The 71,048-nt window shown below is 37.8% G+C and overlaps 5 protein-coding genes, 1 long non-coding RNA gene and 2 other non-coding genes across 14 annotated transcripts; 6 read left to right on the forward strand and 2 right to left on the reverse strand.

Moving 5' to 3' along the window:
* The first annotated feature begins 5,377 nt into the window (after positions 1 to 5,377).
* LOC145060366 (uncharacterized) lies at positions 5,378 to 5,776 on the forward strand. Its single transcript, XM_079008048.1, has one exon. The coding sequence runs from the start codon at positions 5,378 to 5,380 to the stop codon at positions 5,774 to 5,776; it is 399 nt and encodes a 132-aa protein (XP_078864174.1).
* Positions 5,777 to 8,298: 2,522 nt separating this feature from the next.
* Positions 8,299 to 8,724, forward strand: LOC145060367 (uncharacterized). The gene has a single exon (XM_079008049.1). The coding sequence runs from the start codon at positions 8,299 to 8,301 to the stop codon at positions 8,722 to 8,724; it is 426 nt and encodes a 141-aa protein (XP_078864175.1).
* A 17,765-nt stretch (positions 8,725 to 26,489) lies between these two features.
* On the reverse strand, positions 26,490 to 28,610 carry LOC145057290 (uncharacterized). The gene is made up of 5 exons (XM_079005081.1): positions 28,251 to 28,610; positions 27,838 to 27,899; positions 27,549 to 27,724; positions 27,154 to 27,259; positions 26,490 to 26,861 (listed from the first exon to the last, which is right to left on the reverse strand). The coding sequence occupies exons 1-5, from the start codon at positions 28,531 to 28,533 to the stop codon at positions 26,562 to 26,564; spliced, it is 927 nt and encodes a 308-aa protein (XP_078861207.1). The 5' UTR covers positions 28,534 to 28,610; the 3' UTR covers positions 26,490 to 26,561.
* Positions 28,611 to 36,033: 7,423 nt separating this feature from the next.
* Positions 36,034 to 40,966, forward strand: PUR4 (purine biosynthesis 4). The gene is made up of 4 exons (XM_079005082.1): positions 36,034 to 36,171; positions 36,325 to 36,386; positions 36,511 to 39,315; positions 39,388 to 40,966. The coding sequence occupies exons 2-4, from the start codon at positions 36,345 to 36,347 to the stop codon at positions 40,759 to 40,761; spliced, it is 4,221 nt and encodes a 1,406-aa protein (XP_078861208.1). The 5' UTR covers positions 36,034 to 36,171; positions 36,325 to 36,344; the 3' UTR covers positions 40,762 to 40,966.
* Positions 40,967 to 41,294: 328 nt separating this feature from the next.
* LOC145057292 (monogalactosyldiacylglycerol synthase, chloroplastic-like) lies at positions 41,295 to 44,804 on the forward strand. Of its 6 annotated transcripts, none has more exons than XM_079005084.1 (8): positions 41,297 to 41,606; positions 41,730 to 41,940; positions 42,114 to 42,513; positions 43,122 to 43,184; positions 43,345 to 43,462; positions 43,562 to 43,669; positions 44,250 to 44,324; positions 44,412 to 44,804. In XM_079005084.1, the coding sequence occupies exons 6-8, from the start codon at positions 43,628 to 43,630 to the stop codon at positions 44,553 to 44,555; spliced, it is 261 nt and encodes an 86-aa protein (XP_078861210.1). In that variant the 5' UTR covers positions 41,297 to 41,606; positions 41,730 to 41,940; positions 42,114 to 42,513; positions 43,122 to 43,184; positions 43,345 to 43,462; positions 43,562 to 43,627; the 3' UTR covers positions 44,556 to 44,804. The 6 variants fall into 6 exon arrangements, with proteins under 6 accessions (XP_078861213.1, XP_078861210.1, XP_078861209.1 ...); XM_079005083.1 differs by having other exon boundaries at positions 42,114 to 42,509; XM_079005085.1 differs by having other exon boundaries at positions 42,114 to 42,244.
* Positions 44,805 to 47,255: 2,451 nt separating this feature from the next.
* Positions 47,256 to 50,116, reverse strand: LOC145057294 (uncharacterized). Of its 2 annotated transcripts, XR_013686034.1 has the most exons (4): positions 49,554 to 50,116; positions 49,086 to 49,182; positions 47,695 to 48,170; positions 47,256 to 47,408 (listed from the first exon to the last, which is right to left on the reverse strand). It is a non-coding gene; the product is annotated as an uncharacterized LOC145057294 (long non-coding RNA). The 2 variants fall into 2 exon arrangements; XR_013686035.1 differs by lacking the exon at positions 47,256 to 47,408 and having other exon boundaries at positions 47,649 to 48,170.
* LOC145060704 (U5 spliceosomal RNA) lies at positions 48,015 to 48,133 on the forward strand. The gene has a single exon (XR_013686893.1). It is a non-coding gene; the product is annotated as a U5 spliceosomal RNA (small nuclear RNA).
* LOC145060700 (U5 spliceosomal RNA) lies at positions 49,659 to 49,775 on the forward strand. Its single transcript, XR_013686889.1, has one exon. It is a non-coding gene; the product is annotated as a U5 spliceosomal RNA (small nuclear RNA).
* Positions 50,117 to 71,048: the final 20,932 nt, after the last annotated feature.

Consider the following 71,048-nt stretch of genomic DNA (forward strand, 5'->3'; position numbering starts at 1 on the left):
GAATTGGAATGTAGAGAGGATTGAGTAAAATGTAATGAAACTGAAAAAAAGAAAAAAAAAGTGTAAGAGAATGAAATTGAATTGAAAGAAAGATATGTGTGGTTTTAAATTGGTAGATAAATGTACTTATAATAGAAAAATAAATTAAAATTTTTTGAGACGTTGGAGAATCACTTTCGGGTTCCTCAACCCGTTTTCAAAACCAAATCTCAACCCGTCAAGTGACAGTGCAAGGTCACCGACGATACTGTCGATACTACCAACCCATTTCAACTCTCCCTAAGGCACTAGGACCACCCTTAGTACCAAATCCACCTTGTCTTTTCTATAATTTTGGCCTAATGTTTATTATTTTTTTTTTTTTCAAATCCAAACCTTTTCATATATTTTCCACGATTTTGTTTTCTAGTTTTAGAAAGGTAATTTTTAATTTAGTTTTCCTTTTATAAAAAAAATATTGTTTATAACATTTTACAAAGTTACAATATATTCTCGGATTCAACTCAACAAGAAAAAATGGATGAAAGTAATGAAAAAGTAAAATAAATTGGTGGTTTTAAGTTTCTTTAAAGAAAAAGGAGTGGAAAGAAATAGAAAGAAAATGAAAGAAAAACTTTTGCTCTTAAATTTTTCCAATTTAAAAGTATGTGAAAAGACAATAACAAAATGTTTTTTCTTTTTTAGTTTCTTCCAAACTCGAAAACATAAAATATATTTTGTTTATCTTTTTATTTTTGACAAATATAAATATATAATCTACTTCTAAACAGTTAAATTAACACTTAATTATATATGTCTACAACACAACTTGAACTCTCGGTTTCAAATAAAAGCCCTTTGGTTTTTTTATCTTTCATTTTTTTTTTCTTTTTTCTCGTTACTTTCTTTTTTCTTATTTTTTTTCCTTAGCTAAATTTAGTATTTTTTTTATAGTATCCAAATAGAGATACAGAAAATCTTTTTTTAATTTCCTTTTATTCTTTTATATATGTAAATCTTCTGTTGCAACTTACAAAAATACAAGTTCCTGTTCTAATTATTTCTCTTCTATATAAAACAAAGGTAACGTGACTTTAGGTTTGGATAAGGATTAAGGATGGAAGAAGATCCAAAAACCATCTTGTCTCTTTTCCTTTTCAAACTCCCAACTTTTTCTTTCCAAATACATGATGATATTTATAAGGTTTTGATTTTTATATTTAAGTTTCTTGATTGTTTATTATTTATGAAAGGTTTTCTGTCTCCATTAGAAAGAGGCAAGCTTGAAAAAAAGGAAAGAATTGGTTGGGAGAGACAAAAATTGATTCCTATTGTGTATATATATTTTATTTATAAGAAAAAGATATTTGTTTAAGGCATATTCGACAAAACTAGCTGTAACCTAGCATGGAAGTTGTAGTTATTATTTATATATGAAAATTCGGCAAAAAATAGTTGAACTTTTTAAAACATGTAAAATTACATAAAATAATATTATTTAATCTTTCTTTCAAAACCATTTTTGTTTCTTCTTTATTAAGCTCGGCTCCTTCTTTACAAGTTTCATTTTTTTACCAACTCTTTTAACACCTTCAAGGTTTTGATTTTTAAAAAGGAAATTAAATATTATTAAGCTCCACTCCACCCTTAGGGACCAAGTTTGTTTACTTGGCTTGTGGTCCCCTATAAGAAGTGGGCAAACCCTTATTAGGACAAATCGATGTAGATTGTTACCCTTTTAGAGCAACAATTGTCTGCCCATTCTTCGTCAATCTTTAAATCTCTCAAGAAATCGATAATGGCTTCGTACGGTAGCTTTTCATATGGTGGTTTCCACGCATCCGACTTGGATATCCCAACCGATAACGAGTTGTTTGCAATAGAACTACAAGTTGAAGTGGAAAAATTGAGAAACAACATGAATAAGGAGCTCATGGCAGTTAGAGAGCAATTGGAGCTAATGCAGAAGAAGTTTAACGTCAGTTTATGGATTGTGATTCTCGGGGTGGGTGCTTGTGTAAGTTGGATAACTCGATCATGGAAATAGTGTGGGTTTGTTGTCTACCAAAATCATTTTTGTGGATGTCCTATTAGGACTAGTGTTTGTTGGGTTTTGTTAATTTCGATGATAACTATTATTTAGGGTTTAATGTGGGTTATTTTGGGGGTTTGCTAGTGTTATTTTGGGGGTTTTTTGTGGATTTTGTGGGATAGGCCGTGTATAAGAGTGTTTTGGGGGGTATCAACTACCCTAATTATTGTAACCAAAAGTGTTTGTTGTAATGTTCATGTTCCTGGCTATTGATGACATATTTCATAAAAGTAATTATGGTTTGGTTGTTTGATTTTGTATGTGTGAATGTTTTGAAAGTATTTTATTTAATTTGAGAAACATAACGTCTTTAACTCAATGTATGAAGTGCACTGCCATATTAGGAAATGAACCAACTGAACTAAAGTACATTGCTATTTTGGGTATCAATGTAGATTGCGATATTGGATATCAAGGTACATTTACATTTTGTCATATTGGATAATAAAGTATATTGCCTTATTGGGTAACAAAGTACATTACCATTTTGGGTAACAAAGTAGAGTGACATATATTATATCAAAGTACAATGTGCACACTTACCATAAACAAACGTTGGTATTTTGTCTCATAACCACAAACATTCATAACCACAAGACAAAACAGCACAAATGGTCCCTGTGGTTAGCTCAAAATTGTCACTTTGGTCTTAAAAAGTTTGGACTTGCACCAGAGGTCCAAACTTTTCATTTTATTGCAAGTTTGGTCCAATTTGCTTTGAACTTTTTTATAATGACGATTTTGCCCTCGCTTTTTTCTTTTTTAGTTTTTTTATTTAAATATTTTTTGTCACACCCCCGAACCTGGACGGCGGAAATGTCCAGGGGCGGACGACTTCGTATATAGTATCATAACAATCGAATATGAATGAAACATAGCATCCAAACATCATACATTGAAGATACACGCTTACATAGTTTACATATTAAATTTGTTCATCAGTTACACAAAAGTAAGAAAGTAAAATTTCTTGAAGTTGCACCACTTGATCTCATAGTCGAGCTTATTACCTGCTACTGGAATTCCTGAGAATACAAGTCGTTTTGAAAAGCGTCAACTAAAAAGTTGGTGAGTTCATAAGCAGTTTCGAATAAAAATGGTTTTTGTACATGTTTAGAATCATTTTCATAGTGCTTTCAAAAATCCAATATTTTCTAAAAAGAAATGGTTTGAAATATTTGTGTCCAATCTTATATTAATGCATGTGTGTTAATGTTTGCGAAAATAGAAAGAGAATGATTTCCAGACAACCCGATGTTATCTGCAATAGATAATGCTGAAATCTCAACCCCAGTGGTTGAGTATCGGTGCTTATAGATTGTCGTTTTATCCAAAAAGAAGGCTTCCCGTTTTATCCCAAAAAGAAAATAGAATGGTTTCCTGTTTTATCCCAAAAAGAAAATAGAATGATTTCCCCGTAAATCTTATAACGTTAATTACTCTAAGTGAGTCGTTATAACCATACTAAATAATGACAATTTCGCCTGTCTTTGCGTCTTTGGGACGCCGACGGAATAGAATAAAGTTTTTGTCACCCTAGACTGGCCTAGTCTAACTGTAGCGAACAGCTCAGGTGTGGGGTGTCTCCCCCGTATAGATCTATACACAAACTCCCGCTTTCCCTCTAGGAAACTCTGGTTATAACTACAGGCTACGATTGTACACTCAAAGGTGCCAACCGATAGGTCTCACTAGATCCTTAATCGAAAATTTACACGGAAAAGGAAGAAGAACACACATAAAACTCATTCTCAGACCCAATAAACATGTAAGTGGACCACTAAGGCCCACTACACGTGTCCATTATTTCCAGGCTCAAAAGAATATGAACGTCTATCCTGATCCCAATATACATGTAAGAGGACACTAAGGCCCACTAAACATGTATATTATTTCCAGGCCCAATAAGGATATTGATGGTGTGCCTAGGGCAGCACAATAAAGTCGCGTCCAAGCCCTAAAGCCGGGCACACCAGCCAGGCTCATCCCAGCAGGCTCAGTGCCTACTGGCGCCCCCGGGAGCAGAACGCCCGGGCGGAAGGCTCGCGCCCGCCAAAGTGACGCTCTGTGATCCAAGACAAAAGATACGGTCAGGAGACAAACAGTGGGATCAGAGCATTACCGTCAGAGCCAATGAGGACGCTCTAGCAGTTGAAGGCGCATGACCCTCCAATCAGCGCCTTTGATCCTGTCTCCCCAGAAAAGCGATCATGTCCGGTATAGACCAGACAGGGGCACTAGGTATAAAAGGATGCATCCTCAGGCTAGCGAGGTAAGTTCTCTGGCCATTCTAGAGAATACATACACAAACCCTAAATCATCTTCTAACTTGACCATCGGAGCGTTCTTCCGGGAGCTCCTCCCGGAAAGCGGCTGACGACCTTTGTTCTCTGTGATCTTGCAGTAGCACGCAGGCAATCAGGAAGAACCTAACCGAAGCACAAGCGAGGTCAAACGGGGAACGAGGTTCCATCATTTGGCGCCATCCGTTTGTGAGACGAAGAACGCAAACGAAAAGCACGAAAACGAGCATCAATGGTGTCCAACGGTAATGACGGGCAGCCAGCTAGTCCCATACGTCCCATGACGACGTTGGACGAAACGCCACCCCCTACACCGGCCAGCAGGGTTGTTTTAGGTGAAGGAAGTTCTACAGCAATCGCCGGATATGCTTCAGAATTGCCGTTTCCTCAGCAAGAAGCAACTCCGGTGGAGTTACTCCCGTCCACACAGCTTCAGCTACCGCCGTTCTTCGCACCGTCGTTGCAACAGACATGGGCAATCTACTCGACAACACCCCCGTCGGGTTACATTTCCAGTTTCTCTCCGCCATTCGCAACACCTTGACCACTTCAGGCGACGAGTAGGCAGAGTTCCACAACCCCATTGTCGCCACTGGCGCAAACCATGATGAACAACCCACCACCCGTCTACCCGGCGACGTGTACGTGGTCAGGACCCACTATATCGACCAACAACAACCTTTAACAACCGGTAATAATCAACCCCGTTGCATCCGTACCCACTTATTCCACTAGTTATCCTTTTCAGTTTCCATTCCAACCATACCCCTTTTATGGACCAAGTCCGGGCTACTTTACACCACCACCGCATGGTACGAACTCCCAGTACCAGCAGGGGACGTCGACCATCCCAGGTCAGGATGGTTTTTCCCGAAGCATAACGTCTCCCTTCGTCAAAGAGTTGTTGGATTATGAGATACCAAATACCGCAAAACTCCCAACACTCAAAACGTACAATGGAACAACCGACCCGGACAATCACATCGACACATACGAATGGACGATGACGTCGCTAAAACTCAACGAGAAGTTCTGGTGCACGTACTTCCCAACAACGCTCGAGGGCAACGCCGGCACGTGGTTCAAAACACTACAGCCAGGCAGTATTTCAAACTTCGCTCAACTCAAGTATCTTTTCCTCACCAACTTCATGCAGCTACGCAAATACAAGGGGGACTCTCACTCCATTATTGGCTGTAAACAAAGAGAGGGGGAATCTGTACGAGAATACTTCACAAGATTCACAAACGCCACGCTAGATGTACCAGGGCATGACAAAGGTCTTATAGTCGGAGCCTTCACGTGGGGACTTATGCCAGGACCTTTGTCGCAAAAACTCATGGGAAAGAAGCCCTTAACACGAGCCGAGTTGAAGGAAAGAGTAGAACGATATCTACGATAGGAGGACGGTGAAGCGGCATTGAATGCCATGACGACCACCAAGCATCACCAGCCGAGTCATACGGACTTCCAAGGAGGTGGTAGACATTATAGTCAAGCAAGAAGACCACCAGCGCGTTTTCTACCATTCGCCAAAGACGAAAAACGGGGTCGTCACCCAGAAGTGTACACAGTGTCTGGGAAACAGCAACCGGCCAAGTCACCCAAGAGCCGGTACTGTGAATACCACAAAAGTAAGACGCATGATACTGTTAACTGTTCGGCGCTAAAAAAGTAGATGGAGGAGAAACAACTCAAAGGAGATCTGGTGGAGGTGGCACGAAGTCTACACGCCAAGTTTGACGCCGAGAATGCCAAGGGCCCATCCCGTGAGGGGGTTCAGCCCAGGGAGATATTCATGATACGCAACAAGAGAAGTAGGGAGGAACAACGGGGAGAACAGACGACCGTTAAACCTTCAGCACGCGTGCTCACATTCTCCATTCAGGATCCCAGGTCGGCTGGTTGGAGAGGCGACAACCCGTTGATAATACAAGCATCTATCAGAGACGTGACTATCCATCGGGTCTATATCGACACCGGAAGTTCAGCAAACATCATCTATGAGCACTGTTTCCGACTCCTCCGTGATCGCTGGAAAGATAACTTGCGACCTACGACTGGTAGGCTGGTGGGATTCACCGGCCATAGCGTGTGGCCGCTGGGCACAATCCACCTTCCCCTGACAATCACCAGCCATGACAAACAACGAAAGAAAACTGCCCTGATAGACTTCATGGTCATTCGACACGCAACATAGCACAACATCATTCTAGGAAGAACAACCCTCTTGAAGTTACGAGCAGTACCATCAACCATGCATGGAATCATGAAATTTGACACACCGAAAGGCGAAGCCATGATACTAGCCACTCCGCCCAAAGAGTTGTAGTGTTATACAGTCATGAAGCCAGCAGAAATAACCAAAGGGTGCAAAAGACCCAGGGGCAATCCCGTAAAGGGGAAGGAGATAATCAATGAAAACCACCCTGACCAGCCGATCAGTGTTGGATGCAACCTCCCAAATCATACGAGAAGAGCACTGGTCGACTTGCTCAAGCGCTACAAACATGTGTTTGCATGGACTCTTACAGACATGGTGGGAGTAGAAAGGAGGGTCATGGAACACAAAATGATGATCAGACCAGGAGCAAAAGAAGTTAAGCAGAAGAAGAGGGTCCAGGGGGGAGACCGTAATAGGGAGATTAATGCATAAGTGACCAAGCTGACGGAGGATGGGATATTAAGGGAGGCAATATTCTCAACATGGATCGCGAACCCAGTTATGGTCCGCAAGCAGGATGGATCGTGGCGTATGTGCATAGACTTCTCCGATATAAACAAGGCGTGTCCTAAGGAATGCTATCCCCTCCCGGAGATCGACCAGAAGGTAGAGTCACTACAGGGATTTAAACTGAAATGCTTTCTGGACGCGTATAAGGGATATCACCAGATTTTGATGAGAGAGGAAGACGAAGAGAAGACTGCCTTCTATACGGATCATGGCACTTTTTGCTACACTAGGATGCCTTTCGGATTAAAGAACGCGGGGGCAACATATCAACGTCTGTTTGATTCGATATTCGCCAAGCATATTGGAAGGAACATCGAGGTGTACGTGGACGATATGGTAATTAAAAGCCCGGATGAGGAGAGGATGCTGCAAGACATCGAGGAAACATTCCAGACGCTAGAAGCGGTCAAGATGAAGCTAAACCCAACTAAGTGCACATTTGGAGTAGAAGAGGGGCAATTCCTGGGATACTATGTCACCAGACAGGGCGTACAACCTAGCCCAACCAAGGTCGACGAGTTCATCAAGACGCTAAGCCCAAACTCTCTTCGCGATGCACAAGGTCTGAACGGGAAGCTTACAGCACTAATCAGGTTCATTTCAAAATCTGCTGACAAGTTCATGCCATTGTTCCACACCTTAAAGGGGTGCATGGAGAAAAGCAACTTCCAGTGGACAAACGAGGCAGCAAAGGCGCTCCAGAAAATCAAGGAAGCACTACACGAACTGCTGACGTTGGCCGCCCCTATCCCTGGAGAAACGTTACAAATGTATCTTTCAACGTCAAGTGAAGCAATATCCTCGGTATTGGTTGTGGAAAGAGAGGAAGAACAAAGGCCGGTGTACTTTGTTAGTAGAGCTTTGTAAGGACCGGAACTCAATTACCCCACGCTGGAGAAATTGGTATTAGCACCCATCTATGCCGCGAGACGACTCAGGCGATACTTCCAGGCACACCAAATCGAGGTACTCACGAGCTACCCCATTAAACAGATCTTGCTCAAGCCAGAGACGTCAGGGCGATTGGCCAAGTGGGCAATTGAGTTGGGGGAACACGACATAAACTACCGCCTAAGAACGAGTATCAAGGGGCAGGCGCTATCCGACTTTTTACTGGAAATCCCAGACGGAGGGAGCCCGGCAAAGGAGAAGGTGTGAGTAGTTGAAGAGGCCCAGACGGAGCAGGGTTCATGGACCCTGTATACGGATGGAGCATCCAGCAGGGAAGGCTCGGGGAGGGAGTGATTTTAACAAGCCCAGAAAGAGAGGAGGTAACCTATGCCCTCCGTTTTGACTTCCACACATCGAACAACGAAGCGGAGTATGAGGCGCTTCTTGCAGGGTTACGGTTAGCTAAACAGATGGGTGCGAAATCTGTAACAGCCTTAACCGACTCGAGGTTAGCAGCAAACCAAGTCAACGGTACTTTTGAGGTAAGAGACCCAAGAATGGGGAAATATGTAAAGATGGTGAAACAACTAGTAGGGTCGTTCGGCCGGTTTGCGATCAAGCAGATACCTAGAAGCGAAAATAAGAGGGCGTACGCTTTGAGTAAGCTGGCGTCCACATGCTTTGACCATCTATCAAAGAAAGTTTTAGTAGAAGTACTCAGATAAAGGAGTATAGATGAGCAACAAGTGAGTATCTTAACCCCCACTGGACCTTCATAGATGACACCGTACCAAGAATACCTCCAAAGAGGAGTGTTGCCAGATGGTCATGATGAAGCAAGGAAAATACGTATAAAGGCGCCCTCATACACGTTGGTAAATGGAGAACTGTACAAGAAAGGGTTCACGTCTTCACGGTTAAAATGTGTGGATCAAGCCAAGGGGATAAAGATACTGCAGGAGGCACACTCGGGACAAGTGGGCGCACATGAAGGGGCGAGAGCTTTGACGGGAAAAGTGTTACGAATGGGGATATATTGGTCGACGATACAGCGGGACGCAATAGAAATAACCAAGAAATGTGGGGAATGCCAGTCTTATGCCCCAGTCCAGGTTAACCCCTCGGCCCCGTTAAGCAACATATCTAGCCCATGACCTTTCTACCAGTGGGGCATAGACATAGTGGGCCTGTTCCCAGAAGCGCCGGGAAAATTAAAGTACATGGTAGTCGCTGTGGATTACTTCACAAAATGGATCGAAGCTGAACCTCTGGCTTGCATATCCGGGAGGCACATGATAAAATTTGTATGGAAAAACATCATGACAAGATTCAGAACACCTAAGATTCTCATCAGCGACAATGGCTTGCAATTTGTTGAGAACCCGTTCAGATATTGGTGCACTGCCAAAGGGATAAGCCAACGCTTCACATCGGTGGCACATCCTCAAGCGAACGGCCAAACGGAGGTGTCCAACCGAACCATTATCAATGGGATTAAGAAGAGGTTAGGCAAAGCAAAGGGGAATTGGGCAGAAGAGATACCAATGGTGTTGTGGTCATACAGAACTACGCCACATAAGAGCACAAAGGAAACCCCTTTCAGTTTGACGTATGGGACCGAACCCATGCTTCCCATGGAAATAGCAGTAAACACATTGAGGGTAGCCAACAAGGATGAGGAAAGCAATATGAAAGACCTAAGGATAAATCTAGATGTCCTAGAGGAGAAACGTGAAGAATCGAGCATACGACAAGCCGCATACAAGCAAGTAACAGAAAGATTTTACAACCAAAGGGTGAAGGAGAAGGCTTTCAAAGTTGGCAAATATGTTTTGAGGAAGAACGAAACAAGCCGAGCCCAACCTTAAGGAAAGTTGGGTCCAACATGGGAAGGCCCATAAAGAGTCATGGAGGCAAGTAGGAGCGGTGCATACACGCTAGAGACGATGGAAGGAAGGCCCATTCGAAGAACGTGGAATGCTAGAAACTTAAAGAAATATTTCTTCTAAGACAGGGGAAGAAGAAAAGGAGATAGCCTAACTAGTGGGCGTCCCGTTGAGCGTATTGTACCCCAAAATGCTTAGAGCATATTTGTTCATGCTAAGAGACATGAGTTTAGTATTTAATGTATTTAAAACTCCATGCTAAGAGACATGAGTTCAATTCTTAGTGTATATATAATCCCATGCTAAGAAATACGAATTCAATACTTAGTTTATTTACAATTCCATGTTAAGATACATGAGTTCAATACTTAGTGTATTCAAAATTCCATGCTAAGAGACATGAGCTAAATACTTAGTGTATATATATTTACAATTCCATGCTAAGAGACATGAGTTCAATACTTAGTGTATTCAAAATTCCATGCTAAGAGACATGAGCTAAATACTTAGTGTATATATATTTACAATTCCATGCTAAGTGACATGAGTCCAATACTTAGCGTATTTAAAAGTGCCATGCTGAGCGTCATGAGTTAAACGCTTAGTGTATTCAGAGGACCCGCGGCTAAAAATGATAATTACAAGATCTTTACATACTTAGTGTATGAGTGATCACATATGAAACTCAATCGTGGACGTTAGTGCGTCCAATATAGACGCTTGGGGCGTCAACGATAACAAGGATAAAACAAAGCACCTGGCGCATCAAGGCGCTGTATGTCCTGAACAATGCGCAAAAAGCGAGCAAGAGAAACAACACACACACACACACAAAAAAAAGAGCAAAGCAAAACAAGCAGACAAGTTGATAATGCCTAGAACAGGCCAAACATACATCCAAAAAAGGAAAATATTGTTTCAGAGGTCCCAACACTACAACAAAATACCAAATATTAAACCAACAAGAAAAGGTAAAACTCACGGGTCCAGATCATCCTCACGAACATTCTTCTCACTCGCCACAGCCTCCACTCCAACACATTTTCTAGCATTCTCACCCGCCACAACCACCACTCCAACACTTTTTCCATCGCCCTCCTCACCCACAACCGTTTCGCTAACGGTACCACCACCAGATCCGCGGTCCTTACCATCACCCACAGTACTCTCAGGCGTACCCTCTGAACCACCAAAGGAGCATAATTCTCGCAGGTCTTCAATACCCACCTCCCCCAAACCTAGCAGACTTGCATGGTCCATACTAGCAAAGGACAAAAGAGCATCATTTATACTCACCGCGGGGCCCACAGACGAAGCACCAACAACCGCCTCACCACCCCCACCACCACCAGAAGCCTTCTGAACATATTCGACTCCAGCCATGAACGCAGCATGGCGGATAAGGCTAATGGCATTGGTAAAATCAGGATGCTCTATAAGTTTATCAACAATACAGACAACGCCAACATGCAACACCCAATCCAAATCTCGCCGAACAACATCCACATCTGACTGCAGTGATGACACAAGTTTGTCACGATCGACGACATCGTTATCAAGACTTTCAACCTGGATCATTAAGCCTTCATTCGCTTGTGTGAGAGAATCAACTTTGATTTCCAATGCAGACCTAGCCTCGTCAAGAATGTTCTTTTCGGAGGCCAGCAATTCACATCTCTTCTCAGAAGAGCGAAGATCATCCCCAAGCTCATTCAGACGGCGCTCCAAGCTTGCCACACGTGATCCATAGGTGGCATGTGTAGCCTCCACCTCACCCAGGGTGTGGATACGCCGAGAACCTGCAACGAGATAAAACATCGCCTGTGCAACAGCATAAGCCATATTGGAAGCAAGGGCAGGATTACCCATCGCTTCCATATCCTCAACAGCAGTTGGGGGTAAGGCATAGCGCAAGAATTCCAGAGCGTTGGCATGAACAGGCAAACGAGAATCATCATGAAGATTCCAAGATGGCACAAAGACTGTAGGCCCAGAGGCATCGCCACCAGGACCACTGTCATTGGAAGCTGTAACTGGCCCAGGAGGGCCGAATTCTTTCGTCGGGGAAAGCTTGGAGGGAGCAAACAGAATAGTTGGAGAAGGAATGGAATAGAAATCCGGAATAACGGGCTGTTCAGTCGCCCTCTCGATTCCCTCAGACTATTGCACGTCATCATCGAGAATCACAACCACACCGGTGGAGGTGGAACTCATGGGTACGGAACTCATCGAGGCGGGAAAAGCCACGCCTAGTATGAACCCTCTTAGCAGCAAGGGGGGCGCCAGTAACCGGCCCGCTCATGGCCTGCATAGCTTTTCACTTCGCCTGCATCCGTCGGACGTCACCAATGATGCCCTCTTTGCTATCTTCACTATCCTCCAGGGAGGAAGAGGGAGCACCACCCAAGGGCATAACAGAGGAGATAGGGCGAACATGCCACATATCTTCCTTGATCACCGACGAGCTTACTGGAGGAACAGGAGGCGCAACGGTCAGAGCAAGACGGTCCGCCCTTCGAGGAGGGGGAAGACTATCGACCAGGTCTACCTCACGAAACTCCAATTTACCCCGATAGCATTTGCGCAGTACCTCATCCATAGACAAAGAAGACTCGGTGCCTGGGGGGAAAACAGAGTAAAGATATCAAAAATACAGAAGCAACGAAGATAAACGAAAAAAAAGGAAAAAGGGGGAAGATACTACACTAACCATCAACGACGGAGAAGAACACCACCATCTTGCCACGTCGCCGCCACAAAGGACTCATCCCCACACCGGAAAGAAGTGCCTCAGAGTAATCTTCGGCGGTCACCTGCACACTCTTCAGATAATCGGCGACACCTTGATTATGAGGGAAAAGCTTTGGAATAGTATCAGCGAATGCATTGGTACGATAACGACCACTTCCAACCAGTCATTGGTTCACCCATAGCCACTTATCTTGCCAGTTCTTGGGGGTACGACCATCAGGGACCAAGGCGTGCCCCCCCCCCCCCCCCCCCCGCACGCCGAACTGAGAAGGAACATTTATCTCCGATGAGGCAGAATCGAAAGAAGAACTTGAAGACAAAGTAGTCGGGAAGATACCCATTTTCCCTACAGATCATCTCAAAAGCAACCACCTTGTTGACAGCGTTAGGGGTCAACATTTGAAGACTACAACCATCCTTCTGAAAAACTTCCTCCTGAAAGTCCGTCAGGGGAAATCGTATGTCGGCATCCAGGGTTTTCAGGAAAACCCCAATTTTGCCAGGAGGGGGGGGGGGGGGGGAGATGTAAGAACCAGGGGCAGGAAATTCCACGCCTTCTAAGGAGGATAAGCCATATGTGGTCTCCAGTTGTCGATACTCGGCAGCAGAAGGGACGATTCCAGGAAGGTTAGCCATGGGAGAAAAAGAAGCATGAACACGAAAAGGAAAGGAAGAACAGAGGAAGCAAAAGAAGTTATACAGATACCCTCATAAAGAAGGGGAAGAGGCGGGACATTTAAATATCTGACGAAATGATGTAACTGCTAGCAGTCAGGTGCAGTCACGTCGCCATTAAAAACGGAGCGGCGGGTAGAGAAAAGCGAACACGCGTCAACCATCTAAGTCCAGAACGCCGTAACTAACGCCACAACGCTACGGCTACTGGACTGGGGGACTTGATGGTGTGCCTAGGGCAGCACAACAGAGTCGCGTCCAAGACCTAAAGTCGGGCACACCAGCTAGGCTCAGCGCCCGCTGGCGCCCCCGGAGCAGAACGCCCGGGCGGAAGGCTCGCGCCCGCCAAAGTGACGCTCCGTGCTCCAAGACAAAAGATACGGTCAGGATACAAACAGTGGGACCAGAGCATTACCGTCAGAGCCAATGAGGGCGCTCTAGTAGTTGAAGGTGCATGGCCCTCCAATCAGCGCCTCTGAACCTGTCTCCCCAGAAAAGCGATCATGTCTGGTACGGACCAGACAGGGGCTAGGTATAAAAGGATGCATCCTCAGGCTAGCGAGGTAAGTTCTCTGGCCATTCTAGAGAATACATACACAAACCCTAAATCATCCTCTAACTTGACCGTCGAAGCGTTCTTTCGGGAGCTCCTCCCGGAAAGCGGCTGACGACATTTGTTCTCTGTGATCTTGCAGTAGCACTCAGTCAATCAGGAAGAACCTAACCGAAGCACAAGCGAGGTCAAATGGGGAACGAGGTTCCATCAGATATGAATATCGGTTTTAACCCATTTGTTACTGTTTTGTTTATTTTAGCTTGATTATTTACAAAATTGATATAAAAATCCCACTTTTTGTAAAAATGACGTTCTTGGCCCAATAAGCCACAAAGTTTTCAATTAAGGCCCAATTATAGTAAAAATAACACTTTAGCCCCCATTTTGTTCAAAACTTGTGTTTTTGACTAGTTTGTGGTAAAAATAACATTTTAAACCCATTTTTGTCAAAAATATCATTTTTGGCTTGATTTTTGTGAAATACACATTTTTCTGGTTTTTGGCTTTTCTGACCTAGTTGAAAATTTTGTAGAAAAATCATCGTAAGTTGAAATTTGGATCTGTAAATTCTGGAAGTTTGGAAATTTTGTCTACTTTGTTCACAATTTTTCTCATCATTTTTATTCGCCTCTAAAAAGTGTGAAATTTCTCACCTTCATAGGTTGGTCCGAAATTATTTCAAATCTGATAGACAGTTTTGTAAAATTCGCCAAAAATAGTAGAAAAATCGTATGAAAACGTGAGAGTAGTCATTTTAAAGGTAATAACCTGAACTTTTTGAATGTAAAATAGTTTTGAAAAATATTACCATTAAGGAGGTCAAAAAAGTTCGAGATTGGACTAAAACTTTTTTGTCAAGGGCTGATTTTTGAGTTTAAGTTATCTAAGTTTGTTCACAACACTTGTTTTTGCTATTTTAAGTGGATAAATCCCGATCTACAAGTTTAAAGGTATTATATGTGAGGACACATACTTTTCTCAAGGTTTATATGAAGATCCAAGTGATAAACTTCATTTTCAAGTAAAGATCTAAAAGTTAAACACATAAACATGCATATATACATAGATCTAACACAAAAGCACTTGTATTCTCCCCCAGAAACATTATAAAACCGAAAACAAGGGGGTATGAAGCTCACCTTTGGGGTTTTGAGATGTGGATGAAGAAGTAGATGGAACTTTGAACCTAGCTTGAGTTTTTGGCAGTGTTGTAAAAATCTCGATTAATCTCCGATTAATCCCTAGGCGCTATCCGACCGATTAGAGGGCGTGTAGCGATTAATCCTTGCATACAAAATGATTGAAATAGTAGAAAACGATGAAATTTTAACACTTTGAAGAAATTCTACCTCAATAGAAACCATTTGAGGAATGATTAATGTTGTATTAATCGTATTAACCTATTTTATTAAGATATTAGTGGTATTTATGAACTTTGTTATAATATTAGTCATATTTAATTTTTGAAAATTTAAAGATTTAGCAGTTAATGGTCTCCGATTAATCCCCCGATTTATCCCTGCGTAGTCGATTAATCCCTTAACCCCAGTCCAGCGACTAGCTAGCGCCGAACGTTTTTTACAACCATGGTTTTTGGTGAGATCTCAAAATGGTGGTGGATCTAAGAGTTTTTAACACAATCAAAGGATGTAAACAAGAGTTTTAGCTTGAAAGATGTGATAATCTTTAAGATTAACAAGCGTACTTACCAAGTTATGAAGGCTTGAAGAGAACTTCTTGAAAAACACACTCACAAGCCCATGAATTTTTGAAGAAGAAGAAAAGAGAATCCTTGAGTTGTTGGGAGAAATTATGTTGGAGATGAAATTATGAATGTGGGTGGAGAGGGAGAAGTGGCCGAGGGATAAGAGGGAAGAGAGGGAGAGAGAAGATCATTGATATATGATGGTTAATCCAAGTTTGCATGGATGTATGCAAGATAATAGCTTTGTTGCATTTAGTATAATATGGAGGTGGCAACAAAAGTCAATCCCCCTCCTTATTGGTCTCTCTCTCTCTCTCTCTCTCTCTCTCTCTTTTTTGTTAAATGGGCCAACCTATTAGGGGTGTTTCTCGGCCCAAAATGATGGGCTTCCATTTGGCTTGCCCCCGTGAAGGATTCTCGACTCATTAAAGCTTAGGAAAGGGCTTTTGGTTCAAAGGGCCCAAAAATAATAATTATCGGCCCAACTAAGGTCCTAGTATATGTTTTCGGCCCAAAAGGCCCAATAAGAATGTCTTATGGCCCAAAAGAACTAAGTTGAGGGCTTATTGGATCGAGTTTTGGGCTTATACAAGGAGATTATATTGTTTTAGAAATTCACATCTTGACCTAATTTTGCCGGTTGTGACATTTTTATGATTAAAAAAATAAAAAAGAAAATATTACCCCTACCTTACCCCCCCCCCCCCCTCTCTCTCTTACAATGCACAAGACCACCAACACCGGCCACCACCACTGCCGACACTAACACCGGCCACCACCACCGCTGACACTAATGCTTCCTTTGTAACCTTAAACACCACACACATATAGAACTTTCTCTCTCTAGATGAACAAACACACGAAAATCAGAAATCTAACATACACGAACACATTAAAAACCCATAAATGATCATACACAGATGAAATGATTAAACACAAATGATATCAAACATATACATCTATTCAAGAAGATATGATATACAAAACTAGAAATCTGATATATAAGACCAAACACATAAACTTGATTCAGTACATAACATTCGTCGGAGCAACATTATCTTTAACTCATCTGTTGATCAAAGAAAAAAAAATCAAGGGTTTCCAAATCTTCACGTCTGTGGATCGAAGCAAAAAAGAGGGTGGAAACAGATCTGAAAAGTTGGGGTTTTGAAAAACTAGAAGGGTGGTGACGTTAGGGTTTTTAGAAATGACGGCACCTCGCCAGAGAAGGAGAGGGACGGACGGCTGAAACCCTAAACAACGTCGGATATCTCACCAGATCTGTTCAAATCCCAAAAAAACGGCGGAAACTGAACCCCTACGACGTGTCACAAACCCTTGTGTCATCCGAACACGAGCCTTCATCAGCGCCGCCGCCTTTACAAATCCTAGATATCTTGCCATATTTGTTCGTCTCCATGCTTGTCGTATCGTCAACATTGTCGAGAAGTGACAACTTCTAAGTGCAGGTGTCGTCATAAAACAAATAAATCTCATTGGTCTCAATGATGGCGGATTTGTGGTTCATCGGACATAGCAGATTTGAGGGAAACGAGTGTTTGAAAAAGAAACGAAGAGCATGAGAGAGAGAGAGAGATAAAGAAAGAGGTCAGGGGTATTTTATTTTTGGTTTTTTCTTAATTGTTTTAAGTTGTTGTAATAAAAGAAAAATATAAAATAAAATAATAAGGGGCAAAATCATCATTATAAAATAGTTCAAAGCAAATTGGACAAAACTTGCAAAAAAATGAAAGGTTTGGACCTTTGGTGCTAGTCCAAACTTTTTTGGACCAAAGTGGCAATTTTGAGCTAACTACAAGGACCATTTATGCAGTTTAGTCTAACCACAAACAAGCATAATATCCAAGTTTTTACCAAATTAAAACACACAAACATACAAGTCCATAACTATCAAACATTCATACTCTCACATTCCCTCAAAATATCAAACCTAGTCCAAGTCCATTGGTTTTGATGAGTTATCACCTTCATTGTCTTTACCTTGAACCTTCTTTTCCAACTACATCTTAATTATCCTTTGAGTAAATTACACGAATGGTCCCTATGGTTTGGGGTAATTTGCACGTTTGGTCCCTAACTTTTTTTTAACTCGAAAAGTCCCTACTATTTGTTTTTGTTACACGCTTGGTCCCTACTGTTTGTTTTTGTTACTCACTTGGTCCTTGTCTTACCAAAAAAAATCATTATTTAAATAGGGGAAAATGGAGGGGTAGGTAAGGTAAATTGAGAGGGTGGGGTTGAGGGTGTGTTTATTTAAATAAATTAAAAAACGGCTTATGATGAAGGGCCTTTCGGTCCTTGATGTGGATATAGAGTTTGGCAAGAACGGCTTATGATAAAGGAGAGGTTGTAAATTAAAGATGTGGGCAACAATGGTCCCTAAAGGGGGAAAATTAGTAAAGGGGTTCCATGCATGCGTGCATGTGTTTGGCTGGGTACGCCCTGCGTAAGCTGGATGTACGCCCAGCATAGTGGAGGAAAGGAACGTGGAGGCCTCTCGGTGTACGCCCAACGTACGTCTATCATCCAGAAACCCTAAATTTAGGGTCAGCCACTAAACAAGGAACATAATGGTTCTTACCCTAGCCTCCATAAGCACTCTCTTAACCTCAAAAACCCTAGATAGCCGTCCCCCCTCCATTGTTGGGTGTGTTTGGCCTTGGAAAGCTTGTTTTGGCAAAAGAGAGTCTTGAAGAAGAAAGAGGAAGTTGTCAAAGAAGGAGTTGAGTGGCTGGAGCTTGTAGATCTGGAAAGACATCATATTCTGAGGCTCTTTTGAGGTAAAAAGTCTCTAGCTTGACAATCATATTGTGTAGATCTATGTGTTGTGAAGTTTTGATATCATTCTTGTCCCAAAAACCCTCATCTTGATGCATGTTTCGAGTTGGTTGAGATTAGCTATCCTTTTAGACCTTAAGAGAGGTCTTGAGTAAGAAAAATGAGGTCCCAAGGGCTTTGGTTGTCTCACATGTGTTATAGATAGGTCTTAATGGATTAAGACCTTGGATTAAGAGCTTTATGGACGTCCCAAGTAATAAAGTTTGAGACTTTATGAATCCTAGGCATAATTGGTCTATGGATCTGAAGTTTGGACTTAAGAGCTTAAGCCATTAAGATCGTATGAGAAGTTGTAGTTCAGCGGAGTTACACCCAACGAAACTAGGAGTACGCCCAGCGTAATGGGTCTGTGTCGTGATTCCAATTCGTGAGCATCGTTGTAAGCTCAGCGTACCAAGGAGGGTATGCCCAGCGTATTCCCTCTGTTGGGTTTTCATTTTGGGCCTTAGGAGATTGGGTTGTTTTTGGGCTATTAGACCTTGGGCCGTGACTGGACATTATGGATGGAGTATTGTAGACTCACTAATTATTATGGACCTTGGATCTAGGCCCATTTGGTGAGGTGGGCCCAATTTAGTAAATTGGGCCAATAGTAGGCTTTGCTTCGGACTTTTGGTCTTTGGGCCATTAGTGGGCTTGAGAGCTTATCTAGTGATGGGCCTTTCATATTTTGATTGTGGGCCTTAGTCATGGACCGGATTGAGTTGAGGGTAAATTGGTCAATTTAACCTTGGAAGGATATTGTGTTTGGTCTAATGGTTATTTTGCTACTTCGAATAGTTCGGGATTTTCGGTGAGGCGGTGATTCGGGAATCTACTTATTCAGTTCAGAGTTTCGGCAGTTGCGAGGTGAGTTATCCTCACTATATCAATAGGGTTTAAGGCACCAAGGCCGACCCTTTTATCGGATTGTGATCTGGGTATCATTGTGTGTTATTACTTTGTTATGTTTGCATCCTGGTAGTTAGGATGGTATTGTGTTAGAGACCCGGTTAGGTTGGTATCCTGGTTAGGAGGATGTTATGTTATGTGATCTGCTAGATCGGCTTGATTGAATGTGAATTGTTATATGATTGAATGTTTATGTGCACATGGTTGTTGGACTGGGGTTGGGTTGAGGCAGGTCCTGCTTTGTGCTGTAGGCCAACATACCTAGCGCGGACCGGTTGTCCCGAAGGCCCAGCGAGCGGTCCGGATAGGCTGTAGGCCCCAAGAGGGCGGACCAGACGTGTCGAGGCTCGGTGAGTGGACCAGGCCGACTGAAGGCCCAGTACGGGCGGACTAGTCATACTGTAGACTCAGAGAGTGGACCAGGTGGATTGAAGGCCCGGTACGGGCGGACCAATCACACTATAGACTCGATGTATATGGCTAGACTCGGAGGGTGGACCAGGTGCACTGAAGGCCGGGGCGGCGGACCAGTCACACAGTAGACTCGAAGTGCATGGCTGTTCTGTGTTCTGTTACGATATGGCATGTTGTGCGTATGGTATATGTGGTTGGTATTTTGGGGGTATCTCACTAATCTTTCGTGCTTACAGTTGTGGTTTAATGTTTTTCAGGTTCTTCAGGAGACCGTGGCAAGGCAAAGGCGTGATCGTACCGCTCCTCATGATTTTGTTTTATGATGTGATTATGGGAAGACTCTGATGATAATTGTATTGAAAACCTTTTTGTAATAACTTAATGAAACATGGTTGTTTTTGAATAGTTTAAATTGGTTGGAAATTTTATGGTAGTTACAAGTTGGTATCAGAGCCTTGGTTTGAGTGAATTGGAGGAACATTCGTGTGAATCCAGTCTCAAATCATGGAGAGTTTTTAAAAGAGAATTTAAAATGGTTTTCAAAATGAGTAAAGGAGGACGCGGAGGTACAATCAGCCGGAGCCAGTAAGTAACCCCAAAATACCATACATGATATTTGTTTTTGAGTTTTGATAGAACAGCATGCTAGTAGTAGTCTAGAGATCTTCAGGATTTCATGATAATGTTTCCTGATTTATGATGCCTGCTAGCCTAGGGTTCCTCTGTAGGAGATTTCCGGTGTTCCTCTAGGAGTGAGGGTTGAGCGCTTGTTATGTATGTTTTTCACTAGGGTGTTGTGGTATACTTGATACAAATATGGGTAGGTGTGGAAGGTAGTATGGGCCCGTACTATTGAAAGCACAGGACCCATACGCATATCAAAGAAACCATGACCTCTAGGGTTGGGTTGGGAGTTGGTTCCCGGGTTTGTGGGAAGTATCTGATATCTTGTGGTGTTTTTCAGTATGGTGGTCACGAGGCATGCTGGGAACGGATCCGGGTCAGGATCGGGTGCAGGAGAGGGAGGTCAGGGCGGGTCAGTACCGCCCGAGGTTATTGGTCAGATGAGCACATGCGAGTTGGACGCTAGGATCCGTGAGATCCTGCATCAGGAGGTTGTTGCGTTGTTCCGGGCCGAGTTTCTAGAACTGTTCGGGTCAATCAAGGCCGCCATGATTGAGTATTTTGATGAGCGCTATGCGACTCTCATAGAGACGGCTGCCGCGGCAGCTACAGCGGCTGTAGCAGCGGCAGGGGGAGGAGCCGGTCGAGGTTTTCAGTATCGGGACTTCGATAATACGAAGCCTCCTACCTTCGATGGGGTGTATGACCCGATTGTTGCTATGAGATGGTTGTCGGACGTGGAGGGGTGTTTCTTCACGTGTTCATGCCTTGTTGATCAGAGGGTGAGGTGTGCTCTGAACCTGTTAAGGCTCGGGGCGAAGGATTGGTGGAGATTGACCACAGGGTCATTTTCGGATGCGCAGAGAGTTGCGGTTTCATGGAATCAGTTCCGAGAGATGTTCAACACTCGTTATCTTCTGCGGGTTGAGAGGGAGAGATTGGCTCAGGAGTTCCTTGAGCTGAAGCAGGATTCGGAGTCGGTGACGGAGATCACCAGGATGTTCACTGAGAGGGCGATGTTTTGCCCTGAGTTCGCTTCGGAGCAGGCTCAGATGTCCCGATATCTGAGTATGCTCAAGAGGGATATCAGGCAGTTTGTGTCTACGCAGAGATGCGAGACCTTGTTGGAGTTGTAGGAGGCCGCCAGGCGGCGTGAGTTGGAGATTGAGTTGCAGTTGCGAGAGCAAAGGCAGGCTCCGGTGCAGTCGCAGCTGGCACTGAAACTGTCCAAAACCGTTGATTCTAGATTGGGAGATCAGAGCAGCCACACTTGTGGGAAGTGTGGGAAAGGTCACACCGGAGTTTGTAGGTCCGGTGGTGCATGCCGCAAGTGCAGGAAGGAGGGGCACTATGCGAGGGATTGTCGGCAGACAACCCTGGTTCGGGATTTGAGGATTTGTTATCATTGCCATCAGGTTGGACACTTGAGGGCCAACTGTCCACAGCTTGCTGCAGGACCGGTGCAGGCTCCAGCACCGGCCACTTTGAGGATTACGGGTGGAGGTCAGGGTGGAGTGGAGCCCCCAAGGGCTCAGGGTCGTGCTTTTCAACTTACAGCGGAGGAGGTCAGGGCAGTGTCGGATGCAGCTGCGGGTATGTTTCTTTCTTGATGTCTTGTTATTTGGTGATTATTGTGGAGTATTTTTTATCTGCTAGTCTCGCTGTGTGATTTTTTTTAGTATTGTATTCATTGTTCCTTGAGGATTGTGGTATGGTTATGGGTTTGGTGTTGGAAAATTCGTTGGTTGTCATTCATGAGGATTATCTGTGGGAATCTGACTTTTGGTCGGAATGTCGGGTAGCATCTGCAGTCTGAGGAGTGGTTAGCTGAAGATCGAGTTTCTTTCGAGCCCGGGATGATCAATGTTGTTATGTAAATTTTTGAAGATTGCTCGTTCTGGTGGGAATCAGTTCGCGTGTAAGGGTTTGTGTTGTGTAAGGTTGTCGAGGGAGGTCGGTGATGGCGACCGGTGGTTGATAGTCAGTGCTCTAAGTGGGGGAGAATTGGAGAATTCTCCGGAAGATCGATAAGCATGTGAGGTTGTTTAGCTGTTGGGATTCAACAGTGGTTCTATCAGCCGAGCGTAGGCAGGTATGACCAAGTGACAGGCAGGCGGGGCGGGATGCAGACCAAGGGTGATTTATTGTGGAAGGCCTAGGATCAGGCCGAGTTTGAGTATGAAGGGTGGAGATAGAGTTCGGAACCCCTAGAGGGCTAGAACAGTATGCATGGGAGAGTTTTCTGGAGAGATAGCGCGGGGTGATGAATGCTAGATGAGCGGTCCGGATAGACTGAAGGCCGGTGGGCGTACCAGTCGGGCCAAAGGCTCGGAGAACGGTCCAGACAGGCTGAAGGCCCTGGGGGGGGGGGGGTTCCAGACCTGTTGAAGGTTCTGAGAGTGGTCCAGATGGGTTGAAGGCCTGGTAAGGCGGTCCAGTCATGCTGAAGACTCTGCATGTGTTGATATATCTGTATGAGGATATGGAATGAGTATGTCGCGATGTGATATCATCAGAAGGTCTCGCCCCGGATATTGATCACGATTAGTGTAGGTCGTGCATGGACTCGAGAAGTCCCTGCGAGCGGATTCAGAGTATGTGTGGTGCATGGGATAGCGATTATGCTATAAGGAAATGGTGTAGTATTGGGTGAGCGCCGTGGCACTTGTGGTAGTGTCAAGGCAGCTAAGTGGTTTTCCTTGGTAAAGAAAGGGAAAAGAATGTAGCTCCGAGAGGGAATGTAATTTCACGAAAGTGAAGGCAGTAGTGCGAAGTTATGATTGGGGTGTTCCAATTATGGTTATTGAGTAGCGGGTTTGCGGCAGTGGTATGGAATCACATCCGGATTGGATGTCTGCTGAGGTCACGAAAGGAATTCCGAGGGTGTAGAGCCAAGAGGCTCAGAAGGGATGCAGGGATGGAGTCTCGGACTCCCAGCTTGATTTTGATCAAGGAATTGTGTATGTAGTAGAAATTAATCCTGAGGGATGTGACATCCTGTCGGCATGGAGTGGATAAAGTTGGACTCAGATCGGGATTCCGATGGTTCAGGATTTTCACTAGCTCGTTTGATCCAAGTGGTTGTTGTGATTTGGAGCGAGTGAAGTATCATGGAGTGGTACTCGGTTGATAAGTGTGGTTATCAGAGGATGAGGCCAGTGGCCGGCTTGAAGTGGTGGTCAGAACACCGCAAGAAAGGGAAAGTTGGGTTTTGGGTTACGGTGGTTGTGTCTTGAGGAACCTGGTCTGGTTAAAGCCAGGTGGTGCATTGCGGGAGTAGTTCTGGAGTTGAGTTGCCGCAGGCTTCGAGGACGAAGCCTAATTTAAGTGGGGGAGAATTGTAACGCCCCGTTCTTGAAATATCTAATTTTGGGTTCCCGAGAGTAAGAGTAAGGGCGTTTCGGTCCTTGATGTGGATATAGAGTTTGGCAAGAACGACTTATGATGAAGGAGAGGTTGTAAATTAAAGATGTGGGCAACAATGGTCCCTAAAGGGGGAAAATTAGTAAAGGGGTCCCATGCATGCGTGCATGTGTTTGGCTGGGTACGCCCAACATAAGCTGGATGTACGCCCAACGTAGTGGAGGAAAGGAACGCGGAGGCCTCTCGGCGTACACCCAATGTACGTCTATCATCCAGAAACCCTAAATTTAGGGTCAACCACTATATAAGGAACATAATGGTTCTTACCCTAGCCTCCATAAGTACTCTCTTAATCTCAGAAACCCTAGATAGCCGTCCCACCTCCATTGTTGGGTGTATTTGGCCTTGGAAAGCTTGTTTTGGCAAAAGAGAGTCTTGAAGAAGAAAGAGGAAGTTGTCAAAGAAGGAGTTGAGTGGCTGGAGCTTGTAGATCTGGAAAGACATCATATTCTGAGGCTCTTTTGAGGTAAAAAGTCTTTAGCTTGACAATCATATTGTGTAGATCTATGTGTTGTGAAGTTTTGACATCATTCTTGTCCCAAAAAACCCTCATCTTGATGCATGTTTCGAGTTGGTTGAGATTAGCTGTCCTTTTAGACCTTAAGAGAGGTCTTGAGTAAGAAAAATGAGGTCCCAAGGGCTTTGGTTGTCTCATATGTGTTATAGATAGGTCTTAATGGATTAAGACCTTGGATTAAGAGCTTTATGGACGTCCCAAGTAATAAAGTTTGAGACTTTATGAATCCTAGGCATAATTGGTCTATGGATCTGAAGTTTGGACTTAAGAGCTTAAGCCATTAAGATCGTATGAGAAGTTGTAGTTCTGCGGATTTACACCCAGCGTAACTGGGAGTACGCCTAGCGTAGTGGGTCTGTGTCCCGATTCCAATTCGCGAGCATCGTTGTACGCCCAGCGTACCAAGGAGGGTACGCCCAGCGTACTCCCTCTGTTGGGTTTTCATTTTGGGCCTTAGGAGATTGGGCTGTTTTTGGGCTATTAGACCTTGGGCCGTGACTGGACATTATGGATGGAGTATTGTAGACTCACTAATTATTATGGACCTTGGATCTAGGCCCATTTGGTGAGGTGGTCCCAATTTAGTAAATTGGGCCAATATTGGGTTTTGCTTCAGACTTTTGGTCTTTGAGCCATTAGTGGGCTTGAGAGCTTATCTAGTGATGAGCCTTTCATATTTTGATTGTGGGCCTTAGTCATGGACCGGATTGAGTTAAGGGTAAATTGGTTAATTTACCCTTGGAAGGATATTGTGTTTGCTCTAATGGTTATTTTGCTACTTCGAATAGTTCGGGATTTTCGGTGAGGCGGTGATTCGGGAATCTGCTTCTTCAGTTCAGAGTTTCGGCAGTTGCAAGGTGAGTTATCCTCACTATATCAACAGGGTTGAAGGCACCAAGGCCGACCCTTTTATCGGATTGTGATCCGGGTATCATTGTGTGTTATTACTTTGTTATGTTTGCATCCTGGTAGTTAGGATGGTATTGTGTTAGAGACCCGGTTAGGTCGGTATCCTGGTTAGGATGATGTTATGTTATGTGATCTGCTAGATCGGCTTGATTGAATGTGAATTGTTATATGATTGAATGTTTATATGCACATGGTTGTTGGACTGGGGTTGGGTTGAGGTGGGTCCTGCTTTGTGCTGTAGGCCAACATACCTAGGGCGGACCAGTTGTCCCGAAGGCCCAACGAGCGGTCCGGATAGGCTGTAGGCCCCAAGAGGGCGGACCAGACGTGCCGAGGCTCGGTGAGTGGACCAGGCCGACTGAAGGCCCAGTACGGGCGGACCAGTCATATCGTAGACTTAAAGAGTGGACCAGGTGGATTGAAGGCCCGGTGCGGGCGGACCAATCACACTGTAGACTCGATGTATATGGCTAGACTCGGAGGGTGGACCAGGTGGACTGAAGGTCGGGGCGGCGGACCAGTCACACAGTAGACCCGAAGTGCATGGCTGTTCTGTGTTCTGTTACGATATGGCATGTTGTGTGTATGGTATATGTGGTTAGTATTTTGGGGGTATCTCACTAAGCTTTCGTGCTTACAGTTGTGGTTTAATGTTTTTCAGGTTCTTCAGGAGACCGTGACAAAGCAAAGGCGTGATCGTACCGCTCCTCATGATTTTGTTTTATGATGTGATTCTGGGAAGACTCTGATGATAATTGTATTGAAAACATTTTTGTAATAACTTAATGAAACGGGGTTGTTTTTGAAAAGTTTAAATTGATTGGAAATTTTATGGTCGTTACATATTGGGTACTTATAAGTGTTCATATAAAATGTTACACGAAATAAGGGATCAACAAATGCCTCCACATTCCTGTTTAAGTAAGAAATGTTTGCAACTGAGTGAACACAACCATAGCCATTCAACTGCCACACCCTGCATGTGCAATTTTTTTGTCCAGGTCAACAAAATATGAATATTCTAAATTTCTTCACTTAAATATATTAACTTCACTAGGTAACAATTGCCAATACCTAAACAATGAAATAAACCGCTAGTAACTAATAATAAAATCACTTAGTGATTATATACATTATTAGGAATAATACACAATGCATAAAGAGCTTTTTTTTTAAACCATAGAGTTTTCAACAAATTATAAAGTATAAACAAGTGATGTTTTTTTCAAATACTTCAATTCCTAAAGATTGAAAGATACGAACTTCCTCATTTGTACACCTTGTATTAAGTTATTGTGACATTACCAAACTTTTTATCAAAATGTTAACTTCATGTAGCATATGATACACATTCAAAAATCAGCATAAATCCTAACTAAAACCAACGATTGAAAGGGGGTATCGAGTCGCCACTCCTTTTGTTTTTTGTTAAGTGGTCTTCCTTTACCTGCCTTTTCTCGATTAACCTTAACATCTGCTAAACCCCAAATACAACGCTTTGTTTCCAAGTCGAAAGATTCAAGTCTCAAAACACCATCACGTTCCTCCTCATCATCACCTTCAGTTGTGTATCTCACATACATGGGACGATCTTTAAACCTCTCAAGATCTTGAGGAACCCTAACCACCCTCTCAAGTCCAGGTGAAGATACCTACCCAACAAACATAATGATAGGGCCCGCCCCATAATTTTAGGTGGGGCAAGTCCCATTCACATCAGTATCAGTATCAGTATCAGTATCAGTATCAGTATCAATATCAATATCAATATCATTGCTTTCTATTACAACACTATACTTTGAAAAATCTACCAATTTATAGCAATGTCATCCAAATACAAAGCAATTTTCACTACTATAATAGGTAGATTTTTCAAAGTACAATAACTTAATTAGAAAAAAAAATATTAAATTACAATGTTGTAATAGAGAGAACTAAACGTACCTCAATTGATATATCAGGAATAGATCCATCAATCTCAGCCTCGTTTAATCGTTCTCTGTAAGCTTTTGCAAAAGCTTCAATGTCTTCCATGGTGGGAGAACCCGATCTGCAAAACAAGACATCTATACTTTCTTAGAAATTAAGTCATAAAATAGCAATCTACTTTTTTATTTGTCTTTCTTAGGTCATTAATCATTAATATTATTTTCATACATAGACAATCATTTGGTGTAAAACAATTCACCTTTATTGAATCATTTCATCCATATTTTGGTTTAATACAGTATTACTAAACCATCAACAAAATACAACAATCATCAATAATATGTTTTTTCAAATGGTTTAGTATTGTTGTATTTTGTTAATTTTAAACTAATATAAACATAAATGCTTACTTGTTTGTAAGCCTTTCAATGCGCACTCGAATGGCAGAATTTTGTAAAGTTTTGAAAGCATATATTCCCAATTCTCCATCGAAAGACATGGAAACTTGTTCAACCATTTCTAACACTTGTTTGTCCCATTTAGTCCCAGCAAGTGAAATTCCACCTCCTCCACCTCCATCTCCAGCCTTCATATATTTTTTTAATAAAAGTTAAAGGTTAGTGTTAGATTTACAATATGAATGTTTTGTTAATAAATTGTGTGAGTTTGTTTTAAATACTTAGCGAATCAGCAACTTACTTTGGTTTCCGCATCTTCTAACGCGTACTCATCTTCAATATCATAATCATCATCGAATTCCTCTGAATTGCATGATTATATGAGAAAAGAAGAATTCTTGAGATCAACATAATATAAACATCCCCGAATCAGACTAAGGGGCACATATAGAACCCTACTTACCGAAATTTGTTCACTAACTACCATAGAACAAATACGCAAAACAGAAATCTCAAATGAACAACATATTTGGAAGATAAGCAATAGAAATTTACAAATGGAAAACCTTGCCATGGAAGCCATGACAAGTTCTGTTATTGCAAAAGCCAAAAGCAGCAAACGTATTCAGTTTTTGTTCATAGTGCCCAAATCCGTTGCAAAAAATTGGGACTTTTGCTGTTTCTGCAATAGAAAATTATTAAAGAGAAAAGTACCATCATCAAATTCTTCAAATTCATCATCCTCTGACACTTCTTCAACAATGGAAGGACTGAGAACTGATTCTGAAGAGGGGGTTTTCTTTTTGGCGGTTACAACACACCGAGGGGTTCTATTCGCGATAAGATTTATAAGGGATGATGATAGTAATGGGCATAAATCACAAAATGGGGTTTTGGGGAAGTTGATGAATTGAGGGTAGAAAGGATTTCGTGGTGCTAATGAATAAGAATGAGCAGCAACTAGTAAGCTGGTGTGATTGTTAGAGATGGAACCCATTTGCAGCGTTCGTTTGGAGTATGGTGTATCGGGTTCTTGTACAGCTTTTTGAACTTGGTGACGATGGTTGGTCCATTGGACCTCAAAACATGTAACAACAGATACCCATCTTAGTCCAACAAAATGACATAAAAAACCGTAGAAGATTGATTTTTTTTTTTTTTTTTATAATTAATGTAAGGTATAATTGATAAAATTAAAAAAAAAATGTATAAACTCGTTTAAATGCTAGTCTTGATCATTATTTTAAAGCTAGCTTATAAAGTACTTTTTAGTTTGTCGATGATAATCTAAAGAGCTTGAAAAACAAATTGACTTATAAATTAAATTAGTTATGACATGTTAAACATAGTCTTAGAATCATACACTTCCTTGCTTTGTATGATTTAATTTGATAAGTGAAATGAATGAGAGGGAAAACCTTAGATGGTATATGACTATATGTTACACTGATATCCAAAAATCCAACAACAACACATGCATGGCATAGTAGCCATATGTTGAAGCCTTTTTTATTTCTATATATTTTCTATGGACATGTGGAAAATTGAGAGCATATGTGGACACAAACAAGGAGAAAATGTACCCTTTCCATGGAATCTTAGCAAACTAATATTTGAAACACTCTTTAGGTGTAATAATGTGTGCAAACATTCGAGGTATTCGTCATTTCCTCACTGTCACAACACACTCCAACTCAATTTGAGGAGGTTGCTTTGTTATTTCTTACTTTTGCATTACAATGCAATTTAACTTGATTTTCTTCTAATATATGTTGAAAGATATTATATATATATATATATATATATATATATATATATATACAAACTTATCATTTATCATTAAGTATATAGTTGTTATTGTATATTTGGTATGTATTTGTGTTTGGTATTTGTATATGTTCAGTGTACAGGGTAAGAAAGCACGCGGGTTGTTAAACCCGGTTTGGGTTCATGGATAGTCCGTGAGTTAATATTGATCCGAGTATATATAGTGAAGGATGAGTGGTTGCAGCACATACGATAGATATTTTTCTTCATTTTTCTTCACAGTTCGTCTCTTTCTCTTGGTTCTCTCTAGATTAGGGTTTATACCACAAGAACCAGTTTATTTTGTTAGATCTAATGTGTATCTGAGAGATGAGTGTGATTGTAGTGAGATTTTCCTTTATATTTGTTTGATGTAAACCAACTGTTTCATAGTGAATGAAATGTTGATGTTGGGAAAATCTTGAGTTTATACTTTCTTACATGGTATCAGAGCTTCTCTGTGTGACGATATTTGAAGTTCTTGTTGAGTTGCAGAAGATTCATACAGGTTAGTCTGTTCCTCTTCTATTTTGGTGTTGTTCCTTCTTTAATACTTGAAATCGATTGTTTCTTGATCATTCGTTAATCGATTGGCTCTTGGAAACTCTCGATATTTTTTTCTCTCTTATTAGAATCAAGTTACTGCGATTGTAAGTTTTACTTTGCAGATTTGGTGGTTGTCATTCGATCCTTCCGGATCTGTGGTTTATACTTCAAGAAAAACTTCTCATCATCTGGTCTGCTCACTCAATCCCAGTGTTTAGGGTCAAAGTAACTCTGTCAGGGAACGGACACTCATCTGAAATAACTCTGACAGAGAACAACCCTAAGGGAGGTGAGCGGTCACTTTGAACTGTAAATCTCCTTCTGATCGCTGTGAGCATTTCCTTGTTCCTTTCTCAACTCTTTACTAGAATAAATTTGGGAGATCTGTATGTTTTGAGTGTATTAGTTAAATTTTTGTGCAATTTTTCTTTCTTTTTCTTGTATATCAGGCTGATCTGTATTGATTGTCTTGGGCCCCAACATACGTGGTGACCATCTGGACGTCATACAGTGACTGATTGTTAGTGTTTTCATTGCGCGTTCTTATCTGTTTGTTTTATGGTTGGTCCTAATGATCCTCCTGAAGGGAGTGGGAAGGATGATGTAGTTAATTTTGATGATCCTCTCTATGTTCATCCATCTGATAATGCTACTACAACTATTGTTACTGTTAAACTAACTGGAAATGAAAACTTTCGTATTTGGAGAAGTTCCATGACTAGGGCCCTTAAGGCTAGAAACAAACTAGGGTTTGTTGATGGTACATTTAAAAAGAATTCGGTTGAGAAAACTAAAGAGACTAAGTGGGAAAGGGCTAATGCAGTAGTGTGTTCCTGGTTATTATCTTCTATCAGTGATTCAATTTATGCTAGTCATGCGTATTCTGATAATGCACAAGAAATTTGGGAAAATTTGTTTGAAACCTATAATAAAGCAGATGGGTCTGTAATTTTTAATATTCATCAAAGAATAAATTCTTTAAAACAAAGTGGTATGACTGTGTCTGATTTTTTTAATAAACTGGATGCTTTATGGAAAGAATTTGATGGTTTAATCAGTCTTACAGAATGTACTTGTGAGGCTGCAGTTAAACTAAATGATCATTCTAAGCTGATAAAGCTCATGCAATTCCTTACTAGTCTTGATGAATCATATAATCAAGTTAAGAGTCATATTCTACTCATGGATCCACTTCCTAGTGTCAAAACTGCTTTTTCTATAATTTCTCGTGAAGAGTCTCTTCAAAAGAATGGATCTCTTTCTAGTGATTCTCAATCTGTTCCTAAAAATCAGACAAGTGCTTTCAATAGTAAATTTAATAATAAGTTTTCTGGTAATAAAAATAAGGGACAGATTGTTCAGTGTAAAAATTGTGGCATTAAAGGACACACTGTTGAAAAATGCTATAAATTGATTGGATATCCTAAAGATTTTAAACCTAGAAGTGAGTCTATTCAGAATAGTCAAGGTAAAAACTTCAATATAAATTCTTCTGTTGTTGGGACTGGTTCATCTGCATCAGAAGAGTCTATGTTTTATCAACTTACTAAAGACCAGTATGCTAAGGTTCTTGGTCTAATTGGTGAAAAACACAGTAATGAGGAGGCATCTGTCAATGCTAATATGGCAGGTACTTGCTTGTTTAATGTTTGTAATTCAACTTTTAACAGTAATAAATGGATTGTTGATTCTGGTGCCAATCAACATATGATAGCATCAGAATCACGTTTGTATGATACAGTAGATGTGTCTAAGCTTAACCTTCTTGTTAGTCATCCAAATGGGACCAGTGCTAAAATTGAAAAAATTGGAAACTTAAATATTTCAAATTCTTTAACTCTGTTTGATGTGTTTGCAGTTCCTGAGTTTAATGTAAATCTTTTGTCTGTTCATAAAGTGTGTAAAGATAATAAATGTGAGGTTGTGTTTAATGAACATAGTTGTAAAATTCAAGATTTACACTCAAAGGAGATGGTGGGGAGTGGTAGTGAATCTGGAGGTCTCTATTATGTTGATAGTGTACCTTCAGGTAATCTTTTTTTGTTCTAATGTTGCTGTGTGTTATATTTCTAAATTGACATGGCATAATAGACTTGGTCATCCTTCTGACCAAGCTTTAAACTCTTTAAAGTCTCAACTTAATTTTGGGAATGATACCTTGCCACCTTGTGATATTTGTCACAAAGCAAAACAGACAAGGAATTCCTTTCCAACTAGTCAACATGTAACTTCTTGCTTAGGTGAACTTATTCATCTGGATGTTTGGGGACCTTATAGAGTGATCACTTCAGAAGGGTTTAAGTTTTTTCTTACTATAGTGGATGATTTCACTAGGGCAACTTGGATTTATTTGCTAAAATCTAAAAGTGAAGTTTTTTCATGTGTTAATGCTTTCTTTAATATTTTGCATAATCAGTTTGGTATTGAAATTAAAAAGGTTAGGACTGATAATGGTTCTGAGTTTTTAAATCATAACATGAAAACATTTCTTGAAAATAAAGGTGTTATTCATCAGACATCATGTGTTTACACACCTCAACAAAATGGGGTGGTTGAGAGGAAGCATAGACATATCCTGAATGTTGCTAGGTCTTTATTGTTTCAGTCAGGGTTGCCTATATGTTACTGGGGTGATGAGGTTTTAACTTCAGTTTTTTTGATTAATAGAACTCCAACTTCTGTGTTGAATGGAGCCTCACCTTATGAACTTGTTTATAATCTATTCCCAGTTTTGAAAAACTTCGTGTTTTTGGGTGTCTCTGCTTTGCAACAAAATTAAATAATTTGGATAAGTTTTCTGAACGTGCAGATAAATGTGTTTTACTTGGTTATTCTTTGGAACAAAAAGGATATAAAGTTTTAAGTCTTGACACAAATTTTGTTTTTGTTTCCAGGGATGTGAAATTTTATGAGTCAGTGTTTCCATTCAAGCTTAATTTTTCAAATGTTGATAAGTCTAATTTTCTGAATAACCCAAGTGACCCATTTTCCTATGATGAGCCTATGTTATCTAGTTCTCTACATGAAAACTGTAGTTTAGATGATTTGGGAGTAACCCATCAATCTGATGGTGCTGGAGCAGTTCATGATCTGGATGAGAACCCAGTTAGTGGGGTCAGCAACCAGAGTGACGAGGCACGTGTGCCTCAGGTTCATGAGGATGTTCCCAGTTCATCTACATTGGCTGAGGATGGTATTTTAGGACAAAACAATCCTTCTGATGATCACTTGTTAGGTATCACTAGGTCTGGTAGAAATATTCGTTTACCAGCAAGATTTGATGACTTTGTTGTTGAAAGTTCTCATAAATATGGCTTGGAAAAATCTATAAATTACTCTTGTTTAACTAATGAAAGTAAGTGTTTTGTGTCAAACTTGAATAAGACTTTTGAGCCAAAAACATATTCTGAAGCCTCTTCTGATCCTAATTAGATCAAAGCTATGAATGAGGAAATGGAAGCATTATATAGGAATCATACTTGGGATATTGTAGATCTTCCGAAAAATAGAAAACCTATTGGTTGTCGTTGGATATATAAAATTAAATATAAATCAAATGGTGAGGTTGAGAGATATAAAGCTAGACTTGTTGCTAAAGGATATAACCAAAGGGAAGGAATAGATTATGAAGAGACTTTTTCACCTGTTGCTAAGATTGTTACGGTAAGAATTGTTATATGTGTTGCTGTAAATAATTCTTGGCCTCTTTTCCAACTTGATGTTAATAATGCATTTTTATATGGTAACTTAGCTGAAGATGTTTACATGACTCTTCCTGAAGGGTATCACACAAAAAATGATATTAGAGTTTGTAAACTTATTAAGTCACTGTATGGATTAAAACAAGCTCCACGAAAGTGGAATGAGAAATTGTGCTCTTCTTTATCTGATTTTGGTTTTGTTCAAAGTTTAAGTGATTATTCGTTATTTGTTAGGAAAAAGGATAACACAGTGGTTGTTTTGCTGGTATATGTGGATGATATAATTTTGACAGGGAATAGCAATGTAGAAATTGAGAATGTTAAAATGTTTCTTAAATCTAAATTTAGAATAAAAGATTTAGGTTTGTTGAAATATTTTTTGGGAATAGAAGTATTACCCACTAACAATGGTATTTGTTTAAATCAAAGAAAATATTGTTTGGAGCTTTTACATGAATTTGGAATGTTAGGTTGCAAACCTGTTAAAACTCCTTTGGAAGTTAATTTTGTTTTTAACAGGTACAGTGATGATGATTCAGATTTAATAAGTAATATTACTGAATTTCAAAAATTAATAGGGAAGTTGATTTATCTAACAGTAACAAGACCAGATATTAGTTATGCTGTTCAACTGTTGAGTCAGTTTATGCATAAGCCGAGAAAATCACATCTAAATGTTGCTTTTAGGTTATTGAGATATTTAAAAGATTCTCCAGGAAAAGGTGTTGTTGTTTCTAAAAATGATAATTTAGATGTTGTTGGTTATGTTGATGCTGATTGGGCAAAATGCTTGACAACAAGAAGGTCAGTGTCTGGATATTTAGTATATTTGGGTGGTTCACTTGTTTCATGGAAAAGTAAGAAACAAAGTACAATATCTAGGTCTTCAACAGAGTCTGAGTATCGTGCTTTAGGTACTGTTACTTGTGAAGTGTTGTGGATTTTGAAAATTTTAAGTGATTTAGGTTATTCAAATTTAACTCCTGTTAAACTTTTTTGTGATAATGAATCTGCTATTAAATTAGCATTGAATCCTGTTTTTCATGAAAAAACAAAACACTTTGAGATAGATGTTCATTTTATTAGAGAAAAGATTGAAAATGGTATTTTAAAATTAGTGAAAATTGATTCTTCAAATCAAAATGCAGATATTTTGACAAAATCTTTAACTGGTTTTCAACATGAGTTTTTATCAAAAAGATTAGGTCTTTTAAATTTGTTTTCAATTCATAATGTTGCTAAATGATAAGTTTGAGAGGGGGTGTTGAAAGATATTATATATATATACAAACTTATCATTTATCATTAAGTATATAGTTGTTATTGTATATTTGGTATGTATTTGTGTTTGGTATTTGTATATGTTCAGTGTACAGGGTAAGAAAGCACGCGGGTTGTTAAACCCGGTTTGGGTTCATGGATAGTCCGTGAGTTAATATTGATCTGAGTATATATAGTGAAGGATGAGTGGTTGCAGCACATACGATAGATATTTTTCTTCATTTTTCTTCACAGTTCGTCTCTTTCTCTTGGTTCTCTCTAGATTAGGGTTTATACCACAAGAACCAGTTTATTTTGTTAGATCTAATGTGTATCTGAGAGATGAGTGTGATTGTAGTGAGATTTTCCTTTGTATTTGTTTGATGTAAACCAACTGTTTCATAGTGAATGAAATGTTGATGTTGGGAAAATCTTGAGTTTATACTTTCTTACAATATATTGATGCAAGAATAAAAATTAATAACTTTCATAAATAAAATTAATAAATTTATCTCGATGAAAGATGGTCCAGTTTTTGTTACTATACACGGTTATGCTCTTGTCACTGTATCCGAACTCAAGATTGTGAATCTACTAACCAACCTCGAATCCGAGATCATAACAAAATATTCAAATTACAAAATAGGCATCAAGATCAACGTTAACACAATATTTTTATTTGAGCTCCAATACTATCATACAAAATTTATTCTAAGTTTAAAAAATATTAGTTTCTAGAACCTAGACCAAATGTCCTTCGCTTGGACTCTTGAACATCTTACATCCTTATCATATTATATTCTCACCATCATTATGTTTGGTATCCTATTCTTTTTTGCTGCATATCTAAGCGGATTTTCCATCATTTTATTTTATTTTAAGACATGTATATATCAAAGTTTTTAGTTTTTTATCATACTTGTTTAGTTTTTTATCATACTTGTTTTCACATGTATGGCTTTTAGATGTCTCAAGCTGATCATTGATCTTAAGTTAGAAGCATAGGTTGGTCGTTTTCATCATACGCCTACAGATATATCTAAATGCAAAATTGTTATTTTTTTTAAGTATATGGAAATACATTTTCTTATAGAAATGCGACAAATAATGATTAATATATATATTTTTAATTATTTTCATCAAAGTTGAAACTTGCAAACCCTGGGGACTGGTAATTGATATTGGGAAGTAGATGAAGGACCAATTTGCAATCCACTTCAACCCTAAACCCTTGTTTTTATGTGTCTGTGGTTTAATTCTCACTTAACGCGACCTTGGCTTTCTGCTTCCTCCGATTTCCGAAACATTTGCCGACGCCACCGGTAAGCCGCTTTCGGTGTTCTTCATTCTTATTAGTTTAGTGTTTCTTTAATCTGCATGTATGTCATCTCTTTGATGTCGATCGTATTGGCGTGCTCCACAAATAAAAATAGCTCAGAAAGTTAATAAAAACTTAATCTTTTCTTTTTTTACAGTTCAAATCGTTCATGCAGTAATGGCTGCATCATTGGAGATTACAACATCTGAGTTCTTACAAGTATGTATTATGTTTCGCTTGCTATTGTATTGATTTTTTTTTTTTGAAATTTATTATTTGGGCTGATGGTAATCTGTATAAATTTGTATAATTTACTTATGTAATTTTATTTATATAATTTCAGGGCTCAAGAAATCGCAACTTTTTCTTGCCAAAACCTTTACCAAAGAGCAGAAGTTCCCATTTGCTCTTTGGTTTATCTAAACACAAAAGAAACAATTTGGTGAGAATATGCAACCAAGGTGTTCGACGAAATTCCTCTAAGAAAGTCAGGGCTGTTGCATCGGTAGATGTACAAGATTTGGGCAGTGTTGACAAGTTAGGAACCGAAAAAGTGATTCACTTCTTTAGAACTCCTCTAATTCAAGATACAGCAAACGAAGAGTTGCTGAAGTCGATTCAGACCAAGATCTCAAATCAAATTGTGGGTCTGAAAACAGAACAGTGTTTCAACATTGGGGTCGATGGGAGTTTGTCATCTGAGAAGCTTTCAGTACTTCAATGGCTTCTAAGAGAGACCTATGAGCCAGATAATTTAGGGAATGAAAGCTTTTTCTCAGAAGAGAAAAAAGAAGGGCTCAACAGTGTGGTAGTTGAAGTCGGACCAAGGCTGTCTTTCACTACTGCATGGTCTGCAAATGCTGTGTCTATATGCCAAGCTTGTGGACTTTCAGAAGTCAGTAGATTGGAAAGATCAAGGCGATATATTTTATATGTTAAAGCAGGAAGCGTTCTTCTAGACACTCAAATCGAAGAGTTTGCAGCAATGGTGCATGATAGAATGACTGAATGCGTGTATCCCAACAAACTCATTTCCTTCAAAACAAGTCTAGTTCCTGAAGAGGTTTATACTATTCCTGTTATGGAAAAGGGTAGAAAAGCATTGGAAGAGATAAACCAACAAATGGGGTTGGCTTTTGATGAACAAGATCTACAATACTACACTAAACTTTTCAAAGATGATATTAAACGGGACCCAACAAACGTTGAGCTTTTTGACATTGCACAATCAAACAGTGAACACAGTCGCCACTGGTTCTTCACTGGAAAGATTGTAGTAGATGGTCAACCCATGGATCGAACCCTAATGCAGATTGTAAAGAACACTTTAAAGGCGAATCCCAACAATTCTGTGATTGGATTCAAGGACAATTCAAGTGCAATCAAAGGGTTTTTAGCAAACCAATTGCGACCCACAAAACCAGGATCCACATCTCCATTAAACCTTTCTACACGCGATCTTGACATTCTGTTCACAGCCGAAACTCATAATTTCCCGTGTGCAGTTGCACCATACCCCGGTGCGGAAACCGGTGCAGGAGGGCGAATTAGGGATACACACGCAACAGGAAGAGGGTCGTTTGTTGTTGCATCCACAGCTGGCTATTGTGTTGGGAATTTAAACATTGAAGGTTCATATGCTCCATGGGAAGACACATCATTTGAATATCCATCCAACTTGGCTTCACCTCTACAGATTCTTATAGATGCCAGCAATGGAGCATCCGATTACGGGAACAAATTTGGGGAGCCTTTGATTCAAGGCTACACGAGAACCTTCGGAATGAGACTCCCGAGTGGGGAAAGGCGGGAATGGCTGAAGCCGATCATGTTCAGCGCCGGAATCGGACAAATCGATCACACCCACATCACAAAAGGCGAACCCGACATCGGAATGCTGGTTGTGAAAATCGGAGGGCCCGCTTACCGGATCGGAATGGGAGGTGGTGCAGCATCCAGCATGGTGAGTGGACAGAACGATGCTGAGCTGGACTTTAACGCGGTCCAGCGTGGCGATGCTGAGATGGCACAGAAACTTTACCGGGTTGTTCGCGCGTGTATCGAAATGGGTGAAGATAATCCGATTGTAAGCATACACGATCAAGGAGCAGGTGGGAATTGTAATGTAGTTAAAGAAATCATCTACCCAGAAGGTGGAACAATTGATATTAGAGCTGTTGTAGTTGGGGACCACACCATGTCTGTTTTGGAAATATGGGGAGCCGAATATCAAGAACAGGATGCGATTTTAGTAAACCCTAAAAGCCGTGAACTTTTGGAATCTTTATGTAAAAGGGAACGCGTGTCAATGGCTGTAATCGGGAGTATAAATGGCGAAGGGCATATTCGTCTAATCGACAGTCACGCGATTGAAAAAAGCAAGTCAAACGGTCTTCCACCGCCTTTGCCAGCTGTCGATCTCGAACTTGAAAAAGTCCTCGGAGACATGCCACAAAAGACGTTTGAATTCCACCGAGTGAAAGATTTACGAGAGCCTCTCGAAATAGCTCCCGGGATTACATTAATGGATTCTTTGAAACGCGTGTTACGCCTTCCATCAATCTGTTCGAAGCGATTCCTGACAACGAAAGTGGACCGGTGTGTAACGGGCCTCGTGGCCCAGCAGCAAACGGTGGGCCCCTTGCAGATCACGCTCGCTGACGTGGCGGTGATCGCGCAGACGTATACGGATTACACAGGTGGCGCGTGTGCGATTGGGGAGCAGCCGGTGAAAGGGTTGTTGGATGCGAAGGCAATGGCGCGTTTGGCGGTGGGTGAAGCACTTACGAATCTTGTTTGGGCGAAGATTACGGGGTTGAGTGATGTGAAGGCGAGTGGGAATTGGATGTATGCTGCTAAACTTGATGGGGAAGGAGCTGCAATGTATGATGCTGCTGTTGCTTTGGAGGAGGCTATGATTGAGCTTGGGATTGCTATTGATGGTGGGAAAGATAGTCTTTCAATGGCAGCTCATTCAAATGGTGAAGTCGTGAAAGCTCCTGGGAATCTTGTGATTAGTGCTTATGCTACGTGTCCTGATATTACAAAGACTGTGACTCCTGATTTGAAGCTTAAAGATGAAGGTGTTCTTGTTCATATTGATTTGGCAAAAGGGAAACGAAGGTTAGGTGGATCTGCCCTTGCTCAGGTACTTTTCTACTTTTCTGTTTTTCACTTTGGATTACAGGTTTTGACTTTTGACAATTTGACTAATGTGCAGGTGTTTGACCAAATTGGGGATGAATGTCCTGATCTTGATGATGTTCCTTACCTGAAAACCGTGTTTGAGGTTGTTCAAGAGCTTATCTCCGGCGATCTGATCTCCTCTGGTCATGATGTCAGTGATGGTGGCCTTATCATCACCGCCTTGGAGATGGCTTTCGCCGGAAACTGTGGCGTTCAGATCAATCTAAATTCGAATGGAAAAAGCATCTTTGAAACCCTATTCTCAGAAGAACTCGGTCTCATTCTCGAAATCAGCAAATCAAATCTTGATAAAGTCACAAAAATTCTCCAAAACCATGGCGTTAATGGAGAGATCATAGGAGAAGTAACTTCCGATCCAAAAATTGGGTTGAAAATCGATGGGTTGACCCATTTGGATGAAAAAACCGCGGACCTTCGTGACATTTGGGAAGAAACGAGCTTCCACCTCGAAAAATACCAAAGACTAGCCGCTTCGGTGGCGGCGGAAAAGGACGGGTTAAAACACCGCCACGAACCCGCATGGCGGCTGTCGTTTACTCCGGCGAACACCGATCAGAAATACATGACCGCGGTGGTGAAACCGAAAGTGGCGGTGATTCGGGAGGAGGGCAGCAACGGTGACCGGGAAATGTCCGCCGCGTTCTTCGCTTCCGGGTTCGAACCGTGGGATGTGACAATGTCGGATCTTTTAAACGGGTCGATTTCATTGGATGATTTTAAAGGGATTGTTTTCGTGGGCGGGTTTAGTTACGCGGATGTTCTGGATTCCGCTAAAGGGTGGGCCGGGTCGATCCGGTTCAACCCGTCTGTTTTGAAACAGTTTCGGGATTTTTACAATCGGAAAGATACTTTTAGCCTTGGGGTATGCAACGGGTGCCAGCTCATGGCTTTGTTGGGGTGGGTCCCAGGACCCGGGGTGGCGACGGGCGACCCGGTGCAACCGCGGTTCGTGCATAACGAGTCGGGTCGGTTCGAGTGTCGGTTTGCGAGTGTGACGATTAAGGAGTCTCCGGCGATCATGTTGAAGGGGATGGCGGGGAGTACGGTGGGGGTATGGGCGGCTCATGGTGAAGGGAAGGCGTATTTTCCGGAGAAGGGTGTTTTTGACCGGATTTTGGAGGCGGATTTGGCTCCGGTGAGGTATTGTGATGATGATGGGGAGGTGACGGAGGAGTATCCGTTTAATTTGAATGGGTCTCCGGTGGGTGTGGCGGCGATTTGTTCGCCGGATGGGCGGCACTTGGCGATGATGCCACATCCCGAGCGGTGTTTTCTGATGTGGCAGTTCCCATGGTATCCCAAGGAGTGGGATGTGGAGAAGAAAGGACCGAGTCCGTGGTTGAAGATGTTCCAGAATGCTAGAGAATGGTGTTCTCGAGAGGAGTAAATTTGTATTTTTTTTTTTTTTTTTTTTTAAGTTTATTTTGAGTATGTTTCTTTTTTGTTTGTTGAGAATGATGCAAAATGGTGTTGTTTGCTTTGAACATATGCTGTTTAAGATCTCAGGTTTCAGAGTTTTATGTTCTGTTGGTATTTTTGTAACGTGCTATTTTAGTTGTTAAATAAGCACGGCTTATTTTGCCTTGTCATCATTTTTGTGCCATGTAGGCAATAATGTTTGCTTGATTTTAGATATAAGAAGCACATAATATTATACTGTATATTAAAATTCTCCATCCTTAACTAAGTAAATTTGCTAAGGATGGAGCAAAACTGATCCTTCTTTATATATACATTTGGTAAAATAGGTCCTGTGCTTTTTTGGGCAAAATCGGCCCTTCCTTTATGATTATCTGTTCTTTTTCAGCCTATTTTTGTGTGGGGCATTTTTTGCCATTTTTCCTATTCTTTATGGTCAGCTGTTGACACGTGTTTCTTTACGGTTATGTCCACCGTTTTTTTCCCCCAATCACCTTTGGATTGCTGTCCACGCCTAATTTCACCTTTCCACTGCTCAAATAATCTACCTTCCATCACCGGCTCCATTCGATGCTTCTCGATTCTTTAGAGAACCACCCCACCTCGAATTTCCTTCTCACCGGTCTTTGCTTTTGTCACCGGCGGTTTCCTCTGACATCTGCGTAGCTCGACTGTTGTTTTTATCCCTAACTTCACCAGTGGTCTCTCTATCCGAAAGCATTGAAGAAGCGCTAATGGATTCACCCCACCTCTTTTTCCACAGTTCATCAATCTCTTCCATCTACTGTAAGGTCTTCTAAATTCATTGAAGCGGTATGATTTTCTTTCTATTTTAGTTTGATTTAGCATCCTTCTTCACCATATGACGACCGTTGGATAATCAACTTACTCGATTCTTCTTCTCTCATCTCTATTTCCTTTTCAACGTTATTGCAGCCTATCCTTTACATTCGACAGCTTCTCTCTTTTCTTCTTCATTTGGATTTCATCGGCCATCCATAGGGAAACATCTACTGCGACGTATTCGAAGCCGGCTGATCATCGACTCCATTCCCACCTATTCGTCATGAATCCGCTTCCATGGTCGGTGCCTCAACGCTCTTCTACCACAGATTCCATCGTCGCACACAACAAATTGTAGAATCCGGTTCGATTCTATAAGCCCTACATCCAAAAATGGTCCCCGTTCCTCGCATTACCGTTTTCTCAAAATTAGGGCTTTCGTTTTAGTTTCTTTAGCAACTCTTTCATCTTGATCCCAAAATCTACTCTCTCTCATCTCTGATATCATTAAAATGAGATACGTGTTTCTTATTTCAGTGATAAAAAGATTGAAGGAGATGAAGGTTTGTGTTTAAGAAGCTAATTGATTGCTGAAAGAGTAGATTCCAAGGCTACTAACGAAGAATCTGAACAAATTGACAAAAAGATTTGCCTTTTTCATACTCATTGTATATTTGAATCTGTTTTCTTATAGTCAAATATGTTAGTGTGTATGTGTGTGTTTCAATAGTGAGTTTTTGATTGCTAATTCTTTATTAGATTCTCAAACATCACCATTTTGACTATGTTCTTTGTTTTTTAAAGCTAGCCGAGATCAATTATTCTTTTACTCTTATCTCTTGAATTTTTGTGTTCTTTGTGATTAAGCAAGTTTCACTTATGATTTGTATAATTGAAAGACTCCTGCAGCTGAATAAGGGAGGGAAGGAGACCGTATGTAAAAAACTCATACCTAATTTACATCATTATTGTTTTTTTTCTTTGTTCTTATGTTCTGCTAAGAGTTCATATTACAGCTAATTTTATTATTTGATTTACATATTTATGTACTTATTTTTAAATGTTTGAATTGAAAGGATGAAGTTGAAATATGGTTGGATAAAATAATCGTTGGTTTATGATAAAAGATTTTCCCCTGTTTTTAAACTATCATATAACCTTTTTTGTTTTAATATTCCTTTTTATCACAAACAGTAATGTCTAAGTATTTTTTTTTTTAAATTGGTAAAATAGTGATGCATGTGTGTCTTTAATGAGAAAAACTTAGCAGACTTATTCTATAAATTATAGAATTGCACTTTGATGAGTTTTTTTTATTGTTATCATGGCTTTGTTGGAGTAAAAGAGTTGATCTTGACAGATATGAGAATTTTTTTTTGGAGTGATGGTAACATATAGACTAGAAGCTTCCTTCTAAAAGATGTTGAAGGGTTAGAATGGGAAAAAATAGTTGTTAGTTGTTTTTATTTTGAACATTATTTTTATGGTTTATTATAATTTTTTATTTTTATTGATGATTAATTATGCTACTGGATGTATTTTCAGTATGGATTGAAATTAGAATTGTTGAGTATGGCTTCCACCTCATGAATTTGGTTGTAAATCGAGGTAACATTTTAATGGATCTATTGAAACCCATTTTATTTGAGTATTACTAGCCATTAACATATATTTCACTTTTTATTTTCCAATGCATGCTATGGTTTCTGGATTTGATATGTAATTGTTCAATTTGCATCCCAACTTGACTATCAATTATTCTTATTAGGTTTACATCTGGATGCTGTTGGAACAACTGTATGTGTTTCTGGGACTCATATCCATGCATTGAATTGCAAAATCATGGTTCGGGTATGCTGAAATGACTTGCAAAACCAAGGTTTAAGGTAATGATCTATTCAATTATTCTTATTTGGTTTGATTTTGTGGAATGTTTAAAAATTGTTTCGTTCATTATAAATTAAATTTATTTTATAAATAATCAGATTTTAGAAGATACATGCATGTTTTAAAGCCATTGGTTAAAAGAGGTGAAGGGGTTTGTCACTAAGATGGAAGAATGCATGGGTGCTTGTGATTGTATTATAACAAAGGTATACTGCTTCCTTCTATTCACCTCCAAATTTTGAATTTTTTGACATAGATTTTTGGGTTAAATGTGTATTTATGCAAAAAAGCGTTTTTTATATAATATGTAATATGTTTAATCTCAAAAAAGCCTTCTACTTTGTATTTTTTTTTTTCCAAAAAACCCTCATCCTTCTAAATGCTTCAAAATAAACCCTCGACTTTTTTAGTTTTTCTTGAAAAAACTTCTCACAATTTATAATTTTTTTTGACAAAAAATGACTAAAAGGGCCAGCTCGGAAAAAATGAAAAAATTTAAGGTCTTTTTCAGGAGAAAAATAAATTCGAGGTTTAGTCTGGAAAAATCACAAAATATTACTTTTTTTTAGATTAACCCTATTTTTTATACAAAATATGAAACATTGTTTTATATACCGGTAAAAAAGTGAAATATCATAAATAAGCATTTAACTGTTAGTCAAATCAATTGTCTATGCACAAATAAGATAATTCTTTCCAATTTCAAACTTATAATATTACTTTTTTGACACTTAAAAATTCAAAAGTCAACGTTGACTTTTCCATTGACCTTTTTATTTCTCATAGGCTGGTCGAGGCACAATTATAGAAGCCATGATCCCAGATCTCACCGTCATTCTAAACGATTACATTGTTGACCAGGTAATTTTGTTATTAAAGTTGATTTCAGAATGCAAGGGTAAAATGGCCATTTTTGTCTCAACACCTTAGAAATCTGATATTGTACAGGAAGTTGAAAATGTACCCTATGTAGTGGAAAATGGATGTGGGAAATTTTCAAAGTCACCAAAGGAGATTGCAGAAATTGTTGGTCAATGGTTTGGACCTAAAGCACATGAACACAAGACTATGATAGTGATTGATCTGAATTAAACTATCACAGATCAATGACAAACATCAAATATTAAAACACAGCATAAATTCAATCTGGGTACATATTTGTTTGTTTCTGAGAATTTTTTTTAAGAAGGCTCAAAAACGATAGAAGAACAAGGATAAGATGAGCAATATGCCCACAGTGTGTAAATGAGGCTAATTTTCGGTGTCATTTTCGTGTTATACTCTGCTTTTTTCTTTGTTTTCAAATGATTCCTTATTTAATCATGATACTTAAATTCTGAATATGTTTTTGTTTATCTGTGTAGCTTTAAGAATCCAACATATGTCTTTTAAAAAAAGAATAGATCTCAGTTTCTTTCTACTTTATTTCATTTTTAGCCATCATACGTTCATAGTCAACCAACTATAGCATCATACTTCCATGACGAACGACTGATAAACAATGACAACATCTTTAACATAATGTCTTTCGTCGGTTTTGTTTGACATTAGCGGCGAATCCAACCCCTGCGAAGCGGGGTTTCCTATCTAGTTTATATAAACTTAAGTCAAAACTATAATAGTAACTTTTCATCTAGAAATCAATATAAATGTCAATTTTGACAAAAATAACAATTTTTTCTGTTTTGGTAAAACGACCACATTGTGTGTTTCACATACCCTTTTAAAAAAAAAAAACACTTGCTGTATTTTTTTTTTTTAAGGATTCATTATAAAATGTTATCTTAGACCAATCAAAATTTGAACGTGACTATATATCTTATTCTAGTTATCTAATATCTAGTATTCGCTTTTGAAACATATATCTGAAACACTCCCTAAAAAACAAAACAAAAACAAATCAGGTTGATAAAACCAAAAGCTTTGAAGGATTTGGTCAAGAAGTACAAGAAATCATATCATACATACTTATAAAACTATCCTTTTTTTTTGAATCTCATGCATTTGAAACCTTCATTCTTTTTTTTTTCACCACATTCATTTGAAACTCCCATGACTTTTTAATTTCTTTATAATAATAATTATAATTTGGTAGTTAGATTAAATAAATATCAAATCTAAAGTGTATTTATATATAAACTAAATTTCAATATTAAAATAATATATTTAGATCTACTTATAAAATTATGTTTTTTTAACTTTTAACATATTATACTTAATTTATTAGTTTTAATATATTGTTGGATGTAAACCATTATAATTTTAAAGGGATAATTTTTGAACAATTTGTATAAAATACTTAAATTATTAATTAAAATATAACATTATAGGCTCAACTTAAATATAAATTTTATTTAACTTAAACAGCCCAAAGATTATTTTATAAATAGTTAAAAGTGATAAATTGTAGTGTCTTTCTAATAATTATTGTAAGTTGGTTAATAAGGTTAAATAAATATCAAACCTAAAGTGTAATAATAAATAGAATAAATTTCAATTTTAAAATAATATCTTTATTTCTATTTATAAAGTTATGTCTTTAAATTTTAACATATTATACTTAATTTATTAGATTTAAAATGTTGTTGCATGTAAACCATTATCAGTTTAAAGCTACAATTTTTGAATAGTTTGGACAAAATACTTAAATTGTTAATTTAAATATAACATTACAGTGTCAACTTAAATATAAATTTTAGTTCTACTAAAAAAACCAAATAATATTTTGTAAATAGTTAAAAGTGATAAATTATAGTGATAAACGCAAAAAACTAAATTGTAATATCAGTTTAACTAAAATATTTCCTAAATATATTTATATAATCGTTAAAAATTTTCAAATATGTAGCTTAAAATAACTTATAATAACAATAGTTAAAAATAACTCTATATAAATGATTATATTATTACATTTAAAATAAAAAAATAATGTTTGATGTTTTAAATAATTATAACGATAGAAATTAAAACATTAAGCAAATATATTTTAAAAAATTAGTTAAAAATAACAACTATAAATAATATTAAACTATATATAATATTTAATTTTATTGATATATAACTCGCGAGCAGAAGTCATTCAAACGATTGAGATTATTACGTTATAATAGATTTATATATTATCATATAATTCAAAATAGTCAATATATTATATCAATTTAATATACGAATTATTATATCAAATTTAACAACAATGTTAGTGTTATATTTTAAAAAATATATATTTGTAAAGACTTCAATTATATAGGTGTTTCTGCGCATTACAATATCAATTCAAATATAAATTTCAGTTCCATTTAAAAAAAACTAAAGAATATTCTGTAAATAGTTAAAAGTGATAAATTATAGTGATAAAAGCAAAAACAAAATTGTAATTTCAACTTAACTAAAATATTTTTTAAATATATTTTTATAATCGTTAAAAGTTTCCAAATAAGTAGCTTAACATAACTTATAATAACAATAGTTAAAAAAACTCTATATAAATGATTATATTATTAGCTTTAAAATAAAAAAACAATGTTTAATGTTTTAAATAGTTATAATGATAGAAATTAAAACATTAAGCAAATAAATTTTAAAAAATTAATTAACAATAAAAATAACTATAAATAACATCAAATCATATATTATATTTAATTTTATTCATGTGTAACTCGCGGATAGAAGTCATTAAAACGATTGAGATTATGAAGTTATAATAAATATAGAAGTCATTAAAACGATTGAGATTATGAAGTTATAATAAATGTATGTGTTATCATATAATTCAAAATACTCAATATATTATATCAATTTAGTATATACAAATTATTATATCAAATTTAACAACAACGTTATTGTTATATACAAAAAATCATATATTTGTAAAGACTTCAACTATATAAGTGTTTCTGCACAACGCGTGGTCATTCGCCTAGTGCAGTAATAATCTTCCCAGAAAACCTGAAAGTTTGACTATTTTAGTTTTGTGATCAGAAACAATACCAAAGAAACCAAATGGATTTTGGTACTTTATTTATCTTCATAATTAATTGTCCTGCCATAAAATTAAGTTCTTTACTTTTTGAGCTTATAATGGGGGATGCATAGGTGCTAAACCAAAATCGATTAAGCTTCACAGAAAAAAAGTTAAGAGTTGGGACTTAAAACTTTTTTACATTTTTAAATATAAAAAAATCAATATTAAATTAGTTAAATCTTAATTAAGAAATATAAAAGTGTATATAACCTTGTAAAATTGAGCCAACCATTAGTGCTTGGGGAGCTCAAAAACACATTTTTGTGCCCAAGCAACTCACTACTGTATGAATTGATAAGTATCTAACCTCCTTGATTCACATTTTTATCAATACACTAACTTGAGAAGTAGAAGAAAGGAACTCATGTTGTTCGAGATAAAGTAAAAAAAGGTGTTACTGATCATCTGGAAGTAGGGTTTGAAAGAGAGGGATGCAGGTTTAAGGGTCATCCCACATCGGCTGCTGGAATGAGAGAGAAGGTGTGAGAGTGGTTACTTAAAGCAAGCAGCTGAAACAAGGAAAGACACGCAGCCATGTGGTAAGCACAAAGCGAACTATTCTTTCGCCTTTTACTAAAGAATACCGTGTGCTTGCCATACTCAGTGGCATACGCCTATTTTTGGAGAGTCCCTTCCTTCATTGGTGGGCTCCAACCAATTTTCAGTGTTCAAATCTTCAATAGTTCCTGTGTAACAATCATAAGTCAGGAGTATAAAAGTTTTGCAGCTAACTAAAAAGCCTATAAAGTTGTTGAAAACACAAGAAATGAATCAATATAGAAAAAACCTGTACTTAGGCAGTAGAGTTCAAGATCAACAACAAATTTTCATCTCTTTTATTACTTTATTAATCTTGATAATATTGATTTTTCTGCCATAAAATTTCTTGACTTTTTGAGCTTCTAATGAGGTGATACATAGCTAAACGGTTAAAACCCAAATCAAGAGGGTGTTTGGGAAAACTTTTTAAATGACTTTTGTCTTTTAACTTTTCTAAAAAGATATAAAGATGTTTGGATGATGCAAAAGTTCTTTTCAAAATAACTTTTTATAAAGAAGAAAAATGGTGAGTTTCAAAAGTCAAGAAAGTGTGATTTTTTGTAACTTTTGGACTTTTAAAGCTAAATCACACTCATAAGTCAAAAAATACTACCCAAACACTTTTTAAAACCCACTTTTGGCTTTTGTTTCCTCAAAAGAACTTTTATAGAAAGAACTTTTACAAAAAGATCTTTTAGGCTTAAAAAGTTTTCCCAAACACCCCCCAAGTAAGCTTCTTTTGCCAAACCAAAAATTGACCTGGTCAATAGTTTCTTAGGTAAACCAAACATCGCCTGAATAAAATTCATACAAAAAAGTTAAGAGTTAGGACTTATACATTCTTTATACGTTTAAGTATACTAGTGTATATAAACCTTGTTTATATTTCTAATATAATTGTATATAAGTTAGTAGAACTTAGGAAAACATTAGTGTTTCCAGACCTCAAAACTCATTTTGTGCCCAAGCAACTCACTAATGTATCAACTGATAATTATCAAACCTCCTTGATTTAATTTACGATATGAAAATGTACAATTTACCAATACATTAATACTTACCAAGTACAAGAAAGGAACTCATGTTGGTTGAAATAAACGTCAAAAAGATCACGAATCATCTTGTTTTGAATAGTATGAAATGCTGAAATCTGAAAACCTGTTTGAAAACCATTCTAATCCTTGATAAGCGAGTTGAATAAAAGGACTTAGTTTAAGTCATTATCCATTCTCACAATCCCTTTGTCCAAAAGTAAAACGAACTTTTACCTATTTATCCATTTCATTTACCAAAATATGAAATTCTAACTTCCTAAGATTGCTGTTTTTCTTCACGAAAATGTTCTTTTTTTGGTCTACTAAAAATAATCTTTCACGAAATATCTAATTCCAGTTATAATATCTAGTAATTTCTATCAAAACCCATATCCATGAACAGTGAACACCTCATAAAAAACAGATCAAAAACCAAATGGAAGTAAGTGAAGGGGAAAAAGAAGAGAAATGTGGGAGAAGAGTTTGAAACATTACAGAGGGATGCAAGTATGGGGCTCATCCCACATCGGCTACTTGAACGAAACAGAAGGTATCAAACTCATTACATAAACCAAGCAGCTGGGAACTAAGACGACAAGCAGCTACGCAGTGAACACAAAGCGAACTATTCTTTCGCCTTTTACTAAAGAATACCGTGTGTTCGCTGCATTAAGTGGCATACGCCTATTTTTGGAGAGTCCCTTTCAATTAGGGCTCCAACCAATTTCAGAGTTCAACTTTCCAATTGTCCACATTGAAAAAAGCCTAATTGTACTCAACCCCTAGAAGTTGAGTATATAAACGAGTTTGACATAGCATCAGGAAAACTAACCTGGTTTAAGTATGAGATTGAGATTTGTCTAAATCTAAGAAATTGGTGTTTGTTTGATGAAAAGTCAACTTCTCCACATGCGCCTGACCCGAGAATATTAACTGAAGTTGCGTGTTTTAGATCGATTTTTATACATAATCATCGTCTTCTTTTCTCTCGGTATGTTGGGGTTTTCAATGTACAGTTAGATATTTTTTTTACTTTTGTTTTCTTCCTGTTGGAGATATTGTCTTCGTCATATTAAAACTCAATGTTTAGATTAGGGCTCTTGTATTCGACTGTAAATCAATAAAAGTGAAAGAGTTTTAATTTTTCTACAATTTGCTTGAAACATGTAGTCAATTATATGATATAAGTTGAAAGAATTCATGACAGAAAATATTAAACTTACTACAATTATTTACAAGAACCATCCCTTAAAGAGATTAACCAAACACCACCGTGTTTCACATACCCTTATCAAAATGTAAAATAAACTTACTACAATTATTTACATATTTATTTTTATAAAATGAAACTCTAACTTAATAAAACTCATTTTTTTCTTCCACAAAAGGTTCTTTCCGAACAAATAGAATTTATCCGTCACTAAAGATATCATTCTAGTTATCAAATATCTAGTATTTACTTTCAAACCTCACTTCCTAAAAACAAAATCAAAGTAAAAGAAAGGGAATAAGAAGAGAGAAAGAGGGGGTGAAAGATTTGCATATATCTAATAAGGAGGAATGATGTTGCAGTTTAAAGGGTAACAACTTGTATGAGAAGAAATAAAGAGAAAGAAACCATAATTCTCATTAGTGCAATACTGATTACAAAGATGCTTATATACATGTTTACAATACGCTAACAACCTCTAACTAACTAATTGGTCTTAACAATCTTAACTAATTAGAGTGTTAAATTACATTAATACCCCCGGTATCCCCCCTCAAGATGACCGTGAAAAAATAGATTTCAAGGCCATCTTGGACATTAAAAGGCAACAGTTTAGCAGGTGTTAGTGGTTCGGTGAAAATGAGTTCTTATTGGAAGAAGTTTGATGGTTTGATCAATGATTTTGTCCCAAATGAAGTGACAATCAATCTCCATGTGTTTTGATCTTTCATGGAAAGTAGGATTGGATGTTAATTGGATGGTAGGTTGATTATCACAGAAGATGAGGTTTGGTTCATTTTGCGTTACACCAAAATCACTTAACAAGCGTCTTAACCACATAAGCGCACAGGTGACAGCAACAATGGCTCTATATTATGCTTCTGTAGATGATTGAGCTACAGTATTTTGCTTCTTATATCGCCAAGAAATGAGAGAATCTCCAATAAAAACACAAAATCCTGTAACAGATCTTCTTGTGGCCTTGCATCCTGCCCAATCAGCATCACTAAAAGCTCTTAATTGGAGAGAATTAGTTGCTGAAAGAAATAACCTTTGTCCTGGATTAGATTTTAAGTATCTAAGAAGATGTGTTGCAACATGCATATGATGAGTTTTGGGTTTGTTGAGATATTGACTCAAACGGTGAACAACATAAATAATATCAGGCCTTGTGGTGGTCAAATACAACAATCGACCAATAAGTCTTCTGTATTGAAACTCATATTGTAAAAATTCTCCTTCAAAATTTGATAATTTGTATTTGGGATCCATAGGTTGATGTGTTGGCTTTGTTGCTAAAAGTCTCATATCTTCAAGAAGCTTTAGAGTATATTGCCTTTGTGAAATAAAAATTCCAGTTTTTTATCTAGCAATCTCAAGACCTAAAAAATGTCTCAAATTTCCCAAGTCTTTTAATTTGAAACGAGCACTTAAAGCTTTTTTAACCAACTGTATTTCGGATGTTGATGCTCCTGTGATGACCAGGGCCGGCTCAACCAATTTGGAGGCTCTAAGCGAACCAAAAAATTGGGGCCCTTTGACATTACTAAAATAACTTATAATACATCCACACTGAATTATGTCCTTGAATTTGTAGAAACTAAACAAACAATAAGCTAATGAACCTAATGACGCTAATATCATCTTCATAAAGTAAATAAATACATGTATCTCCTGCTTGAAATAATTTTATCATCATCTATGACACAGAATACCCCAATAATTACACAAACATGATCCTTAAAGCGGCTGCAATTCTTGTAAATGCAACAGAACATTAAGTGTTCAAACACACAAATTATGGCAAACAATCAGTTGCTTTTATTCGAACAGCAGTATGCTCTCAGTCTCTCAGTATAAGAAAGTTTACAAGACTACAATACAATTAATATCATATGACATGAAAACAAGTTAACAAGATTAGAAGAAGAACAGATGGATCATGGAACTTGGAAGAAGTCGTTTATTACCGTTTATGGAGATTGGAGAAGGCAGGCTTCAATGGAGAAGGAAGAAACCGTATGCAGTGCAGCAGTGGAGAACTAGAAGGAAGACACTGTATGTAGTTGTGTGGCACAACTTGTGCTGTGAATCAGAACTCAGAAATCAGAAGAAGAAGAAGATCGAGCAGGGCAGCAGGCGATGAGGGCGCAAACACAGAAATCGTATGCTGTATGCAGTGGAAGAAAGAAACGTCGTTTTTTTTTCTTAGCCGTTTATAGCCTTACCCGGATTAGGGATATAATACATGGACTCCTTGGTTTGTGGGGCCCCCTTGATGTGGGGCCCTAAGCCCTAACTTTGATTTACTATGCATTAAGCCGACCCTGGTGATGACTATATCATCCACATAAACTAGCAAAGCAACATATGATGAACCAACACCTTTAAAAAAATAAAGAATAATATGATTCTGATTGTGTGAAACCCAAAGTGCTTAAAAAACTATAAAACATGGAGTACCATTATCTTGAGGCTTGTCTCAAACCATAAAGAGATTTTTGGAGTTTACATACCATTTGTTGTTGTCCTGAAGAAGAAAAATTACCAGAATACCCTTGAGGCAATTGTATATACATTTAGAAATGCATTGTTCACATCTAATTGGATAAGTGGCCAATTGTTTTTAGCAGCTAAAGCAAGAAGTAGCTTCACTGTAACAAGTTTAGCTACAGGAAAATAAGTATCTAAAAAGTCAACTCCTTCTTGTTGATAGAACCCTTTTGCAATAAGCCGTGCTTTGAATCTTTCTACTGTTTCATCATCTCTTCTTTTGATCTTATACACCCATCGACACCCCAATGGCTTTCTGTCTTTTGGGTAAGGGTATATTTGGAATATCAGAATTTGGAATGGAATTGGTTGAAATTGGAATTGAAATGGGATTTGGAACTTGTTGTAAAACTGGAGATGAAGATTCATGATATGAATCAAAGGTTCTTGGTAATACAACCATAGAAAAAGGATCATCAACAAAGGAATGAGTTGTATTTATGAATGGAAAAACAGTTTCATGAAATACAATATCTCTTGACATGAAGATTTCTCTTGTGGGCAAGTCAAGTAACTTGTATGCTTTCATGCCAGGTAGATACCCTATGAAAACACAAGATTTTGCACGTGGCTCAAACTTGGTTCTATGTGTTGTTAAAGTAGAGGCAAAAGCTAAGAAACCAAAAGTACGAAAAAGATTGTAATGTGGTTCTTTATTATAGAGTTTTTGGTAAGGTGTATGATATTGAAGCAATTTTGAAGGGCTTTTATTTATCAGATATACAACAGTTAAGACACATTTTTGACCAATATGTAATTGGTATGTTTGACTGAAAATACAATGCTCTTGCCATATTCAATATGTGTTGGTGTTTTCGTTCTACAACAAAGTTCTGTTGTGGCCCCTCAACACAAGAAAACTGATATTGTATGCCTATAGCTTGAAACTAGTCAATGAAAAGCAACTCTTTAGCATTGTCAGGTCTGAAATTTTTTACATTAGCATTAAATTGTGTGGATATCATATTCAAAAACCTTGCGATCATATATTGCACATCAGACTTGTTCTTCATCATATAAATCCAAGAAAATCGTGTACAATCATCTACCAAAGTGACAAAGTATTTATAACCTTGATATGAAGTAACTTGGTTGGGACCCCATACATCACATTAAAGTATATCAAATGGATTACTAGCAACGTTGTTTAAAGAAACAAAGGGTAATCGTTTTTGCTTAGCTAAAGGACAAATAGAACAAAGTAAAGCATTATCATCTTTATTACTAATGCCAATATCATTCTTATTTTGTCATTTGAAGGATGCCCAAATCTTGAATGCCATCGTTGAATAGAGATAGCAGCATTAGTTGAAGCAATAATAGTTTGTGGAACATCCAACAAATGTAATCCCTCATGAACATCACCCCTGCCAATCATCTTCTTGGGGAAAATATGTTTGATCAAAGCAAAGTTATGGTAGAATTTAACCATTAGCAACTGTGATTTGGTCAAACATGTGACTGATATCAAATTCAGTTCAAATTGAGGAACATAAAGAACATCTGTAAGAAACAACTCATTCGTGAGTTGTATATCTCCCTTATTGTATGCACTCAGTCATTATAGGACTACTAATAGGGGTCTTTAGTTTTCACATAAGTTGGTTATAGTATCACAAAATACTCCTATAGTATTTTAATGTTTGTCTTGTGTTTTCAATGTTTCTTTGTAGAGAGAATTGGTAAGTTTTTAGACTTGTTGCAACGCCACAACCATTCTCGGGCATATGCTAATCACCTCTGGGTCAGACATAGTTGATCAGGCTATGTCATTCCCATACCTGACTATACATCCCCAAGCCTACTTGTGCCATTCAACAATCATTACTTTTGTTTTGTTCTAGAATTATGCTGACCTTAGTATGTATGCATGCATGTATACTTTTAACAAGAAACTATTTATTTCTAAAAGTATAGTCATTTGAAAATGTTAAATCAGAGACCTTAGTCCCAATGCATTTATAGTTTGTATATCTTATGTGGTCCGGGGGTGGAGGACTTCATGTATAGTATCACAACAACGAGTATAATAGTGCTCAAAGTAAATACAACCATCATAAATATAATTGAAAAAGTTACATCATAGTAAGTTTACATGTTTCAAAATCAATTACATTATGATGACAAAATGAACCGTTTGACGATTTATCGTCCCATCCTCAAAATATTGTTGGTTTTCCTGTTTCACTGATTTCCTGAGAATACAAATAGTTTTGAAAAAGTGTCAACAATTAAGTTGGTGAGTTCATAAGAGTTTTGTTTGAGAAAGAAACTGTTTTCTTTGTAAAAGCGACAAAGTATGCTTCCAGAAAACCCAATATTTTCTTTGTTAAGTGTGAAATGAATGCTTCTATGTTATGCGATAATGAACCCTAGAAAGACCCGTAGATTCCTTCTATAATCACTTAGTGTATATAAGTTATATAAGATTTAAATTAAATAAATCGTCGAATATAATGGGTCTGCCCTTGATCCACAACAAAACAAGGAACAAGAAGAAAGGCGGACCCACTAATTCTAAGTCGATTATGAATAGATTCTTATATAACTCTTAACATATACACTTAGAAATTATAGCCGAAGCCCAAAAATTCTAGATGAATGTAGTTTTAACAGAAATATGTTTCCAAAGAAAATCCAATATTTTCCTTGTAAGAGTTAGGTAGTCCTAAATCCCAGGACCGAAAGTAAACAAGTATTTTCCATACTTAAAGATATAAAAGTGATTTTATATCGGCATAAAACCCTTTTTGATATGAAAGTGTACAAGTATTTTTTCATACTTAATGTAATTCCTGTGAGTTAAATCGACATAACTCGCTAATATAAAAGTAAAACCCGTAAATCTTATGATTTGTTAATACCACATGTGAGCTATTATAACCATGCTAAGACTCAGACGGCCTCGTAATACGACGTTCTTCAGGCGTCGCACGTTAAATGACACTTGTCACCTCAGACCTGCCGGTCTAGCTGTTGCAAGCAACTCATGTGCGGGTTTGTCAGACCCAATATAGATCTATACACAACTATCACGCTCTCCCTACAAGAGACTCTGGTTACAATTTACAGGACTTTTGACTTTGTTACCATGAAGCTAGCACAAAGGGAATGACTCACAAATTTATTCATTAACAGATTTACGTGAACTGAACTGAAAACCTTTGGTAAATAAGTTTGAAATGTAAATGATACATAAACTATACCTATTATAGTTTATCCAAAACAAAGAACTCTTTTATGAAAATACATTAATGCTATGAATCCATAAACTATGCTTATTATAGCTTAATATATGTGTTCTAAATGAATGAAGAATCTTATCACGAATGACTAAATTTCAGTTTATGATGATAAACTAACAAGAAAACACATTCAATATTTAGACTTATTGTTATACACTTTGCTCAAGATAATACAAAGTGTTATGAAAGTTATAAGCTGTTAACTAGTTTTTAACCTTTTTGCATTGTTTTAAAAAAATTATAGAAAAATCATACGAAATCGAAAACTGAATCCGTAAATTTTGAGAGTTCATAAAATGTGTCTAGTTTATTCATAATTTTTATTATGATTTTTGGAAGTCTTTAACTTGTGTTAAAATGTCCATATTCACAGACTGGTCCGGATTTGTTCTTGAAATGATAGGCTGTTTTGTAAAAATCACCATAAATCGTAGAAAAATCGTATGGAGATGTGAAAGTAGTAATTTTAAAGTTATAAACCTGAACTATTTGCATCTAATACAATTTTGAAAACTAAAATGTTTAAGTTGACCAAAACAGTCCGTGAATGGAGTTAAACTTTCTTGATGAAAGCTGTTGGAAAAGTTTAGTTGTGTTCTTGGTGTTTTAACTTGTATTCCCCCCCCCCCCCTTTAAAACTTAAGAAAACATGAAAATTTAGGGATATGAACTCACCTTATATGATTTCAGTGGGTGAATGTTGAAGAAGAGAAGTGTTCAACTCAAGAACACTTGGAGGATTGTTTGAAGATTCGAGAATCTAACACTAATGTGATGGAATATGTGTAAGCAATCTATGATTTTGAGTAGGAGGATGTGTAATAATCATAAGAAAGATGATGATACTTACCAAATGAAGGAGATAAGCCTTGGAGTATGCCTTGAAGTTCTCGAAATTGAGAGAGAAAGATGAGAGAGTTTGGAGTGTGATTCTTAGAGGAAAATGAGAGAATGAATGAAGTGTGAGGAGAGAGGATGGATGTTCCAACTCTAAGAATGTGGGAAATGGCTGGAAATGATGATAAAGTACATTGACATGACCTAGTTATGGTGGAAGGAGTGTGGATGGTCATGGAGTGGGTGTGGGTGGTTGCTTGTGTCATAAACTAAAGAAAAGTCAACGCTCCACCTCTTGTACTTCACCCACTCTTATTGAATAAGATTTATCCCCAAAAAACGTGATTAATTAATAAATATGGGGCCTTATATGTAACAACGTAATCTTTCAAAACAAATTTTTCTTTTCTTAAAAACATGTTTTCATCCAAAACAAGTCATAAAGATCCAATGTATCATATCAGAATACAAATCATATAAATCCCAAGATCATAAATCCCCCATCAGTGTGTACAGATCACGCCGACGCCTTCCCACGGTCCTCGCTAGTACCTGAAACACATAACACAACAACTGTAAGCATAAATGCTTAGTGAGTTCCCCAAAATACTACTTACGCACATACGCCTTTCCAGGCCATGACCTTCCGGTCCATGTGTCTCAGGGGACTTCCGTCCCGACCCGGTAAACCTTCCGGTCCTACCCGCTTCGACCTTCTGGTCCTCATCACAATGCCTTCCGGCCCATAACATAAAATGCCTTTCGGCCCATAACGTAATGCCTTCCGGCCCATATCAATCATAGCATACATAGCACATACAAACGGTTAACTTATCATATTCAATGCATACAACTCATAACATATCCGACCTCTCGGTTACACATAAATACCCTTCTGGGTACAGTATAGCGAGAAGACTCACCTCGCAAGAAGTCTAGAATCTCACGTGCTCGCTATCTCCGAATCTCGAAACGAAGACCCAACCCCGTCTAATCATAACGAAATATCATTCTAATTAATATAGACTTTCAAGACTAGGCTACACCCTTATCATTATCCCACAGAGGGGTAAAAGACCATTTTACCCTATTGCATTAGTGTCTAAGTCCATAACTATTTTGGTATGTACTTGACCCGATTATGAGCATAGTCCTTTTGGGTTGCCTTCACCATAGCAATATGTAGGATGAATTAAGGAGAGAAAGGTTTAAATATGATTTATTAATATATTAAAGGAGAAATCATATTGTTTGATTAATATTAGTCAAGAATTAATTAAGAATTAATTTTGTGGCTAAAAGAGATTAATTAAATTTAGGGGACTGGACTGCAATTATTGGATAATTGAGTTATTGGGCTAAGGAATGCTAAAGGAACAAGGGGTGAACGAAATTATGATGGGAGCCCATCATATTTTCGTCCATGGCCTTATCCAGAAGGTTCCATGGGCTGCTTAGAGTTTAAGCTGTCCATTAGGGTTTTGACTGCAACCCTAGCAGCCCACACAAGTATATAAAGGACCCCTTAGGCCCCAAAAAACAGGAGTAACTGATTCTCTAGGGTTTCTAGCCATTTTTGGGCAGCCTCTTTTCTTCTCCTCTTCATCCAAGTTGTATATGGTGTTTGTAACTCCATTAGAGGTGCAACACTTGAGGCACTAAGCTTTCTAAAGCCAATCCAAGCAAGGAATTGATTGTTATTGCAATATAACAATCAAAGGTAATTCTCTAAACCCTAATTCAGATTATGATATGTTAGATCTAAGTTTATTAGTCTTGGATTCAAAGCATGTACAATAGAGAAACCTAGATCCAAGCATTAGGGTTTGTATGGGCACATAGGTTTGTTCTTATGCATAAAACCCATCAGTGGTATCAGAGCCTTGATTGGTTTCTGTTGTATGTGATGCTATGTTGAATTATTTACTGAAAAACGAGTTTTTTGCCTCTACCCGACACAACTCGGCGAGTCAGTATCTGGACTCGGCGAGTTGGCCCTACTCAGCGAGTCCAGGTCTGACTCGGCGAGTCAGCTCGTCAGGCAGAGGGTATTTCGGGATTTAGCTGCTTTTTTGACTTGGATTTGATGCTTAATTCGTTTTTGAAGTTAAAATCCGATTTTTATCTTAAATTAATGATTATCCTTGCCAAAACAATAGATAATTTCAAATCTTTTAAATATTGGTTGTTTATATGATAAATATGGATTATTTCAAATTATTTGGTAATTATCTAGTGACTAAAATAAGATTAGGTCAAATATAGATAATTATGAAATTAATTGTTTAATTTGAATTATTTGTTATTTGATCCCTAATGTTTTGAAATGTTTCAAAACTTGCCCTCAAGTTTTGGAATTTAAAATTTGATTAAAAGTTTAATTTTGAAATGTTAAATTCTAAAACCCTAGTAATTTGAAAAGTTCAAATCACACCCTTATGGTTTTATTAATAAATTAAAGTGAATAATTAAAAGTGATTTAATAAACCCATAAAGTCTTTGGTTTACATTTAATTAAATTAAAAGTATAATTTACTAAGTTAAACCAACTAGTATTTTAAAAGTGTAAAATACACCATATACTATATATAACATTAAAAGTCTAGTATTATATATGTATGAGTAAACAGCCAGTCTTACCGTCAGTAGGCCTCATTCACGAAGATGGTCTATAAGGGGTGTTTAAGGAAATTGCCTATAAAATGGCAATTGAATGGGTATCCACTCTTACCCACCGCACTCTTGACTAGTGGAGGGTCGTTAGCCGAATGGGTAGGATAGGACAGAAACCTTCCATTATAAGTATAATGAAATACAAAGTAACTAAATGCTTTTTCAAATTCCCAAATCATAGTTACTTTAGGAAAAATGTGAAATTGTATGCTAATCCATAGAATTACACTTCGTACCCCTGCCAAACGTTAGTGGAGCATGTGTGGTTAACCGGCACACTAATTTGGGGATGACATTGGTAGCGAAGGGTGACTCGATGTTTGTCATAGATCAATGGAGCGTGTGTGGCTAACCGGCACATTGATTAGGTGATAGTAGCATTGGGTGCACCACGTGATTCGTATGGTTATTCACACCTTATTTGTGATCCTCGGCATCCCAGTCACAAATAGAAGGGCATAATCGAGATTGAACATGCCATTGAAAAGTTCAATGAATCTCAAAAGATCTAGGAGTTTCAATTCATTTAAAACTTAAACTTCCTTTTCGTTTTTCATGGTGGAAATTGGTAAATCGTCATTTACCTACCTTCAAATATTTTGCAACTAGATTACGGAATCCCTTTTCTAGGTTGTAGAATATTGTGTTGGATCCTAGCCTTAATAACTCATTTGGGTGTTTTATTAAGGACTCAATCAACTTAACTTGATTTTCTCCCATTTTGTAGATGTCTGACTCTAACCGAGGTATTCCCGAATCCCAAGGAAAAAGTGTTCCTAATGAAAGTAAAAGCTTGATTCAAAGTGAAGGATCACTGTGGACTAGCTTGATTTCACTTCCTCCTCTTCCTCCCGTTGTTCTCCCTAACCCTAATGATCGAAGATTTGAAAGGTTCAAGATCACCGAATCCCTTTTGGAAATGGAACATCAAGATGGCAAACCCGTGTGTGCTCACATCCTAGGGATGAAATCACACATTGATAGGTTGATTATGTTGGGTGCGTCTATCTCAAATAAGTTGGCTGTGGACTGGGTTCTTCAGTCACTCCCTGAATCATATGATAAGTTCATAAGAGAGTATTATATGATGAAACTTGACGCAACCCTCATTGACTTGACTTACATGCTTATTGCTGCTGAATCATAAATGATTTGGCGAAGTAATGGAGCATATTTGTCTGATAAGTCAACCAACCATGCTTCCATGGACACCACCTGTTCCTGCTGCCAAGGGAAGGGGCAATGGATACGAAGCTGCCCGAAGGACCTGAAGAATCTAAGAGATAGGAGAGTCGATAAGCATGGCTCTACTTCAGGTATAAAATCCACTACCTAACTCCATTTAAATTCCTATTCTTTATTCATAATGTGATAAGATTACATTGGCATGTTTTGTAGGATTAGAGAAAAGAGAGGAAGTTTGATGGAAGAGCAAGATGAGTCTGATCACGAAGAAATGGATTTTGATCGCATGAATTCGAAGATCAGATTTTGAGCTTAGGAAGTTATGATAGAATTGTTAGGAGTATATGATTACATAGTTTTTCATTTGAATTTTGCATTGTAAGGACATGTATTCCGCTGTTTTTATGAATAAAATAAATTTTGGTTTTTATCTTATTTGTTTATCCTTGCAATGAAATATATGAAAAATTGATGTTTGTGTACTTTTATTATTAGCAAAATGGATTTGATTCTTAATTATGTTATTTGCGGAAATGTCAAAAGTTTACCAAATACGGAGAGTTTCTCATCGCCCAAATTTCAATTGGACAGAAACTTGGAATCATGCAAAGTGTATTGTATGATGAATGAAAAACTTTCACATTTGGGAAACTTAGACTAATTCTTTGGCAAAGTGTCAATTGAAGGACAAGGAGATCAAGTACACAAGGTTGTGCGTTGATCAAGTCCACCACAAGAGTAACAAAGATATTCGTCATGATTTACTAAAGTTTAGTAAATATGATTATACTTATAAGATTAAGTGTAATTCTGAGTTGATTGAAAGAGTTTCAATGAATAGTAGAACGAATAAAGAAGAATCAAGTAGGCAGAAAGATAAAAGTTTCTCTTTTCTAAGAAGAAGGGAGAGTACGTTTTATTGTGTTTTATGATAAGTCTTAAAGATTAAGAACCATGTCTCAATAGATCCTCTAAGTGAGTCTTAATGCAATTGTGTGTCTAAGAAGAGGAATCGAGTATTGTAGAAATGGTTAAATCAATAAGTCAATCATACTTCGTTCCAATATCAAGTCTTAAAGTCAAGATTGTGACATTGAGTGAAAAGTCTTAAGTAGGTTTATAACACTCATCAAATGTGGAACTTGGAAAAGTTTTCTTATTCTTGAACATTTGAAATTGGTAAGTTGTGCTGTCTTGGATAAGACAAAGACCAACTAGGACCAATTATGTGAAGTGTTTTGTCTTGATAAGAACTACACTAACTCTTGAATATTTGCTTTGTCAAGAAATGTTTCTTGACAAGAGAATCTTATATATCAAGGAGTCAATGGGAGTCTTAATGATCTTGAAAGGTTTCAAGAACAAATCAAGAATAAACCTTATAGATCATCACTAGCAAACGACTTGAGGTTTACAACCTATCGTCCTGACATTATTTTGTTTCTATGCCATTCCAATTGAGTTAATTGTGTATGTGAGTTCTATGAGTTCTCATTTGAATGTATACTAGAGCAGTAGAGCCTTAGTCGATGGAAAGTACATTGATATGTAAGGACAAATTACTAAACTACTTGGAAGACATGGTGGGCACTCGTGTTACCATAAGGCAAGAAATCAAGATTAAGAAAGTTCAGTCCATATGAGGTTGAATTTGTCACAAACTTTGGTTTTGGCAAATTCACATGGATAGGAACTCATACACCATAAAATCTAAGTGTCATAAGATTCCCTCCTTCATGAAAACGACTGTGAGGAAATGCTTTCACTAAGAGAGATCTTAAGAAGATAGCAATTGTGAAAATTGTATTCTCAAATTCGATTATGGTTACGGCATCCCTTTCCATAGTTCGAATTGTGAGATTTGGCAATTAGTTTGAACATTTGGAACTTAGTAACATAAATTCTAAATTGTTTAATCACACATATGAGCTATCTAAGGAAAAGGTGTATAAGTTTAAGAAGCTTAGATACAGGCTTATCGAAGTATCCGGTATTAAAAAATATGAATTTCAGAAATTCAATAGGCATTGTTTTTCTGGAAGTTCATTTGTTTTCTGAATACATGTCAAAGCTAGTGGGAGCATAAGTGTTATGCTTATATGATAATAATCATCATGATAGTGGGGGCATAAGTGTTATGATTGTATGATTATTATGGCGGCTATTGCAAGTTAGCAATATTAATTATAGAAAAACAAAGATTCAATTTGCAAAGTTGTATGGGTTGAAATGTTGTTTTGATATAATTAAGGGAGAGAATATTATACTTCGTTTCAAAATCTAAAGCTTAGATTGAGAAATTTTAATATCTTCAGTCAAATGATACATTGTGTGTTCTCAAATTTCGATTATGATTACGGCATCCCTCTTCATAGTTCGAATTGTGAGAACATGACACATAAAATATTATGGCAAAAGATTGGTAAAATATCATATCTCTATGTAAGACATTATGCATCATGTCCCATACGCTTCGGGTATAGGATCGATTGCAAATGCTATAATATTTTACCATTCTAAAATTTTCCAAATGTCTAGCGCATTAAGAGGGAAAAAGGACTAGAATTGGTTTTGACTAAAATAATTGAACAACTATCAAAGGATGATCCAAAGTTCGCTGAGGATTGGTCGCTTGTAAGTAGTTGGAAGTATGGTATTGGATGGACCATATCGAAATTATTATGAATAGATAAGATTCTATTAAGAATGAGTTGTCATATGGCAAATGTGGAAACGTTTCCATATTGGGAGTTGGATATTAAGAATCTATGTCTAGATTAGAAACTTTTATGCAAGAAGGATGTTCAAAGGAATGTACTTTGAATGTGAGACTTCACGTCTATGGAATTGTCTTGTAACAATTTGCGATAGAGTACTTTGTAATTTCATTGGCCAAGTCTTGGTGACTTTTGTGCTATGACTTTGCGAAAGGATCGTTACGTAAAATGTTAGAATCTAGCATATTCTAGTAGTGGCAAGAACCTTGTGTTCTTACACTGACAATGGGGATTAAGGAATTGTGAAATGAGCATCATTGAAAAAGTTTTTCAATTGATCTATTTCACAAAGCATGGACCATAGGAAACAAAGTGTGCATGCTTAGAGCATGGGACAATGGTTGTTGTAATTCAAGTAATGAGTTGATTATCCGAAACATGAAATGATAAATAATGAGTAGTCAATATGGTGGATAAATAGAAGTGTTTTATTTACTCTCACAAGTTTGGGGCCATATAGGATTAAGTATTATTGTTATGTTTCAGTTTGCATGTTTTGACTTCCAGAATAACTAGGTTATTTGACTTTGACTTGACCAGAATTTGACGGTTGTCACAAATTCTGGAAAATTTTCAGTCAAATGATGGGGCATGGCAACCTCATAAAGTATTGCAAGAAATCTTTCAAAATTAGCAAGTGTCTTTGGAAATGCCAAATCACAAGGAGGTAATTTTTACAACTATTTTACATTTTGATGTCTTTTTTCATTAATTCTCTTCCACTCTTATGGTTTTATTATATGTTGATGAAAGATCAAATGAGACTCGCAAAATTGCATAAAGCATGCATTATGATGCCATCAACAGAGGATCTCACTTTTTTGGTATGAGTAATTACAAAATCTTTGAGCTTTTAGTTTATAAAATCACAACCAAAATTGTAGGCTTTATGAGACATAACCATCCGGATGCAACTTACTTCTACTTTAACATATCGAAGACCACAAGAAAAGTTGGACCTCCTTCGCATTAAAGATACAATAGCAGTACATTTCTTTAAACCTCTTTCATTTTATAAAGAATGTTGTTGTCAATTGTCATTATAATGTCCATAGTTAATAATTAGCATCAACATTAATTACAGAGGTCAAGGATGGCATATCATGCTTGAAAGCAACAGAAAAAGGTCATGGATCGCAATGAAACTTAACATCTACTTATCTTACTCTTATTTGTCTTTGACTCTTTGTTTGCAATGAGATTCAAATTTTTTATCTTTTCATGGTAAAGAAGAGGTTGAATCCATCTTCTTTGAATATTTTGTATAATCCTTACTTTGTCTAAATGTGAATATATGATGTTACTTTTTAGTCATTTCAGTACTGTATATTGTGGGTTTGTTCAAATTTGAGAACAATTTATGTTTATCTTTTGATGAGTTTTTATGGCAACTAGCTGGATAAATTAGTGACGACTTTTTATGGTCGTTAACTGGATAAATTAGTGACGACTTTTTATGGTCGTTAACTGGATAAACCAGTGACGACTTTCTATGGTCACTAACTGGATACACTAGTGACAACATTCAATGGTCATTAGTCGGATGAAGCAATGACAACTTTTTATAGTCATTAATTAGGAAAAACAGTGACGACTTTCATTCATTTGTGACAACATTTAGTGACGGAACGGGTCGGCATAGATTTAGTGACTAGTATATTTTAGTCACTATTTAGTGACCACTTTTATATTTTCATCACTAATCAGTTTTTGTGACGGACCTATAGTGACGAAAAGCGACGACCAAATTTTTGGTCACCAAATCATTTAGTGACGACTCCTTCTATTGTTAGTGACCATTTCGTTTTCGTTACTAATTTGCATTTTTTTTGTAGTGGACATAAAATGACTATTTTGCCTGTAATACCTACAAATTCGGGCTAGACACTTAAAATGTAATATGTGATAATTATTTACAATTAAAATCCTCGAGTATGATAATTATTCGTCGTACGCGTTACGAGTAATAAATTGTATTTTAATTAGAAGATTATTTAGGATAAATAATTTTAACTAGAGTAGTAGACGATTCTGTGGATATAAGGAACGCTTAAATCTTACTTCGTATGGAGAAGTTATGATCTTTCGAAGTTTTGCGTTCAACCTTATACGACAAAGTGTGTCTTAAAATGTGAATCAGAGATAGGTTGCTTATTAGCCTAAGTAATCTAAACAAAAGTCGTAGTAATCGTAAAATCGAAAGCATACATATAAAGAACGCCTAAATTTGACTTTTTATGAGGAAGTTATGATTTTTTGAAGTTTCGGTACAGCAGTGTCACAGCACAAAAATCGAAAATTAAATTGGTTGAGTGTTAGCCAATACAATGTAAATGAGAGATGAAGATCTCGTAAATACGAATACGTTGATATAAAGACAGTCGAGAACGAAATTCGTATGAAGGAGTTATTATTTTCGCACAGACTTTAACAATGTAATCTCTATAAAAATATGAATTTAAAATAGAGGGAGACTTAGTTATTGAGGTGTAAAGAAAAGTTGTAGTAGTCGGAAATACCTACACGTGGATATAAAGAACGTCAAAAACGGAGTTCGTATGTGAAAGTTATGCTTTTTCGAAAATTTGAGAATTTACTTGTGTGGGGTGATGTCGCCCAATGAGGGAGTGCCACACGGGAAAGAGAAGGTCAGGTCTTCCACCGACCTGATGATGTGTCCATGATGTGGCCCAACGACTATCAAACACATAGCAGCCAAAGGGAGGAACTCGTCGACGATGGTGTGGCGCGCCTAAGGCTTAGGGTACGGCGCACCCACTATGCATGCTATATACATGTGCGATTTTTTCTTCATTTACTCACACCTTCATATATCTTTTACTCTAAGCTCTTTCCCTCTTGATTCTGATTTTCTCTTGGCTTTTGGAGTGTTTTGGCAAGACTCTGAGGTATCTATGAGCCTGAAGAAAAGGAGCTTTCGGGTCGAGATTCTACCTGTACAATTTTCGACTTTTAGCTAGAAACTATGTATGTTAAGTTGCACTTACTATGCTTTAAGTGTAACTTATGTTTAAGTTCATTATCGTTATTATGAACCTATTGGTGGTTAGGCCAACAAAAATAAATACCCCAAATATTGCACAAAAATAGTGTATAATGGTAAATGGATCATATCCACGGAGATTGGTTTAGTTTGTTACTTCTATGAAAATCTTGTTGTTCAAACACTTGTAAAACTTAAATGAAATAAATTGGGGGATTTGATCTTTTAAGATGTTTGAATGAAAACTAGATTTATACTAAGACTTGAAAATCACACTTTAACAAAAGCAAAGTTTGATGTAAAATCAATGAGAGTAAGATGGTTGACTTATGGTTTCATTATTGAACATTTGATAACTACATCATTAGAATCCAAGGTGCAATACTTGTCATAAATCTCTAATTTGGATATAGTAATCCAAGAAGCTTGAGATTACCTATACTTTTCTTAGTTATGTAACACCCAGTTTTGAAAGTGTTCGATTGCGTCTTCGGAGGCCAAGGGTATAAGCGAAATCTGACGATTCGGTCTTTTATGGGTCTTGGGTTTTATTTTAAAGGTTTTAAGGCTTGGGGTGTAGCTAGGAGCGTAGGGATTAATTCCACCTTTCCGTGGATATAAAGTTCGTCGGAAACGGACTTAGAACGAAAAAGTTATAGTACTTTGAAGTTCTTGGTAGAATTTGTCCCTGAATGGAAAAGTTTGCATTTCAGCCCATTTATGCAAGGTGGCAGCCAGGTGAGTACGCCCAACGTAGTGTTCGATAAGGAATCACGATTGCTAGAGACATACGCCCAACGTACGGGGATTACACCCAGCGTACGTCCATGACTCAAAAACCCTAATTTTTAGGGTTGGCTCACTATTTAAAGCACCTTAAGTCCGAAGGGGTGCGACTCCCTTTCATTCTCACAGCCTTAAACCCTAATTTCAAGTGGTAGCTTCATCCAAGAGTGTTGTGAGCTTTGGGGTGAATTTTGGGTGGTTTTTGGTGCATTTCAAGAAGATGGAACTTGTTGCAAAGATGGGAATCAAGGAAGAGCTTACGGATCTGGCTTTTGGGACTCATTTGCAGCTTGATAAAGGTATAAAGCTTTGATCTTGATCATTCATCTCTTAGATCTACCATTGTGAGTTTTAGTTCATTTTGGTCCCAATGATGAAACTTTATGGTTGAAATCCGATTCTTAGGCTTAGAGTACTCTCAGTGTTAAATGAGTCCCTAAGGAAGAAAGTTGCCATCTTAGAGGTCTTTATGGGTTCATGCATGAGTTAAGACCATTTCCATGGAAGTAGATTGTCATTTTTGGAGTTTGAGCTTATGTGGGTCATGCAAAGCCATCAAGCAAGCAACTTTATGGTTTAAGACGTTGAAGAGGACTGGGATCTGTAATTGTAGCTTCTGGAGTAGAGTATTAAGCACTTAATGGAAAAGTGGCTTAATAGAGGAGTACGTTGTGCGTACATGCAGGTACGCGCAACGTACACTCCATTCATCCAGTATGCTTAGCGTACAGAAGAGTACGCCCCCCGTACTCACCAGTTATGGGTTTGGTGTGTTTTGGGCCTCAGGTTGGGCCAAGCAATGGACTTTGTGTTTTGGGGCCCTGTTGGGCCACATGTTTTGGGATTGATATTTATTTGTGGAGGCCCATTATGGTTTTGAGCCCAATTTGGAAATTAGGCCATTAAAGGACTTATGGACATTATAGTATCGGACTTTTGTTTTGGGTTTAAGCCTTAGTGGGCCAGGGGTAGAATGGTCATTTTACCCCATGCATGGATTAATGATTATGGTATGGGACCCAATTCCTAATTGCGTATATTGATTGGTAATGGCAGCTCGGGAAGCTGGCGAAGCAGCAGCTAAGGAATTCATGCGGGAAGCTTCTGCAGTGCGAGGTGAGTCTTCTCACCATACCAATGGGTCTAAGGCACTTGATATGTGTATTTTTATACATATTTTTATATATCATATTTTAATACTTTAGCCTTTATTATTCTTATTTAGAACTAAAAGGTACTCATAATGCTTTGAATTATAATTTACAGCTATTATTTGTCGATAGAGCAGAAAAGAAAAGATTGGAACGGAATTCGGGCTTAGAAGCAAAAAGAAAGAAAATCGTTGAAGGCAGCCAGTACGCCAAGCGTACTGCTGAGATGACAACTACGCCGAACATAGATTCAAGTACGCCCAGCGTATTGGGCTTGGGTCTGAAGAATGGATCGGGATGGCTTTCTTAGTACGCCCCACGTACACCGACTTACGCCCAACGTACGTAAGTCGGTTCCAAAAGTTATAAATAGCGAATTTCGGCCAACCAGAAGGGAGATTTTGACTACCATCGATCCTTAGTCGACAAGTAACATATATTTGGCCGTTTTGAGGGTCTAGAAGGCGGCCAGAAGGCCGTTAAGCTGACAGGAGCAAAGATCTGAAGGATTAGAGAGCAGATTCGTGTCGGTAATCATGTGGTTTGTTATCGTGACCATGTTTAGTATTCCATTGTGATACTACTACGTCTTTACTGTTTGATTTTGGTGTTAAAACCATTTACTTTGTGTTTATGATTAAATAAAACCTTGATTTATGGATTAATTGCTATATTGGATTGTTTTATTTGTGTTTAATTTATCTTGTTAAGCTTGTTAAAGATCCTTATGTGTTAATGGCAATTATTTTCTGTTAATTATTAAGTATATCTAGTTGTATGAACATCTGCTTAATTATTTGCCTCTTATGATTTTGATGACCATCAAGATTATATGCCTAGGAATAATGAACATGAAACTAGGGTTAACTTGAAAATAAGTAAATTAATGTGTGAGCATGTGTGATGACCAACCACATATGATTTAATTGAACCAACCAATTTGATTAACTATTATTACAAGTCTTGCTTGATACGAACTGAACACTAGGAAACATGTTAGTTTAATCAACTGATCACTGCTTGAATTGACTTGTTTGCTAAAGGATTAGTAGTAATGAACATGAACCTAATCATTTTAGAAATCGGTGAACAAGAATAAATAAATCTATGTGTGCAATTGTCTATGATTTTAAGGTGTAATTTTTCTAAACCAAAGTACCTAAAGAGATTTGTCTTCCTGTCAGTTTATCGAGATTTTCTATTTAGTTATTCATTTGAGATTTAATAAAACATTTCTTATTAATTTTGTGTGTTTTTGTATAACCTATAATCAAACATTCTAAATTAATTCACTACCGTTCCCCTTGTGTTCGACACCTTTGCTTATCAAAGTTATACTATACTCGATCGGGTTCACTGCCTGTAAGGTGTGGTTTAGATGCGATAAATTATGAATTATAAATAAAAAAACTAGTGCATTAAATATTCACATCAGCACCAAGGCCAACCCATTTTATGATAGTTGGTATACTTGTTGTGTAGAGGTGTGTGACATATTTATGCAATGATACGTGGTACAGATAGCTTTTATATCTAATGGTAGAGATAGCCTTTGTGGCTAACGATAGAGATAGCCTTTGGGGCTAACGGTAGATATAGCCTTTACGGCTAAGGGTAGAGATAGCCTTTGTGGCTAATGGTAGAGATAGCTTTATCGCTAATTGATATGTGATATGTGGTAGAGTTAACATTTATAACTAATTGATCTATATTATGTGGTAGAGGTAGCTTTTATAGCTAATTGATATGTGGTATGCGGTAGAGATAGCTTTATAGTTAATTGATATGCGATATGTGGTAGAGATAGCTTGTATAGCTAATATGTTATGTGATATGTGGTAGAGATAGCTTGTATAGCTAATGTGATATGTGTTATGTGGATCGTGTGTGGGGTATGCTCTGGGGGACTCACTAAGCTTTATGCTTACGGTTTACAGTTTTGGTTTAAGGTATCATCAATTTGGAAAAGAAGGGCTCGAAAGGATTGCAGCGCACAGACCTATGAATTCCACACTGAATGATTTTGGGATGAACTTTGATAAATGTTATACTTAATGATAATTTGAAATGTTTGAAATAAATGGTATCAATGCTTGATTATATTAAAAAAAAATGAAATTTTTACCCTTGATTTTTGGGTCGTTACAAGTTATTAAAATAGCTAGAAAAGCTCATAACATATTTCCTTAGTTAAAGTCACAATTTCCAATAAACATGTAATTAGGGAAAATTAACTAGCATTAAGAACCAAAAAGTCATCAAATCCAAGAGGAATCAAAAGCTTTCACTACTATATTAGAGAAAATGTTTTTGTGATTGTTTGAAGTGAAAACTAACACAAGAACCACTTGCTGCTTGCTAATTTGAGGATCTATTACTTAATCAAGAAATTAACCAACTTATCACTACATATACATCTAAACTCATGAATAAATACATATAAGTAGAAAGAAGAAGTTAAGATGTAAAACACTTTTCGTGTTACTATCTCGAGCCCATGAGCGAGTTTCGTACAAGTCAACTGTCGGAGTAGGGTGATAACCACTGACCATTCTAGGCAGTCAATTGG

Source organism: Lactuca serriola, chromosome 6, assembly GCF_051521515.1.
Source record: "Lactuca serriola cultivar US96UC23 chromosome 6, Lser_US96UC23_V15, whole genome shotgun sequence".
In the NCBI taxonomy this organism is placed as follows: Eukaryota; Viridiplantae; Streptophyta; class Magnoliopsida; order Asterales; family Asteraceae; genus Lactuca; species Lactuca serriola.

Bases quoted from the DNA above. Each gene is read 5' to 3' on its own strand.
- LOC145060366 (XM_079008048.1), top strand. From the start codon at position 5,378: ATGACGTCGCTAAAACTCAACGAGAAGTTCTGGTGCACGTACTTCCCA.
- LOC145060367 (XM_079008049.1), top strand. From the start codon at position 8,299: ATGGACCCTGTATACGGATGGAGCATCCAGCAGGGAAGGCTCGGGGAG.
- LOC145057290 (XM_079005081.1), bottom strand. From the start codon at position 28,533: ATGGGTTCCATCTCTAACAATCACACCAGCTTACTAGTTGCTGCTCAT. The intron at 27,725-27,837 runs GTAAGTTGCTGA...AAATATATGAAG, and splicing joins TAGAAGATGCGGAAACCAAA to GCTGGAGATGGAGGTGGAGG. The intron at 26,862-27,153 runs GTACGTTTAGTT...TTTGTTGGGTAG, and splicing joins TTCCTGATATATCAATTGAG to GTATCTTCACCTGGACTTGA.
- PUR4 (XM_079005082.1), top strand. From the start codon at position 36,345: ATGGCTGCATCATTGGAGATTACAACATCTGAGTTCTTACAA. The intron at 36,387-36,510 runs GTATGTATTATG...ATATAATTTCAG, and splicing joins CAACATCTGAGTTCTTACAA to GGCTCAAGAAATCGCAACTT. The intron at 39,316-39,387 runs GTACTTTTCTAC...ACTAATGTGCAG, and splicing joins GTGGATCTGCCCTTGCTCAG to GTGTTTGACCAAATTGGGGA.
- LOC145057292 (XM_079005087.1), top strand. From the start codon at position 43,628: ATGGAAGAATGCATGGGTGCTTGTGATTGTATTATAACAAAG. The intron at 43,670-44,249 runs GTATACTGCTTC...TATTTCTCATAG, and splicing joins GTGATTGTATTATAACAAAG to GCTGGTCGAGGCACAATTAT. The intron at 44,325-44,411 runs GTAATTTTGTTA...GATATTGTACAG, and splicing joins ACGATTACATTGTTGACCAG to GAAGTTGAAAATGTACCCTA.